Source organism: Rhinoderma darwinii, unplaced genomic scaffold (assembly GCF_050947455.1).
Source record: "Rhinoderma darwinii isolate aRhiDar2 unplaced genomic scaffold, aRhiDar2.hap1 Scaffold_4515, whole genome shotgun sequence".
NCBI lineage: Eukaryota > Metazoa > Chordata > Amphibia > Anura > Rhinodermatidae > Rhinoderma > Rhinoderma darwinii.
This window is the reverse complement of record NW_027463946.1, coordinates 17,490-89,578: the sequence shown is the minus strand read 5'-3', so window position 1 is coordinate 89,578 and position 72,089 is coordinate 17,490. Positions and strand designations below refer to the sequence as shown.

Below are 72,089 nucleotides of genomic sequence, written 5' to 3'. Positions count from 1 at the left end.
GTCCTCTACAATTAAGTTTCAAGGTCAATGGACTATAGAATGGATTACAGGTTGGATGCAAAAAATGCATCTATTGTTTAATCCCTTCTGCACAGTAAAACACAACAAGGGATATTTCTGAAACCATTCTAGGATAAATCTAGCCTTAAAGGGGGTTTCATTAAATTAGGAAAAGTGGGCTGCTTTTTCTTTTATCCTAGAAACAGCACCACTCTTGTTTGTGTGCATGATCTGGTATTGAAATATGGCCTCAATATTTTTTTTATTTTTCAGACCAGAAAACCTTTACAAAAAGTTTCAGCTGTTGATTAAATACTATTGTCTCACTGTATATGTGTGTCCTAGTAAATCCCTATTATCCCTCAGTAATAAAATATGCTATATAAAGGCTAAATGAAATTGATTAAAATAGGGGTGTCATAGTATACCTTGCATACATTTCCTTTAGTACTACACTTTTACAATTTATACTCGTCCCTGCATCAGTGTCTTTTACCCCCTACATTAGATATATTATCTTCAAGAAACAATAGGGATTTTCTAGGACACCTACTGTGTAGGAATAGTGTGGAGGTCGGTGTTTTTCTTTTCAGGACAAGTTCTTGTGGTTATAGGGCAGAATAGGATACGTTTTTATTTCTTAATATGGTTGATTATTTGTGAACTAATAGAAGTTATATTTCATTTGTATCTTTGTACCAGAGGCATTGTTCTGTAGCGTGTACCATATTCCCCAACAGGAGTGCACTCTTAACCAAATTAAATTGGCATACCCCTGAGCTATACCCTGTCTCAGTAAATCTCCCCTGTGTTAAACCTTACCTTGCTATTTTGCAATAAATGCACATTCGGTTAGATCTCTGTGTGTTTTATTGCTATTTTATTTTAAAGCTTTGTTTAACATACTTGCACAGAGTACATGAAGGGGGGTTTTACAGTCTATACAAGGGGCTTTAGGTGGCTCAATAAAACCAGCACTAATTGTATACTATTAAGGTAGACAGTTACAAATCAAGCGGAGTCTAATCCCCACTATAATCACTGTAATATAAAAGCACCTCTTCAGCACATACTACATGCCCGTACACTGTGCCTTGGTGATAATGAGGGTAAGCTACCAAGTTCATTCCTATTGAACTGATAAGTATTATGTCCTTAGCAGTAAATGCCTTAGTATCACCCCCTCTGTGAAAGAACCACTGCTCCCTTCTGTTTAACTAGTTTTCAAGCAGTAAAAAAAACAAAAAACTTTTACTGCTTTTAATAATTGTCCTTTATTCACTCGGCCATTTCATTGCTGCCTAATGAACATACTTTTATGGTGAATGCAGACTGAAGAGGCATGAGAGGCCTGGTACAGTATTCAACGAGATTGATTTTTATTTTTTTACTCATTATAATTGTTTCACTAGGAAAACAAAATATGAACACATAAGCACCAAGTACTAAAACTCCATCTGAAATGCAAACCATATACATTGGTTTTGTAAAGGTTTTTTTTCTATATTTTTGCTAAATTACCATATTGAAGAAGCCAGAATATTGTCTGTTTATTTTCACTAACAGAATTAAGTGATGTGAAGAACAATATATACTTCTGCTAATTTACATACTTTAGAATTATGTAACTGAATTTGCAAATATAAACTTTCTATCAAGCACAGTTTTATGTTTGGTCTTATTTTGATCTAGTTCTCCAATGAAAGATAGGAGAGAAGGGCTGATCCGGAGCATATGTATAAAATGTGGCACGTGTAGGACTGTCCTTTTTTTCTGTTCAATGTCACTGTGACATCAGACAAGATGTGCCCAATAGTGAGAGGAAAGGCTGTCATCGGGACACTTTGATGTCTACAGCTCCTTGATAGAAGGTCACAATACACAGTGACAAGTACAAAATAGCACAAAGTGAGGTGATGCTGGGGCACGTTCACTGTATGATCGTTCACATTTAGGGCATGACCACACATGGCGGAATTCCTCCGCAACTGTCCGCATCAATGCCGCACCTAATCCGGGTTGCGGATTACGGCTGCGGATCTGCACAAAATGTGCAGAAAATTGATGCGGACTAGCTGCTGCGGACTGCGGGAAAAGTGCTTCCCTTCTCCCTATCAGTGCAGGATAGAGAGAAGGGACAGCACTTTCCCTAGTGAAAGTAAAAGAAATTCATACTTACCGCCCGTTGTCTTTATGACGCGTCCCTCCTTCGGCATCCAGCCCGACCTCCCTGGATGACGCGCCAGTCCATGTGACCGCTGCAGCCTGTGCTTGGCCTGTGATTGGCTGCAGCCGTCACTTACTCTGAAACGTCATCCTGGGAGGCCGGACTGGAGACAGAAACAGGGAGTTCTCGGTAAGTACGGACTTCATTTTTTTTTACAGATACATGTATATTGAGATCGGTAGTCACTGTCCCGGGTGCAGAAACAGTTACTGCCGATCGCTTAACTCTTTCAGCACCCTGGACAGTGACTATTTACTGACGTCTCCTAGCAACGCTCCCGTCATTACGGGAGCCCCATTGACTTCCTCAGTCTGGCTGTAGACCTAGAAATACATAGGTCCAGCCAGAATGAAGAAATGTCAAGTAAAAAAAGCAAGACGCATCCGCAGCACACATGACATGTGCATGACAGCTGCGGACTTCATTGCGGAACTTTGAATCTCCATTGAAGTCAATGGAGAAATTCCGCCATGAGTCCGCCACTGCTCCGCAACAGACAGAGCATGCTGCGGACACCAAATTCCGCTCCGCAGCCTATGCTCCGCAGCGGAATTGTACGCATCGTGTAAACGAACACTGCGAAATTAAAGTGAAAGTCAATGTAGAAACGGCTCCGCTGCGGATTAACGCTGCGGAGTGTCCGCAGCGGAATTTAAGTGCAATTCCGCCATGTGTGAACCCGCCCTAAGGGCGGGTTCACACATGGCGGAATTGCACTTAAATTCCGCTGCGGACACTCCGCAGCGTTAATCCGCAGCGGAGCCGTTTCTACATTGACTTTCACTTTAATTTAGCAGTGTTCGTTTACACGATGCGTACAATTCCGCTGCGGAGCATAGGCTGCGGAGCGGAATTTGGTGTCCGCAGCATGCTCTGTCTGTTGCGGAGCAGTGGCGGACTCATGGCGGAATTTCTCCATTGACTTCAATGGAGATTCAAAGTTCCGCAATGAAGTCCGCAGCTGTCATGCACATGTCATGTGTGCTGCGGATGCGTCTTGCTTTTTTTACTTGACATTTCTTCATTCTGGCTGGACCTATGTATTTCTAGGTCTACAGCCAGACTGAGGAAGTCAATGGGGCTCCCGTAATGACGGGAGCGTTGCTAGGAGACGTCTGTAAATAGTCACTGTCCAGGGTGCTGAAAGAGTTAAGCGATCGGCAGTAACTGTTTCTGCACCCGGGACAGTGACTACCGATCCCAATATACATGTATCTGTAAAAAAACATATAAGTTCATACTTACCGAGAACTCCCTGTTTCTGTCTCCAGTCCGGCCTCCCAGGATGACGTTTCAGTGGAAGTGACGGCTGCAGCCAATCACAGGCCAAGCACAGGCTGCAGCGGTCACATGGACTGGCGCGTCATCCAGGGAGGTCGGGCTGGATGCCGAAGGAGGGACGCGTCATCAAGACAACGGGCGGTAAGTATGAATTTCTTTTACTTTCACTAGGGAAAGTGCTGTCCCTTCTCTCTATCCTGCACTGAATAGGGAGAAGGGAAGCACTTTTCCTGCAGTCCGCAGCGGCCAGTCCGCATCAATTTTCTGCACATTTTGTGCAGATCCGCAGCCGTAATCCGCAACCCGGATTAGGTGCGGCATTGATGCGGACAGTTGCGGAGGAATTCCGCCATGTGTGGTCATGCCCTAAGGGGGAAAACGCATCCGAAACATTATACACAGTATTGGACTGTATACTGCTCATATGTTAGAGATTCAAAATTCTTCTCAATGCGTTCATTCAGAAGAGTAAAGTGTGTAAAGGAAAAGATGTGTACGATTAGGAGAGCAGGAGACTTTTCTACATTCAAATATTGTAAAACCTTCGTTTTGTTTGATGTTCTAATAAATGTAAAGTATGAAGTGTTGGTTATGACATCTTATGTCTATTTATTTGTCTATATCTATCTATCTATCTATCTATCTATCTATCTATCTATCTATCTCATATCTATCTATCTATCTATCTATCTATCTATCTATCTATCTATCTATCTATCTATCTATCTATCTATCTATCTCATATCTATCTATTATCTATCTATCTATCTATCTATCTATCTATCTATCTATCTATCTATCTATCTATCTATCTATCTATCTATCTATCTATCTATCTCATATCTATCTATTATCTATCCATCTCATATCTATCTATCTATCTATCTATCTATCTATCTATCTATCTATCTATCTATCTATCTATCTATCTATCTATCATCTCATATCTATCAATCTATCTATCTATCTATCTATCTATCTATCTATCTATCTATCTATCTATCTATCTATCTATAAATCTATCTATCTATCTCATATCTATCTCATATCTATCTATTATCTATCTATTATCTATCCAACTCATATCTATCTATCTATCTATCTATCTATCTATCTATCTATCTATCTATCTATCTATCTATCTATCTATCTATCTATCTATCTATCTATCTATCTATCTATCTATCTATCCATCTCATATCTGTCTATCTATGTGAAATTATTTTGATCTATAGAGCTGCCGCACCTTCTATTGTATATTGCATCCTACATGTATAGAACATTTCTAGCAATCTGGGCCCCGGCCCCCTCCTGATTTAAATGTGAGGTTGTGTAAGAGATGCAATCATGTGCTGCAAGGTGGGGGGCTGCTTTTGCCTATAGCCCTGTCCAAGTGGATCTTAGCTGTGAGCCTTGCCTCAGGCTAAAGCTAAGCACTGGTTTAAAATGGCCACAATGAGCACCAACCTACTCTGTACCAATCTCCATCACCCAATGTCTACTGAGCAGCTTAAGGGACTGATTGCTCCATTAACGCATATAACCTTTCTATCATATTCTACAACAGAAAGATACATACCCAGACCATTTCTATAATGGGTCAGGAGAATATAATTTTTGGTACATAAAGGGTTACTGTAACCTCTACAACTTCCTTGTGCTCTTGTTTAATAAGCTTCGACTTGTAAAATCACATCATTGATATTTAAGCATGCTCCGAAGTTCATGGATCTCTTGATGAATATATGTGTGTTTATTTATTTTTATATATATCTATCTATAGATAGATAGATAGATAGATAGATAGATAGATAGATAGATAGATAGATAGATAGATAGATAGATAGATGATAGATATACACATATAAAATGTGCTGCGCTTGTGTTCCTGGCTAGCTTTACATTGGCTTTATATATATATATATATATATATATATATATATATATATATATATATATATATATCATAGACTACTTGCTTTAATTAAAAAAAAGATTACGCATAGTACAATTTCAGAATGTTTTTTTATAGTATTTGAATTACATTATACTTCTTTCGATATCCCTTGTCATTGATGTTACTTTTTGTTATTTTGTAGACTTGGACACACAAATTTTCCTGCAACTTTTCTTCCGTTTCGGTAACTAAAAGGCATACAATAATATAAAAATAAAATTATATAGGAAAGTAAAATATAACAAAATCTAAATTAATTTTAGTTGTGAAATTAGATGCACATTTATCAAAAGACATATAGTAATTACAATAGAAAACGAGCTCCTGCTGGAAATGTAAAAATACCTGACTTGGTATAGTATATAGCAGCTCAAATTATTTACCCACTATATTCCTGCTGCTAATTCTATACTGTATGCAAACTTTATTCACTACTTGTATATAACATTTCCCTGAGCTCCACATTCCTCGAGAAGTAGATGTCATAAGAACAAATGTATAATATTAAATGTCCCCGAATATCGTTCATATAATCGACGATTTATATTAAAACGGAATGAAATAAACTGTTCTGTAGCGTAACCTCCTCGGTCCATAGTAAATTACCAACTGCTTTAATTTAATCGCCAATTTAATCGCCTGCGGTGTATAATCTAATGAACATCACTTAGAATTGTAGCTATATATATATATATATATATATATATATATATATATATATATATATATATATATATATATATATATATATATTTACACACACACACGCACACACACATATATATAAAACTGTGTGTGTGTGTGTGTGTGTGTGTGTATGTTGATAAAAAATATTACTTCAATAACTTTCACAGTATCTTTGGCCGGTTATTAAAAAGAAACAGTGCTACAAATGAGCAGTGGAGGTTTGTTCTGCAGTATCCGCTCCTTGTAACTGAGAGGAAACGTATGTAGGAGTGAAATGAACTTCTTGTGATTAAAAGAATCCGGTCTAATGATGGAAATGTCATTATTTGTGTGACGGAAGCGCTCAGGATCAATCAGCCTCAATTAGGATTACACTGAGTCCATTGAATGTAATCTATTAGCGTCTCATTTCACACACGGGTCCAGTGCATAAATCAATAAGCAGCAGAAGGGGGAGAGAAGGGGGAGACATAGGTGGTAAATTAAGAAGAAAATCAAACTTACTACATCTAAAGAGTCAATTCCTTCATCAATAGCAATGAATATTTAATGATTAAAATAAGCACATTCGGTAGCAGTGTTCATCATAATATTAACATATATGTATATATGTATGTGTGTGTATATATATATATATATATATATATATATATATATATATATATATATATATATATATATATATATATGTATATATAAAAGTATATATATACATATATATATATATATATATATATATATATATATATATATATATATATATATATATATATATATATATACTTCTCCTTCCCTCCAGATGTGACGTCAGACACGTAGGAAGCTCAGTGTAATGTGCAAATTGTATGTTACACACCAGTGACCTCGTCAATAATGTGGAGAGACCTCAAGCTCGATGCAAGGGTCTGATTTTTTAAATAGTTTGACTTTTCTTGTTTTTACAAGGAGTGTTGTGAGATGCCAGTCATGTGGTTGGTCTGGATGCCATAGCTGCTGTGTGTGTGTGGCTTTATTTTTATAAACTTTCGTATTTTGCCTAAATACACTGGTCTATTGATATCAGTATGACAGCCAACCATGCCTTCAGGAATGGGGGAAGGATCTCAGTTCTCCCTGTCTAGGTTCATATTTATATGCTGCCATGCCAGGTACATAGTTACACCTATCACCAACCGTACAGTTAATGATGTCTCTGCACTCTAGTAGTGGTCTTCTCTTCAGTGTATAGAACTTATTACTGCTGTATCTGATGATGAAATAACTTTATTTTCATAGTAAAGAGCTTGAAAAGTCAATTTACAACAGATCCAGTGGCTTGTGGAGAATAATAATGATGATTATTAGACTGCGCAGTGGAGGGAAACTTTATAAATCCCCTCTCGGCCTTTTCCATTCTCCCACCCACAGAGAAGATTATTTTGAACGAATTATTCTCATGTATATACTTAATGGTAGAAGGGCTTGTTCTGGAGTCTGAGTGGGAGGTCTGCTTAGAGGTAGAAGGAATACAACATATATCTTATTATACAGGAGAAAGCTACAAAGTCACTGTGTGTTTATTACCAGCTATATGCGGTAATATGGGGGGAGGGGGCTATGGTAATATTACGTAGGTCCCTGGAGTTGTCTGTTGTATTTTCTTGTATGTATATATATATATATATATATATATATATATATATATATGTGTGTGTATATATATATATATATATATATATATATATATATATATATATATCAGCTGCACTGACACACTCGCATTGCTTGGCCTCTGAGAGGTTCTACCTAGTACAAATATAACATGCTACAGATTACATTGCACACTAAACTTTTTCTTTTTAATGTTTCTCTATTGAAGATTTTGGAGATGCATGCAAACAAGTGAATACATAATGATACAGAGGCCATAGGAGATAACACGGCTGCATAGAGTATTCTGGTTTACAGATACGTAATGAATGATATTCACAGTGGACACTGGGAAAAAAAATGTTTATTCTCATAGGAATCCATATTGTATGTTTTCATTATTTTTTTTCTAGTACCCTTCACTGCAGGTTTAACGAAAGACGTTAGATACACTGCATAGTAGCATTGCGTTTCTGCAGTGATAAGTTCTCTTCTTGTCACATGACAGGTCTTCCTAGAAAACAGAACAAACTATGCAACTGTTGTGGGGATGTTAAAGATCCAGCCCGCTTCACAACAGATAGTCTATGCGTTCTGTTACCATGGAAACACTGGAAGTGAAATAAATCCCCATTTCAAACATATCATAACCTAGATGTAACATAATGTGGCTATTACACTAGGAGACGATTTGGTAGAATAGCCAAACTCATCACACCAGGCACAGTGACACTAATGCCACTGCATCGTGTGTTCTCATTCTTCCCTCTCTCGTGTATATTTACCATAGGCTGAGCTCACACTTTGCTGGTGTACTTGTCCATTTACACAACTGATCCAAACCGGTTGGACTCATGTATGTATATATATATATATATATATATATATATATATATATATGTGTGTGTGTGTGATAGATAGATAGATAGAGAGAGAGAGAGAGAGAGAGAGAGAGAGAGAGAGAGAGAGAGAGAGAGAGAGAGAGAGAGAGAGAGAGAGAGAGATAGATAGATAGATGCAGGTTTTTAAGGGGGGATGTTGCGTCAACTGGATCCTCAAAAGATGGACTTTTACCGTAGAGAAAACTACTGCTAATGTATTTAAATCTCCCTACTTCTTCATCTTGACAAACTACCTGTCAAAACATAAAGGTAAACGATAGTGTGAACACAGCCTAAACCAACCGAGCATATGTGTTACATGTTTGTGTTTCGTGGCAAAACACAAACATATAACACAAATATCTTATTCATAACAATTGTATTATCTGTACCACTATCATCGGCAGTGCGGTCTATAGTGCACTATGCAATAGGATTACAGTACAGTGTATTAAATGGGCTCTACTAATGCACTGGATTTAATGAATGATAATGAAGATGGGCAATCAATGGAAGAACACATTCCAATATACTCACCAATGTTAACTTGGTTGTGGATGTCTCCCCTAAGTGTGGTTATATTTAGAGCTCTTCCAATGTGGTCATTATAATAGATGCAGCATTTCATTATTATTACATATTGGATGTCATCTGTACAGTTGTTGTCTTTCTTGTAGGTGTTGGAACACTGCTGACCCTTACTTTCACACATTTCTTTTTATTATTTGCAGGGGTTAATACATCCCTCCAGCGGGGTCATGTGTGGAGCTCAACAACACACTTCACTGTAAATGTCTAATACTATTAATAATAATAATAATGATGATAAATATATAGTAACATTAGAGGTATATTATAATACACAGCCGAATATTGAGTAAAATTTAGAAATAAGTTACCGTTGCACTATCAGGGAGACAGTACTTACGAATGCTGCTAGTTATGCATCTATTGCTGAATCCAAACTCCTATTTAATATTCGCCAGATGTGTTTTGCTGCCACTAACCTTTCTCCAGACTCCAGGAACCTTCTGCTTTGCTTGTTGCTGAAACACAGAGGAGGCATATAGCATTAACGATTTTATATATATATATATATATATATATATATATATATATATATATATATATATATATATATATATATATATATATACTTATTGTGTTTAATATCAAGATTTAGTATGTGACTGTACATCAATGCAAAACGTGCACACTGATCTCAATACAAGTATCTCTGTAATATAACTATAAAGGGTGTTTGTCTGTTTTCCTGGTACTCTAATGACTTCTTGTGCTCTAGATCCGAATGATTATAATAATAGATGAATAGGAAACATCTCATCTGCTACACATCGTAAACAACAGGCAGTATCACCTTGCTTCATGACCTTGCCACATGGACTTCACCAGGCTGCATTGCCTCCAGACACTGGACTAATCTGAGGGAGGTGAGGGAAGAATTGACTGAATGAAACAGATCAATGACTTATTCCCCAAGCTGCTTGTACCTTGTTACCTTGTAGAACCAAGCTATACAACTACACTACAAGGGAAACGCTGTATATACAAGTAGAATGCACTTCTTATGGTCACGTTTCAGTCATTTAACCCATCATGTCCTGTGCTATGTGAGGCAGGCCTCTTATTACATGATCCACCAGCACTAGCGCAATCCATCAGCACGGTGTAACGACATTCTATTATTAGTTAACGCTCAGTGTAATTATTTTCCCCTGTAAATATGTTAAAACACTTTAATAATAACACTGACAAAATATCTAGTGACTCTCAGGACCACATTACAATTTAATGTGTTTGGTAATAGACAGGTCTCCTGATATTTGCTGGGACGTATGTCTTTCTGTAATAATTATCTATAGCCTGAGAACATAATAGATCAATCCTGGAAAACTGGAATTTATTTTTTGTTCTAGTATGAATAAATAATTTGTAAAGAAAATACAAACACATCTCTTGATGAGGTTATCCTTTTATGACAGCAGATCTTTCCATGAATCAGAGCCTGTTGACTAGGATCCAGACTTCCTCATAAACCTGAGTTGAGACTATATCCCCCCCCCCCCTCTCATTGCTAAGACAGGACATCTTGATTTGTCCAGTAATTAGACACTTTACAGTAATGGAAGAAATTGCATATATTATATTCACCCACCTGATTAGAATGAACTCACTGCTTAGGGTGGACTTCATTATGTCATGGCATTAAATAATGAGAGAAATCATGAAATCAGCCTTCACCATGGAAAGAGAGGCGGACACAAACTGTAATGTACATTCCCTTTAAGTGAATCAATTGGAAACCATTCACCTAAAGGCAATATTAGTGGGTCACTACATAAAGGGGATATATCCTTATATATATTATATATCCCCTTTATGTAGTGACCCACTAAATGTGTATATATATATATATATATATATATATATATATATATATATATATATATATATAAATATGTAAATAGATATGAATATATATGTGTGTATAATATATATATATATATATATATATATGTATATATATATATATATATATATATATATATATATATATATATATATATATAAAATAATCCTCAATCATTACAGGACTTCAGTATTTTAAAATAAGAGAGTATCATTTCATAACTTCGTCAAATAATAAAACTAGATATTTACATAAAGTAAAGATAAAACGTTATGAGCTATAACTGACACTGAAATAATAATAATAATAATAATAATAATAATAATAATAATAATAATAATAATAGTAATAATAATAATAATAATAATAATAATACAAATATTAATAATATAAATAATAATAATAATATTTAGATAATAATTACATTTTTACAATTTGGACATGTTAAGAAATATGCAAAGCAGAAATTATTTTTCAATGGTCATAAGATTGTACAAGGACCTCAAATTTAGTCAATGAGCATCTCATGCTTTTTGGTACGTTGGCACCGTTGCCAACAAATAGAACTGGTTCGGCGCTATTAGCTCCCCTGGCAATTTCAAGTAGCATTCTGTGGACATTGTCTATGTGTTTTCAGTGTACAGCTGTAGAGTGCAGCAGATACCTGGTGTATCTTGTATGTTTATTTGTCTCTTTTAACTCTTTTTGTGCATCTTACTACTCTAAATCAAGGTGCACTGATGCCAAGCAGTGATGAAATAGGAAGAAAAACCAATTGCTGCACTGAGGTGGGGGATAGCTGCTAGGAATCCGCCTGCAACTATGGAGAAGTCAGTAATTGCTGGAGACAGGGAGAGCTGGGGGTTGGGCTGAGGGATCCATGTATAAATAGTGTGATCTCAAATTGAAAGGCATAAATAACAGCAGGAGTGATCTAACCCTATGCAGTTCATCCTCGACGGGGAAAAAAAAGGGGGGAGAAACAATAAGGAGAAGCTTCCTGGGGACGTGTAGATCTCCTATTGCAGACCAAGTGGATCTCTGTGGATACAAGATCACAGGGCGCAGCAGCCATGGAAGAACTTACTGCTTTTGTATCTAAGTCGTTTGACCAAAAGAGCAAGGATGGCAGCAGTAGTGGCAGCAGCAAGAAGGAGACCATTACATACAGGGAAGTTCTGGAGACTGGCTTAGCTCGGGCCAGGGAACTGGGGAACTCTGATACCAACCTCCAGGACATTACAGACAACAGCAACCACTGCTCGCTGCACCTCTACAAGGAGCACACAGACATTGACAAGGACAAGCTCAAAGACTACAACACCAGCAGGATATCCGAGGGTGAGTATCCACTGCATCTCTATGAAATGTATTATATATGGACTGTCCTGTATGGACTGTACTGAATCATGTACAGGGAAAACTTCCAGCCATAATACAGACACAGACTGTAGTACATGCGCCCTACACAGACTAACAATTATGTGTCATGCTATAGCAATGCCATTCTAATCAGTACAACACATACAATGCAGACTCACTATTACACAATAGTCTATGTACCTTAGTTTCTATTTAGTAATAAGAATTGCACATTCACAGCTTTAAATTAGTATTCATTCTTTATGAATAATTGTATCATTATTTTTAATGGAAGAGTTGTAACCATACCTTGTGATGTGAAGCTTTCCCATAGAAAAAGGAAGGATGTGTGTGACTATTTTCTGCTCTGTTGTTGATAATGTCTGACAACTTCCGGATAGTGTAAATGATAATGATCGGGAATTATTATTTATTAGGCCCAGTTTTACACTCACAACACAAGAAGAATGCATTCTGTCTATTCTGTAATATTAGAGCAACAGACATTAGGCTCACTGAATATTGTTTTGTTCACCCAGGGAAACAGGTGTTCTTCTTTCAAATTGTTATCATGGCATTTGTTAGTAAGACATATTGCAAACAGCCTGCAAAACATGTGGCTGGATGGGGGGGGGGGGGGGGGGGCGGTAAAACGTTTTCATCTGGTGTGACTCAAGGTGAAACTAAATTAAAAACAAGACATGGGAGATCAGGATGGAGGAAACACAAATGTGTTTTGTGATGCTATTATGTGTTTTATGTTTCTTGGGAAATAGCCGTGTATTTTTAATCATACAAGCAATTTCATGCATTAGAAGATAGATAGATAGATAGATAGATAGATAGATAGATAGATAGATAGATAGATAGATAGATAGATAGATAGATAGATAGTATTTCATAAATATTATTTTTAGTTCATCTATTAAAGAGATGACATTGCTGCTTAGTACACTTAAATATAGAGACCAGAATCTTATCGTAATGTATTTTGTGCTTATGCTACACAGAAATCAAATGTTCCAAATAAATATCCCGATAATGATCACATTATGCTAATTTAATATTCATTAATCATGGTATACTTAACGCAATGTCAGCACATAACCATTACCCATCGCAATAACAGCAGAATATGGCATAATGTCATTGTGTGCACTGTCTAGGCTATGTGTTGTCACGTCATTTACATGCCTTTTACATTCCTTTTTAGTCTACGTGTAAAAGTATTGTAGAAGAACAAAAGGATTACAAATCGATTAAAACCTAATAGAAGAACTCTATAAACACATGGAAAAAAAAACATTTTATGTTTTTTTTCTTTTGGAAAGCTCATTTTTATTAAATGGATTGTACCAGCACGAGAAAAGTTTCTGTAGGATGTTATGAGAACTTAAAAACAAAATAGCATTTAATTAAAAATATAAAAAAAAATCTGCAAAACAGAAATGAGTAAGATTTATATTATTTTGTGTTTTTATTATTATTTGTAATATTCTTAGTATAAACAGAAACATTCTGCTGCTATTTTCACTGTCCTGCTTATGACTAATATTCTAATTATCGTGACATACCTTTTTGCATCAGCATTTGGCACTTGACTATCATATTCCTAATTGAGGCCCCATTAACCACCTCTAGAGCCTCTTTCTTGCCTTGTTCATTGATGCATTGATAAAAGCAGAGATTCTGTCCAGCCAGCATTGTGTTATGTTAAAGACAGAAGAACCATCTACAAAGACACTGAAGTATATACTGTGGATATAATGTGCATAATGGATTTAACACACACACACACACACACACACACACACACACACACACACACACACACACACACACACACACACACACACACACACACACACACACACACACACACTCCTATCATTATCATTATATAATTATTTTGCACCTTATACCTTCTATCTATCTATCTATCTATCTATCTATCTATCTATCTATCTATCTATCTATCTATCTATCTATCTATCTATCTATCTATCTATCTATCTATCTATCTATCTATCTATCTATCTAAAGTCATGTCAAAATTCAGGTTGAGATCATAACACAGAAGAACATGAGCCCAGGAGAATGGGCATAGGGAAATGTTTGCTGTTAATCTATTTATCATATGTAATGAAGCCACAGAGCAGAGTGAGCTGTATTTATTATCATTATTAAATGGTATGAAATAGATACAGATCCTCGATCGTTGTGTATTACTATTCAGTATGTGTAGAATTGATTCCCCTGCCTGTGTTCTCTGCACCGCTATTAGACTAATAGTAATCGATTGAGAATACATTAGGACATATCTGTTAGGATAGGACGAGCAGTTCATGAAATACATGACGGATGAAGAGTCATTATTTACATTACTGACTTTTCCGTCCCAAGGAAAATCACATTTCATCCATCAATTATTCTGGAGCTAAATAAAAATGATATGAGGAAATGCACCTTGTTAATTGTAGATCAAGTCCTGGTTCATTTGTCACTAGGAGAAAGCTTGTGTTGGGGACATCTATCATAGAGATATTACAATGTCAGTTCATAAAAGTTGTCTGATCTCAGTACAGGTTAGGTACTAATGCACACCATGCTATGGTATTGATGAGACTCCCTGTGCTCACAGGAATCTACGAGTGTAAGGACAAGAGAGAAGACGTGAAATCAGAGGATGAGGATGGACAAACGAAGCTGAAGCAGAGGAGAAGCAGAACGAATTTTACATTAGAGCAGTTAAATGAACTGGAAAGACTGTTCGATGAGACTCACTATCCTGATGCATTTATGAGAGAGGAGCTAAGTCAGAGACTGGGACTCTCTGAAGCCAGGGTTCAGGTAAGGAGTTAAACTATAAAGTACTGTCATAACTAACTGCAGGATAATCGCTATCATCCCTTCCTTGACATGATCTATCTATCTATCTATCTATCTATCTATCTATCTATCTATCTATCTATCTATCTATCTATCTATCTATCTATCTATCTATCTATCTATCTATCTATCCATCTATTGTTTTGTCGTGTTAGCAAAAAAATAAATAAAGCTAAATAAATAAATAAACAAGACAAAAATAAATACCCTGAACAAGAGGAAACTTTCCATAAATGAGTTAGATAAAGTTAAGTATGAACAAGTTATTTAATAGTCAGATTGTAATAGATCATACCGTAATCTTTATCATCAACAAAATAATAAAAATATAAGAATAATTAATATATAAGTATCTAATATAATGTTCAAATCATACTTGCAAATTAAAATGTCTAATAAGAGCAAAAATAACAGTCAATATAACTTCTTATAACGTAATAATAATTTATTGAATATGCAATATTTTACATGTAATGAGAGTATATATATATATATATATATATATATATATACACACACATATATATATATATATATATATATATATATATATATATATACATTTATATATATGTGTATAGATATATATATATATATATATATATATATATATATATATATATATATATATATATATATATATATATATATATATATATATGTACATACTGTTGTTCACATGAAACACTGATTGTATTCCAAATGATTTATGTCTCATTATAAAGGAAAGGCAACTGGTGTCCAGTGCATGCATGCAGGTTTTCTGTATGCCACCGGCCACAACATCCCTTTGGCAGCATGGCCACATTTGGTCTTATTAGTTTTCAGCACAATTTCGCAGCTTTTGTCGGTGCCACCGCCGAATAGAATAGGCCCCTTTAGAGGTTCTTTGGCTGCTTTGGGGCTGGATAATCCTGAGCCGGGGGGTGAAGGTGCCCCAGCTGACCTGCTTGACAGCCATATGGATTTATGACATCCAAGTCCTCCCCATCTGCTCCCTCGTTCTGCCTTTAAAGTGCTGGAAACACAATCCTGAAAATGATGATTATTTAGTCAGTAAAACGTATTTACGAGCTTTTAGCTGAGCATTCAGCCTTTATGACAGGACGCAATGAATTAAATCTCTATTACTCCATCATAACTTATCCTGCCTTACAATTAATCGATAAACATAACAATAACTCAAGGACTGCTGTGTTATATACAAATATAAAGAAGCAAAACTAAAGATTCAAATAACATTAATAATATACAAAAGAAAATGTCATCATTGCTTTATTAGCGAGACCAAACTCGGAAATCCTATATGTTTAACATCATGAATTGTATTTGTGAGTGGCATAACCTTGAGATTAGACCTTCTAGTTATTATCATAAATAAAAAGATATATTCATAGAGAGCGAGAGAGACAGAGAACGACAGAGAGGGAGACAGCGATACAGGGAGAGAGAGAGAGAGAGAGAGAGAGAGAGAGAGAGAGAGAGAGCGAGAGAGAGAGAGAGAGAGAGAGCGAGAGAGAGAGAGAGAGAGAGATACATGTTAATTATATTAATACACATCAAAATCGCAGGAGACTAATCGCATGGAAGCCTTGTCTATTTTACATAAAGCTGAAGGGGATATCAGTTTTACAATTATTACCACGGTTTTGCTGTTCTAGATCTATAATATCTTCCACTGCCTTCATGTATTGTTTCTAGAAAAACAAATTACTTGTAATTCTGCCCTTTATTACAGAGTAGCACCTTCTCAGGATATCCAAAGTTGCAGAAAATTACTCCTTAAACTACTTTCAGATCTCAACCAAAATGTCTACAATATATTGACTCAGGTGGAGGCATGAAAAAAAAAAAAAACCTGTGAGCTCTGAAAAAAACTGTTTGGAATTGAAATAGTTGGACAGTTTGGGAAAGAGGAAGCAAATTATGTGAGAAAATCAGAGCATTCCTAATAACGCGTATTAGTAATGGGGGGGGGGGGCTCAGTATAGGAGCAGGACAGGGAGGCATTTTATATGGTAAATACTTGGTGGCTTGTTGTAATAAGCACACACTGTCCTTGCTGTTAGAAGATACAGTTTCAATTGAGAGTGGAAATTTGCTGTAAATAAATTGATGCTCCTCTGCCTGCCTGCTCCTTATTAACCTTTTATTTTTAGCGTGTCCTGGAACCCCATACCACCCAGCTGTCAGGCTTATAATTGAAAGTTATGAGCCCATAGTGAGGAGCAGGCAGTAATTCAATTACAAGAAATATCTCTTGCTTTATGGCGCACAGCTAAATTAAATGTCATTATTCACTGTCTCTAATGGAAATCAAAAGGAAATCAGATTAGAGTATTTGTGAAAGAAATCACTGAGTGATCCTTAATGAAGAAATAACTGTCTAAAACAGTGTAGTGCGCTTTACTTAGCAGATTCAGACCTAAGTGGGATTGATCACAACCCTGATTTATTATTGCTTAACCTACTGGCTAATTCATCACGTTTATTTTTCATCATAACCTGTTTTTTTTAATTGTTTTTTTTCTTGGCTTGTCCCATGGCTTTATGTATTTATTCCAAAAGTGCCCAGCCAATGTGCCAGGAGCTATCCAATGTGCCCCCTCTCCATATAACATAATCACATTACACGCTGAATGCGCTGCTCCCTTTGTCTGCAGGATCTACATACACAACAGGATCTAAGTAGCTTCTAGTGAATTTATACTGCCCGTAAGCTGGTGTGTGGCTTTGATAAAGGAAAAGGATCAGTATCATAGGGCCAAATGGAGATTATGGTGGGCCATGTAAAGTCTGCTGACCCCCTATTATAGAGAACCCTCTCTGAAGTATGGGGCGCACTATTACACATGACATTGCTCTCCCTAGCACTGTGATGAATGTCTTCCAGAGTTTCTTTGCACTAATTACTGCCTTGTAAATGACCATCATTAAAGCAATTGAACAAAGCTCGGAGGGGAATGCAAAGCAGAAAGTGCAGCCAGTATGAATGAGACAGTAGTAATTGTCTATATTGGAAAATACTGAGTAGTGACGTAGCACTTCCCACCTTCCTGCTCATGCTATGTACTATGGTCCACCTCTTTGGAGCTGGTGATATGTTATTAATTAATAGTGATGTAGTAATGATTTTGTTCCTGAAAACAAATTTTGTTTTTATTATAAAACGACTTGTGCATGTGATTTTGGTGCTGATCATTTTGCTGCAGATTTTTAAAAATATAATTTGAGGAGAGAAAAATATACATAACTCCCAATGTGGTAGTATGGAAAAGGAAAACGTGGATTGCATTTTTTCTAGAACTATAAACCCCATAATTAGATTAAAGGAATGTTGTGATTTGTATGCAAATCTTTGCCGTTGTTTTAAGTATAATAAATAATGATAATTGACAGTGGACAATCACTTCCAAAAACTACTTATATATAGTCCAACATATAAAAAAGGTGGGCAGTCAGTTTTATTAGAATATTTTAATGATGTATAGTGACTAATATCTATCTATCTATCTATCTATCTATCTATCTATCTATCTATCTATCTATCTATCTATCTATCTATCTATCTATCTATCTATCTATCTATCTATCTATCTATCTATCTATCTATCTATCTATCTATCTATCTAATCTATCATCTCAATCCTAACTTTCAGTGTTATTATCAGATAACTGCTCAGTGAGAAATTTGCTTGTATATAATAATTACCAGCATACACTAGCCAGCAAGGACTTTCACACTAGTGTTTGTATTTGAGTTTTGCTTTTTTATGGATATTTAGTAAAAAAAAAAAAAAAGTAAAGATAATGGTCCTTTGTCAGCTCCACTTTTAAGGAATTAAAACTGATGCAAAAATAAATAAATAAATATATCAGTCAGTAATACCCAAAAATGTATGTATTTAAGACTTGAGCAAAAATGTTAAAAAAAACAACTGATGCAAACTGACATTATTTTATGTAACATTTGTCTAATTTTTTTTAAAGGAATTTAAACTTAAACAAACACACAGCAAACAGATATAATAAGATATAGCCAACATAAAACAAGATTTAGCTTTGTTGTCCCCTGATTTGCTTGTTACTTTGGCAAAGTATTTATATGGCTTTCATGTGTTGAATTATTCATAGTGAAATGTGGTATATATGTATATATATATATATATATATATATATATATATATATATATATATATATATATATATATATATATATATATTCTTTTATTATAATGTTAGGGAATATGGGTGTTTGACATTCATATACAGGAGAAATAGGCTGTGTTCAAACGTCGCAGATTTGTTGCGGATTTGTCTCAGATTTTCATCAGTCAAATCTGCAACAAAATCCGCAACAAATTCGTGACTTCTGAACTAGGCTATGTTCACAAATTGAAATTTGTTGCAGAGTTTGGTGCAGATTTTCATACAGATTTTTGAGCCAAAGCCAGAAGTGGTTTCAAAAGGAATGGGATATTCTATATATAAAAATCTGCATCAAAATCTGCCACAAATCATGATGTATAAACATAGCCTTAAGTAGCAGAGCTAGTACAGTAAAAGCTTGATAGGTTTAGAGGCCATACACAGTTAGGTCACCTATCAAAAATTATTTTTCAGTACAAAGTAATTGATAGGACCACAACACACAAATAGTACACCCTCCACTGTTTTTTCCCCAATCCTATTATTTGTGGTATATACATTCATGCATAAATTAGTATTTTATAAATATTTGACACATTTATCCTTTAAACAAAATGTTATTACTTTTATATATTTTTGAACCGCCCTTGGCAGGAGGGTCTTCAATCTCTGTAATGTTTCTCAGGTATGGTTTCAAAATCGAAGAGCAAAATGTAGAAAACAAGAAAATCAAATGCATAAAGGTGGGTACGGTGAGTAGATCCAAACCCAATGCAAACTTGGTCTCAAATTCAGGTGGCAGAGGGTTCTTCCGTTTTTACTTTCAAATAATTGAATATCAATACATTTTGACAGAATACTCTTATTGAGAAGTCTACTGTTATTTCACAACTAGAGAAGTAGTAGCAATCTCACATCCTAGACAACTGGTTATTTGTTTTCATTGCTTATGTAACCTTTTAATTTAATTATATTATTATAATAATTTTGGGTGGAAACAAGTGATGCAGCATAGCACCATGAAAGGGTAATAATAAAACACTTTACATGCAGTTCAGATAGGCTTTGTAATATTTGACAGATACATTACTACACAAAGGAGGAAGTTGTTTGAAGGTGTAATATCTGCATCAGTATCAGCATCATATCCAAGAATAAATACATACAGATCTGCTTGCCAAGCTCCACCATTGAGTTGTCTCCAATTTTTATTTATGCTTTTTTTATAGGTGTCATTCTGGGTACAGCAAGTCATTTAGAAACATGTAGAGTTGCACCATATGTGAACATGGGAGCACTGAGGATGCCTTTCCAACAGGTAAATCTATAGACTGTAAGATTGTGATCCATATATTGTAAAATCTAACTTGACATTTATATCATGATAATTATGTTTTTGTTTTTATAGTTTCTTTTTATCAAGATGTGATATAGATCACTAACATTAGGTCTTAACCGGCTGTCTAAAATTGGTCAGACTGACTGTTTTTACTGAGTTTGTAGGTCCTGTCACATTTTTTTTAATGTGACATTCCCTCCATGTAAGGTACTGGAAACTTTCCTAGTATATTTTCAACACCTCATATGAGTCTAAGGACTCATTCACATGTGTCAAGAGGTTAGGTTAAGTTCCTTCTGGTCATTCAAATAAAAGTTATAAGGAAACTGATGGCACAACTGATCCTTTTATATTCAATTTGAATCAGTTGTGCCCTTTTTTAAAGAAAAAGCGTCCAGCATTAACGCCAGATGTCTTTGAAAGCTGTTAGTCTTGCCTGAAGCAATGTTGAATGTTACTCTCCTTTAGGTGGTACTGCAAAGTTAATGTTCTCCTGAATGAGTAGGATAGACACCACATTTGGATCCTGTATCTGTTAATGCACCCTAAGCATATCTAGTAATCTAAATCAAATACAAATTTTAACAATAAGGTAGTGAAGTTGTGGTAGTAATTATAAGGGTGAGTCTACACAGCAAAATGACGAACACGGGCTGCTTCAGTGGATTGCATATAATTTTACTAGCAAAACTTGTCTTTTTTCTTTTCTTGTGACTTATAAATGAAGTGACATTTTATTGTATGAAACTTCACATGAAAGTCCCATTTACTTGTAAATATTATATGATGTGTAAGAACCATGTGTGATAAGTTGGATATTGTAAACAAACATTGGCATATGTATCAAAGGGGCAGCACATGCTGTTGCTGTGGAGCCCATGGAGCTCATGTTGGCTCCATTTACAACATGAGAACCTAAAGAAGTATTCTCCTATGTACAGGAAATGTAAACTTGGTTAACAAGAGGTAGGAACCAGCTAGGAGGGCTTTCCTTGTCATCTGCAGGTTCCTTCATGCTCTTTTGATGGGTAGGTGTGTAGTGGTGTAAACCAGCACCAAGCGGGGAGCCCTGCTTGGTGCTCCCTTACTTTTGTTTTTGGGATCTCTAAATATGTTATAACATTTAGAATGTGATTTAGACGGCAATTGTTGTATTCTGGGACTTCACAGAAAAATTATTTCGTTGTTTAGTTATAAAATGATGTGCAAATATTTTATAAGATTTATAAAGGATTCCAAATACTAATATCAATAACTTTTCCTCAACAATAATCACACATAATCATTATGCATATTCTCCATCACTTTACATATTCGAACACACAAATGCAAGCAGAACTTTGCCCATAAGGGCATGTTCAGACGTGGCGGAATTGCTGTGGGATTCCGCTGTGGACAGTCCGCAGTGGAAATCTGCAGCAGACAGTTTGTCCATTGGTTTCCACACCTTTTTAGTTATCTTCGTGCAGACGTTGTGGAGAACTCCGCTGCGGACCATAGGCTGCGGTGCAGAATTTTGTGTCCGCAGCATGCACTGTCTGTTTCGGACTTGATGCATACTTGTTGCGGAATTTCAAAATTACGCAATGAAATCCGCAGATGTTATGTGTGTTGCGTTGCGGATTGCTTTCAGGAACAGGATATTTCATCATTCTGGCTGGACCTATGTGTGTCGAGGTCTATACCCAGACTGGGATGGAATGTTTGAAAGAGAGCAGGGTGTGATCTGCACCTAAATCCGCAACGACAAATCCGCAGCATTTTACTTAAGATTTTAGCCAAATCCGCAATGGAATCTGCAACGCGGATTATGTGCGGCATTGATGCGGACAGTGTCTGCAGAATTCCGCCACGTCTGAACATGCCCTAAAAGTTTCCAATCTAAGGTCTTATGCACACAACCGTAGTGAAATTAAAACTAAGATGGGACATGATATATGGTTTTATCTGCACCATTGATATCTATGACGATTCATCTAAAGTAGTGTACAGGAGAGCAACTTTATTTCCCTTCTCGGTGGTAGCTACTGAGGGAGGAGAAGGTTCTTTTCTAAACTTAAATATTTATGCAGAACTGCTTTTGTAAGCTGGTTAAGTTACTTGTAGTGGATGTTATAATTAATAAAAAAAAACAAAAAAACTTATTTTTTCCTCTTGGCCATATATGCAGATTAACATTACATTATGCTTAAAGAGGCTAGCACCAGTTTATAACTGCCCTATCATCTACCTAATCTAATAGGCGCTTTAATGTAGATAAGTAATGTGTTGTTTTTTTTTCAAAACGTTTATTTTTGACGCAGTTATGAGCATTTTAAGTGTTATGCAAATTTGTTCTTAATGCCCAAGTGGCCGTTTTTTTACTCTTGACCAAATGGGCGTAGTAAATATAAGTGTATGACGCTGACTAAACATCGCCTCCAGGCTGGAGGTCATGTCCGTTCATTTACCTGTCGCTTGTACGAAGGAACTACGGGAGTAAGTGACAGCACAGCGTGATCTCGCGAGATCACGCTATGCTATGGATTAAGCTGGACATGAATGAAGAGAAGTGTATGACGCTGATTGGTCAGCATCATACACTTCTCTTTACTATGCCCACTTGGTCAAGAGTAAAAAAAAAGCCCACTTGGACATTAAGAACAAATTTGCATAACACTTAAAATGCTCATAACTTCGTCAAAAATAAACGTTTTTTAAAAAAAATAAAAAAACCAACACATTACTTATCTACATTACAGCGCCCATTAGATTAGGTAGAAGAAAGGCCAGTTATAAACTGGTGACAGAGCCTCTTTAAAACTAAATAAGTGTTTAGTAATTGTGTGAATGCTATCATTTTACTTTGCTTTGCTCTTTGCATGCATATTACATTTTTCTATCTGTTGCCTGTAACAGATTGCAGATTGAATTTTTCCAGAGCAGATTTTAAAATTAAACCCTTCCCGCCGCAGCCCTTTTTCAGATTTTCATTTTCGTTTAATTCCTCCCCGCCTTCCAAAAGCCATAACGTCTTTATTTTTCCGTCGATATAGTACTATGAGGGCTTGATTTTTGCGGGACGAGTTGTAGTTTTTCGTAGCTCCATTTATTTTGCCATATAATGTACTAGGAAACGGGAAAAATGTGTGGGGTAGAAAATGAAAAAAAACTGCGATTCCTCCATGGCTTTTTGCGCGCCGTTTTTACGTAATTCACTGTGCCATTAAAACAATATGTTAACTTTATTCTGTGGGTCAATACGATTACCAAATATATATCGTTTTTTCTATATTTTACTACTTTTACAAGTAAAAACCTAAGTGTAAAAAAGAAAATTTATTTTGTGTCGCCAAATTCCGAGAGCCATAACTTTTTATTTTTCAGTCGATTAAGGGTTATGAAGGCTTATTTTTTGCAGGATAAGCTGTAGTTTTTAATAACACCATTTTGGTGTAAATGCAACAGTTTGATCACTTTTTATTTCATTTTTTGTGGGAGATTAGGTGACCAAGAAATAGAGATTCTGGCGTTTCCAATTTTTTTTTTACGGCGTTCACTGTTCCGGTTAAATAATGATATATTGTTATAGTTCAGACTTTAACGGACGCGGCGATACCAATTGTTTATTATTTTATTTTTTTACTATGCTCTAGGGGAAAATGGGAAAAGTGGGGTTTTTTGAACGTTTCATTTGAAAAAAAATGTTTACACAAAAAAAACCTTTAACTAATTTTTACATTTTTTTATTAGTCCCCCTAGGGGACTTCAACCAGCGCTAGTTACGCTGAGGTGTCGGCTGTAACAAACAGCCGACACCGGCATCGTATGATGTGGGTTCACTCCGTTAGCCCGCTCCATACTTCCCCTACCCGACTTTGGCGTATGGATACGTCAAATGTCGGGAAGGGGTTAAAGGGGTTTTCCACTACCGGACAACTGATGACCTATCCACCTATCTATAGGTCATCAGTACATGATCTGTGGGGGTCCGACACTAAGATCCCACACCATTAAGCCGTGCCGGCTGTCTCCGGGCATCGGACGTACATGTTGGAAGCATTTGGCTCCCGTCACGTTAATAGGAGCAGAGCTGCAGTTCTGCAGCACAGCCGCAATACAATGTACGGAGCCAACTGCTTCCGGCTCCGTATATCACATAATGTACAATAACATCCGGTGCCCGCATGCCATCAGAGCAGCAGATCAGTGCGGGGTCCGGGTGTCGGACCTGCACCGATGATATACGGATGTCCTATCCGGTGGATAGGTCATCTGTTGTCCAGTAGTGGACAACCCCTTTAAAGTTATGATCTAATTGATTGAGATTGGCACATAATACCTTGCACCTTGGGACCTTCAATAATTGAATCCACACCAAAACACACTCCTTATGCAAACACACACACACACACACACACACACACACACACACACACACACACACACACACACACACACACACACAGACACACACAAACACACACACACACACACACACACACACAAACACACACATATACACACACGCACCTGGAAATAGGTTTTGTATTATTGAGTAAGCTCCATCCATACTCAATACTCCAAGTACAGAATAAATAAGTATTCTTATATACATGTAGATCTATACTGTAAGCATTCATAGACTTATTGAATGGAGACTACTGCTGCCAACTCTCCCTGTATGATCTAAAATCCAGCCTGGAGCCTGATTCTCATGTGCTCTTTCCTACAGGGCTGCCCCTCTTGTGTCTAAAGAGAAATACAGTCCTGCATAAGGCCCATTCTTCAATTTTTTTATTTATTTAAAATTCAGCTGGTTGCTCTTGGAAACAGACAGCAGTTTACCTATACTTTGCTGTCAGACATAAAATCTAACAGATCAGTCTATGTAACTTTGAACTGAACTCCCATAATTCACTGAACTCTGGTAGCAGGAAATAAGCATAATTATAAATTAGGCTTTGGATGTGACTGAGGGAGAACAGAGTTTAGAGTTTTTTAAAAACTTAAATCAACATTTTATATAAATTGATTATATAAGTGTATGCATGTTGTCCAAAGTGGAGTTTTCATTTAGTGAGCCAGGGGCATAAAAAAGTTTGTCTAGGTTGATACTTTTCCAAAATTAATTTAGACCATTTTAAAAAACAAAAAATATTAATTTTATTTTATGCAATGACAATTTCATATAAGATTTTAAAAAATAATTGCATATATATCATTATTTATTATTGTAGATTGAGAAATCATAGGCTTTAAACTAATAATTGTACATACTATACTTTATTATCATAGTTTGAGAAATTATTGCATAAAATTATTTTATTCAAAGACATTATATCTTGAGTTTTGGGGTTAATATAAACACCCTCAACAAATAAAATACAAAGTGATTAAGTATTAAAAAATAGCTATTTATTCGAAGAGGAATAATACAGAAAGAAAATAAAGAGCACAATGCTTGAAAACACCTTGTATGAAAGTGGCCGATAGGGCCACTCAATAACCACTACAAATGGTAGCAAATAGTATTCAGCGATTTTTAACCCTTAAAAATTGAGGTATGTTTTGTATTAATGTCCAGACAGTGCAGAGATTTTTTTTATGCAAAGGTTTAAGTACTTAAACAGTTTGGCATTAGGCTTTCCAAGTTTTTATTGTCCCTTTTTTTGTGCAATATAGTACTTTATATTTTAAAATGTTTACAAAAATTTAATTTTCCTTATTAGGGTACATTAGAGTATAGTTTTTTTCACTGTCCCGTAGCTACTGAACTAAATAGGTTTAGGAATGCCTATGCTTTATTTTGACATATGACATATTTTTTTTTTAGTGTATTGACAGGTAAAACCAAGTCAATAAATGCGTTTATGGCAAATATACGTTACGTATATACGTATACATTGCATATTACATGTGGCTTTGCCGCACGGATTTCCCTGCGTATTACAGTACCGGCAATGTAAATTAGATTTTAAGTAATCTCATCTACACGTTGCAGAATTTTTGCGAAATACCTGTGCTTATCTGCGGTTTTGATGCAAATTTTTCAGTACCCAATTCTGCAATGTGGGCATGTAGCTGTAGGCTGGGTTCACACGTGGCGGAATTTCACTTAAATTCCGCTGCGGACACTCCGCAGCGTTAATCCGCAGCGGAGCCGTTTGTCCATTGACTTCCACTTTAATTTAGCAGTGTTCGTTTAGACGATGCGTAAAATTCCGCATTCATTCTGGCTGGACCTATGTATTTCTAGGTCTACAGCCAGACTGAGGAAGTCAATGGGGCTCCCGTAATGACGGGAGCGTTGCTAGGAGACGTCAGTAAATAGTCACTGTCCAGGGTGCTGAAAGAGTTAAGCGATCGGCAGTAACTGTTTCTGCACCCGGGACAGTGACTACCGATCCCAATATACAGCTACCTGTAAAAAAAAATGAAGTTCATACTTACCGAGAACTCCCTGCTTCTGTCTCCAGTCCGGCCTCCCAGGATGACGTTTCAGTCTAAGTGACGGCTGCAGCCAATCACAGGCCAATAACAGGCTAATAACAGGCTGCAGCGGTCACATGGACTGCCGCGTCATCCAGGGAGGTCGGGCTGGATGCCGAAGGAGGGACGCGTCACCAAGACAACGGCCGGTAAGTATGAATTTCTTTGACTTTCACAAGGGAAAGTGCTGTCCCTTCTCTCTATCCTGCACTGATAGGGAGAAGGGAAGTACTTTTACCGCAGTCCGCAGCAGCTAGTCCGCATCAATTTACTGCACATTTTGTGCAGATCCGCAGCAGAATCTGCAACACAGATTCTGTGCGGCATTGATGCGGACAGTTGCGGAGGAAATCCGCCACGTGTGGTCATGCCCTTAGAGTGTGTTTTTTTTGGACTTTATTATATAGTGATTAATTATATACTACTTTTTTTTAAGGCTTTTGTGTAAAATTATTGTATAGTATTGTATAGTAGTATATTTTAAAGCTTACCCAGGTGGCATAGGAAATATCCCATTACTGTGACTCATGTCACAGTGATCTGGGTCTTCTTAGATTTTGCTGATGTCTCCAAACATTCACAATTATATGGCTGATCATATTATCAGCATTAGTGAAGCAGAATGTGGAACAACCACATTCTTTTTTTCTACATATTGCACGTACACTATGTAGAAATCAATCACAAAGGCTGAAATGGTAAAAAAAAAAAAAATGCTTCTGCTCTCTCTCTAGGGCCACTTTCTCTCATTTATGTGAAGGTGTATGGACGGTATTTGAGGGGCTAATTGTTCTCTGCATATGTGTAGAAGAAGTGCACTAAATGTGAACAGATTAACTAACTGTTGCCAGACATATGCATATGAATACACATGTATGAATCAAGAAATATCAGCTAATTCCTTATTTTATCATTTGATTGGATATTATATAATTAGGCTGATTGGCACGTTTTTAATGTACTACATTTTGCATAATATATATTTTACTGGGGAGGCATACTCCTGAATATGACCCTAATGAAATGTTGGTTATCATTCCCATTTTTCCTTATGCCCCCTAGTGTTTGATGCTTGCAAATAGCAATTAAAAAAGTTTCCAGCAATAGAAAAATAAATCTGGGATACAGAATTGGGGATTGCCTGCCACCTTCGTCTCTCTGGCAGATGGAACCAGAAGCGCGGGCATATCATTTCAATATGTCCCACTAGCGCTTCGACAGAATGGAGACCTGTCATGTCACATCCTCAGTTGCTAAGCAATGGCCCAAACATATTAAGGCTGCTGCTTATGAAACAGCTGTAGTAAAAAAAGAAGATTCATTAGAGGTCAGAAGAGTTTCTAATTTTATAGTTCATAGTTCCCACTATCCCATCACATAAAAGGGATATAGTTAAATGGAATGTATCATTAGAAAATAACATATTTAAATAAGGATTTTATTATTCACACATTTAAAAAAAAAAAATAATTTGATGGTGTTTTTTAAATTTGTTTATGTGAATATCTACATTAAAAAAAAACTTGAAATATTGTAATTTTTTCACTGGTCACTAGAGAAATCACAATAAGCTGACATTTCCTGTTCTCTGTAGCTTACTTGTCAGCTTTGCTGTAATGGCTTGGTCTCTGCGGGAGGGGCTGTACTCCATAACTTTCGGCAAACTGTAAGGGCATGACCAGACGTGGCGGAATTGCTCTGGAATCCGCAGCGTACACGTTTTCCAGAGCTTTTTAGTTGGGTTTGTTTACACGTTGCGGACAATTCCGCTGCGGAGCATAGGCTGTGGTGCGGAATTTGGTGTCCGCAGCATACACTGGTTGTTGCGGATGTGTAGCGGACTTGTTGCGGACTCATTGCGCAATTTCTCCATTGACTTCAATGGAGAGTCAAAATTCCGCAATGAAGTCCGCAGATGTTATGTGTGCTGCGTAGCGTATTGGTTTTACTAACATGACATCTCTTCATTCTGGCTGGACCTACGTATTTCTAGGTCTACAGCCAGACTGAGGCCCCATGCAAACTAACGTAAAAACGCCCGTAATCACGGGCCGTTATTATGGCACGGGCAGGCATATAGAAGTCAATGGGGCTCCCGTAATTACGGGTGACTACGTGTGTGCACCTGTAATTACGGGAGCGTTGCTAGGCGACGTCGGTAAATAGTCACTGTCCAGGGTGCTGAAAGAGTTAAACGATCGGCAGTAACTGTTTCAGCACCCTGGACAGTGACTTCCGATCACAATATACATCAACTTGTAAAAAAAATAGAAGTAGAAGTGATGCGGACAGTGTATGCAGAACTCCGCCACGTCTGGTCATGCCCTAAGGGCATGTTCAGACGAGTCGGAATTGCTGTTGAATTCTGCTGCGGACAATCCACAGTGGAAATCTGCAGCAGCCTTTTTTTCATTGGTTTCTATAACTTTTTAGGTAACTTAGTTCAAACTTTGCAGAAAATAGCAGTGCAGAATTTAGGCTGAGGGCACATTCAGACGTGGCGGAATTGCTGTTGAATTCCGCTGTGGACAGTCCGCAGTGGAATTCTGCAGCAGCCGTTTTTTACATTTGTTTCTATACATTTTTAGGAAACTTAGTTCAGACGTTGCAGAAAATTACTGTGTGGAATTTAGGCTGCGGTGCAGAATTTTCCCTCAGCCACATGCTAATTATGTTGCGGAGAAGAAGTGGAATTTCACTGCAGATTTCAGCCTTTGCAATGCAAAAACTGAAATCTGTGGCAAGTCCGCTGTGATATCTACAACGTCTGAATTGCCTGTCAAATATGCAAATGTTGGTGCAGATTCGTTGCGAAATCTGCACCAACATTTGCAGCAGAAAAATCCCGCCACGTCTGAACATGGCCTTAGGTACACTCGAGGGAGGAAAAATGATCAACTTCAGCACAACAATAATTGGAATATAAAAATATAAACTTTATTACATTTAGACATAACAGAATAAAAAAGATGAGTCACACAATAAAAAAGGCGTCAACCTATGCTAGACCACAGTAATGAATAAATATCGTAGGCATATGTATATAAGAATGTAGGGATATGTAAACAAATTACGTGTCAGAAGTCTAGAAAATAGCAGCCAAGCAGTCTACAGAGTACATCAAAACAATTATTGAAGGTGAAATGGTAATACTTAGATTACAATACAAATTAAAGAAAATATACAATGGTATACCATATACACATGAAAGGGCTAATAATAGATGTGCTCAGGGGCTGATAGGTATTGAACTGCCAGTGTGAAATAGCTGACACGCATGAAAAATAATTACCTACCCAAAGTCATGGTCACACACAGGAGAGACTCCCACACCCGACGCGCGTTTCGGCAAATGCCTTCGTCTGGCCTTAGGTGTAGAATTTTCACTCTGCAGCATGCATATTCTGTTGCGGAGAAGCAGTGGAACTTCACTGCGGATTTCAGCCTCTGCAATGCAAAGGCTAATATCTGCAGCAAGTCCGCTGTGATAGCCGCAACGTCTGAATTACCTGTCAAATATGCAAATGTTGCTGCAGATTCATTGCGTAATTGCCGTAACTTTGCAGCCACATTTGCAGCGGAATAATTCCGCAACGTCTGAACACGCCCTAAGAATCTATGAGATGAGATTTCTCTATCAATTGACTACCATTTATTTCAGCTGCCATAAAGTGCACACACCCTGCTGTACTGACTATACAGGATGTACACAAAGGAAGTGTGCGTCTCCAATATGACCACCTCCAGAGAAGGTTTTCTAAAGCATTTTTAAAATAACTGCAACTTTTAAAAATCTACTTTATTAAAAGTAAAATTAATACATGACACATTCACTTTAACATCTACAAAGGTATGATCATATGAATTTAACTTGGATCTTCACTTATTTTAATTTGGCCATGTTTATTTTAATAAATCTTGGCATATGTTAATGCTAAACATTGTGTAGCAAATGTCACACTATATCTGTATACCAGAAATGTAATATATTGTAAATTAACTGCTCTTTTTTTATTTATTAGTAAAGTATAATAGTTGTTAAACATATTGGTGGAGATGCCCATATCAGCCACTCAGATTTCTTCTGTCATTTTCAAAGAGTCTTCAGAAAAATTAGATCTGAAATCTGATTGGTTGCTACAGGTAATGGTAGCCATACACAATAGATGAATGCTGGCAGAACCGCCAATTTTGGCTAGGCCAGCCGACCATCTAATGTTTATTCGGTGACTCTTACTTTTTCTCAAATGGCAGATGTTGGCGGAAAGAAAGGTCGGGCATATTGGATTTCAACATGCCTGTTCCTTTTGTTCGTAAGCCTCTGGCAGCGGCTTTCTCCCTATTGTGAACACATGCACGCTCAGCTGAGCCGAGTGTGCATGTGCATAGGGGAGTCAGGTGGAATAGCTGTCTGGCAAACGTTTGTTTGGCCGAAAGCTATGTAAAGTTTTTTTGGCCAGCTTTAGGGCATGGCCAGACGTGGCGTATTTCTGCAGACACTGTCCGCATCAATGCCGCACATAATCTGTGTTGCAGATTCCGTTGCGACTTTGCCTAAAATGTGCAGTAAATTGATGCGGATTAGCCGTTGCGTATTCAGGTGAAGAGTACATCCTGCTGTCTTTTAAAACATTTCATCTCAGTCTGGCTATAGTCCTCGAAACACATATGTCCGGCCAGAATGAAGAAATATCCTGTTTGTAAAACCAATCCGCAACGCAACACACATAACAGCTGAGGATTTCATTGCGGAATTTTGAATCTCCATTGAATTCAATGGAGAAATTCCGCAACAAGTCAGCAACAAGTCCGCAACAGCCAGTGTATGCTGCGGACACCAAATTCCGCACCGCAGCCTATTGTCCGCAGCAGAGTTTTCCACCACGTGTGCACAAACCTAACTAAAAAGGTGTGGAAACCAATGGAGAAAATGTCCGCTGCGGATTTCCGCAGCGGACTGGCCGCAGCGGAATTCCAAAGCAATTCCACCACGTCTGGCCATGCCCTTACTGTTCACCTTTTTGTTTGCACCAATGTTGTTGACATTTCCTTCATAACCTTAAATATTCAAGATTATTTATTGTTAACTCTGAATGTTTTAGAGTCTATAACTTTCAATATATTTTGAATCACCTAATTAATTTATAAACGAAAAAAAGCTAATCGTATCCATAATCATCCCAATGTCCATACAAATATAAACTTGAGTTGCAAATCGGTTTTCGATTTTTAATTGCTCCATGTTGGTGGCAAAATATTATTCAGCTGCCTACGACTTAAACACAGTTCATCTTTCAGTAGTTTTTTGGCAAAACTGTTCACATCTAGGTGTGAACACATGATTGTGTAATTAGTAAAAATAAATTAGTAAAAAGAAAATGCAATTAAGTGAGTGTTAATATATGATAAAAAAAAATACTGTTTCTGTGTCCGATATGTCATTGATTTAATAATAAGACATTTTAAAATTACATTGATATATCAATTTTCTCCCTTGATTTAATGCAAAGTGGATAAATGCTGCCAGGTCTGTGCACAATACAATCTGGTCTTTATAAGAGACTGTTGGCCACCTAAAGTCATATTGACGAAGCTGATGTTTGTATGGAAAAAGTGGCAAACTGCGAGCATACATGTGGTTGCTGGACAGATGTCCAAAACAAATGTTTTCAATCAAATTAATTTTTCTTTGGCCATTTCAACTAGATTTTATGGTAGAAAATGTAGACAAACATGAGTACCTTATGACAAATTTACACTGTGCCACACTCAGCCTTAGAAGAGGCTGCAAACATATTTCATTTTCACTGCTAGTGATGAAATATAGTCTCCTAATGGCCTGAATATATTTATGATATAGGTGAGCCAGGAAAAAAGATAACATTAACTTGTATGAATGTAAAATTCTTGTTACTGCTGCTGGATACATTTTGTGCCAATTTATCCAAATCACTGGCCAAGTTGTACACATTTTATGCTGCCAAAATATTTTAATTATTGTTTTAATAATATTAAAAGACAAAAATGTTTTAAGTGTAACTGATATTTACATTTTTATTCTACATAATGGCTGCAGCATAAAACATTCATTTTTCTATTGTTTCTATAAAATGGAGTTCTATATTTTATAGAAATTGCTCTAGTTAGATAAACAGGGTTAAAAAGGTAATACAGTAAATACAAAATTACAAAGTTAAGACATGAATCAGGAAAGTAAAATACAACTCAACAACAGTTTGTTATAACTAGTGCATAGAAAAACAAAATACAATAGTGTCGCCTCTTGTAGTCATGACACAAAACAAAAAATAAAAGGGTTGTATGGGCCTGAACTTTGAAGGCATATGCCTAAGACATGACGTGAATGTATGATCAGTAAGGGCAGGTTCAGACGTGGTGGAATTGGTGTGGAATTCCGCTGCGGACAGTCCACAGTGGAATTCTCCAGTGGCCGTTTTTTATATTTGTTTCAATACATTTTTAGGAAAGTTAGTTCAGACGTTGCGGAAAACTCCACTGCGGACCATAGGCTGCAGTGCGGAATTTTCAGTCCGCAGCATGCACGGTCTGTTGCGGAGAAGAAGCGGAATTTCACTGCGTATTTCAGCCATTGCAATGCAAAAACTGAAATCTGTGGCAAGTCCGCTGTGTTTTCTGCAACGTCTGAATTACCTGTCAAATATGCAAATGTTAGTGCAGATTCGTTGCGTAATTGCCACAAATCTGCAGCAACATTTGCAGCGGAAAAATTCTGCCACGTCTGAACATGCCCTAAGGGTATGTTCACAAGCAGTGGTTTCAGACGTAACTCGGGCCATTTACGCCTCGAATTACACCTGAAAAAACAGCACCATTACGCCTCCAAACATCTGTCCATTGCTTGCAATGGGATTTACAGTGTTCTGTTCCCACGAGGAGTAATTTTACGCGTCGTTATCAAAATATGGCACGTAAAATGACGCCACATCAAAAGAAGTGCAGGTCACTTCTTGGGATGTTTTTTGAGGAGTTTTTCATTGACTCCATTGAAAAACAGCTCCAAAAATGGCCGTAAAATAAGCCGCGAAAAACGCGAGTTGCTACAAAAACGTCTGAAAATCAGGAGCTGTTTTCGCTTGAAAACAGCTCCGTATTTTCAGACGTTTTTTGATAAGCGTGTGCACATACCCTAAGAATGTGAGCATTGCGACCCCCACTGATGAGAACCCCATATCTCTCGTTCTTGCAATGTGTCTGGTATTGCAGCTTAGCCCCATTCTCTTGAATGAGGTTGAGCTGCCCTGAGCTGCAATTCACAGAGGCAAAGTGCATGAACATGAGCAACACTGTGTCTGGAAAAGATCAGAAAGTGTCAGAGCACCTTTGGTCTTGTGGTTGGATCCTTCTCTGATCCCACATTGACGGCATAACCTAAAAACATATCATCAATGTTTAGGACCATACAACCCATTTAGGTATCTGAGTTTATTGGTTGCTTACTCATCTACATTAAGATGGGAAAATCAAAGGAGATATGGACCTTACTCTTTGCTTGAAGGTGACCTGTCACCCACATTAGGGTATGTTCACACGCAGTGTTTTCAGGTGTATTTCGGGGCGTAATAACATAAAAAAGTTTTAAAAAACGGCACGTAAAAAGAAGGCGCGTAAAAAGAAGGAGCATGTCACTGCTGGAGCCATTTTTTTTTTTTTTTTTCATAGGGTTAATTGAAAAACAGCTCCTAAAATGGCTTATAAAAAGCCTCCTAAAAAGATTTTTGCTTCAAAAACGGTTGAAAATCAGAGGCGGTTTTCCCTTCAAAACAGCTCTGTAATTTTCAGCCATTTTTATATGGGGGTGTGAGCATACTGTTATGCTGCCCTCACTGAGAACTTTCATTAAGAGCTCAAGCAGCGCCACTAGAGATAAGTCAATCGTATTCATGAACTGCTGCTAGCGCGTCACTTTCCACCAGCTCTGCCCACTCTCCGCTGATAGATAGATGTCTCTCTATGTAAAGTAATAGGGAGACATCTACATCTGTCAAACAGCAGAAAGTGGGCGGAGCTAGTGGCAGCACACTTCTGGTGGCGCTGCCTGGGCTCTAAATGTTAATTTTCAGAAAAGGGTTCAAGTTAGCACATAAGGCCACGTTCAGACGTGGCAGAATTTTTATGCTGCAAATGTTGGTGCAGATTCGGGGCAATTACGCACCAACATTTGCATATTTGACAGGTAATTCAGACGTTGCAGATATCACAGCGGACTTGCCACAGATTTCAGTTTTTGCGTTGCAAAGGCTGAATTCCGCAGTGAAATTCCGCTGCTTCTCCGCAATATAATGTGCATGTTGCGGAGGGAAAAGTCTGCACCACAGGCTAATTTCCACACAGTTATTTTCTGCAACGTCTGAATTAAGTTTCCTAAAAATGTATAGAAACAAATGTAAAAAATGGCTGCTGCAGAATTCCACTGCGGACTGTCCAAAGCGGAATTCAACAGCAATTCCGCTACGTCTGAACGTTGCCTTAGTGACACACTGCTGAAATCAATGTATTGGTCGTTACATTATGCCGCCCTCGGTGAGAGTGATTAGCCACCCTTATAAATGATTAGATAGATGTTGGGACCATTGTAAATATTGTACGTATTAGGAATAAATTCTTTTACATATAACGGTAGCGCATTGCATCACGACTGGCCAAGTTGGAGGCTGTTATAAACACAAAACAATGATAATTTATATGCGTTAAAAATATTTTTAAATCAATGATACACAATGCTTGATTGTTTTGTGCTTTTAGGGCATGGCCAGACGTGGCGTCTTTCTGCAGACACTGTCCGCAGCAATGCCGCACATAATCTGCGTTGCAGATTCTGTTGCGGCTTTGCCTAAAATGTGCAGTAAATTGATGCGGATTAGCCGTTGCGTATTCCGGTGGAGTACATCCTGCTGTCTTTTAAAACATTTCATCTCAGACTGGCTATAGACCTCGAAACACATAGGTCCAGCCAGAATGAAGAAATATCCTGTTTGTAAAACCAATACGCAACGCAACACACATTACATCTGCGGATTTCATTGCAGAATTTTGAATCTCCAATGTCCAAGTCAATGGAGAAATTCTGCAACAAGTCTGCAACAAGTCCGCTACACGTCCGCAACAGCCAGTTTTTGCTGCGGACACCAAATTCCACACCGCAGCCTATGGTCCGCAGCGGAGTTTTGCGCCACGCGTGCACGAACCTAACTAAAAAGGTGTGGAAACCAATGGAGAAAATGTCCGCTGCGGATTTCCGCAGCGGACTGGCCGCAGCGGGATTCCAGAGCAATTCCACCACGTCTGGCCATGCCCTTAGGCACATTCAGATGTGGCGGAATTGCTGTTGAATTCCGCTGCGGACAGTCCGTAGTGGAATTCTGCAGCAGCCGTTTTTCTCATAGGTTTCTAAACATTTCTAGGTAACTTAAGTCGGACGTTGTGAAAAATAACTGTGCGAAATTTAGGCTGCGGTGCAGAATTTTGACACCGCAGCATGCACATTATGTTGCAGAGAAGCAGCGTATTTTCACTGCGGATTTCAGCCTATGTAATGCAAAGGCTGAAATCTGTGGCAAGTCTGTAGTGATATCCACAACATCTGAATTGGCTGTCATATATGAAAAAGTTTCAGCAAATTCACAACTAATCTGCAGCAACATTTTCAGCTGAAAAATTCTGCCACATCTGAACATGCCCTTACACTGGCTAACAATTGTTACAAGAAGTTTAAAAAAAATAAATTCTGTATATCAACAATTTTTTGATTTACAAAAAAAAAAAAGAAAACAATAAAAGACAAATCTATAAGTTTGCCGTATGGTTACTAGACTAAGTGGAGAATGTTGTTAAAAAAATATGATGAAATAAAGTTCAATAGTATGCTCTCTAAATAGGTCTACTGTTATGAAGTTGTAAATTAAATGATACAGTTACCCTACTTAACATTCATGAGAACATAAATATAAGCTTATGTGTACTTTCCCAATCCAATGAATGCTTCACTTGCATTCGGTGTGCTTGCTTATGCAGATATAGCATGTGTTATATAATAACAACCTGATTTTACAATGCATTACAATTATAAAACCATAATCCAGCCTATAATGAGGAAATACATACAATAATAATGAAATGACTAAATATGAAGCATAAGAATAATGAAGAAATAACTATGTTCCATTATTGTAAGTATTACTGTAGGTACATCAGACTCTCTATTTACAAGTTATAATATTCAATAATATTACAAATATAATCAATAAAATAGCTAAAAGGTGAAAATGAACCTTGTAGTTAGGGCATGATTTTGAACCTATGTCAGCAATGTGCCTGTAAGTGGTTGAAATGATAAAAGAATAAGATCTATGTAGAAAACAAAAATAAAATATAGCATAATAATAATAATAATAATAATAATAAATAATAATCATCAACATCCTCATAAAAAATTCTAACAATAAAAATAATAATACTAGCATAACATTTTTAGCAGTATTTGGTCACATACAGACAGAAACCAGACACTTAATTCTTCATGCAATACACCTAGGAGCTTATGTAGTAAAAAAAAAAAAAAAAAATGACTAAGCTCATTTTAACACACAAACAAACAAATAAATAAATAAAAACATTGTTAATAGTTGTATTTATTGCAAGATTTGTTTAAATACAAATATTCATAGTATTAATAGAAACCAAATGAAACAATTAAGTTGACTTGTATTCTGATTTTTTTTTTGTGTCTATCAATTTATATTACTTCGGTGGGTGTGATTTATAAGATGTTAAAAGATATCAAGTTGTGTGCTTAATCATTGTTAATAATGCATATTTAATTCTGCAAAACCTGAAAGTTTTATGCTGTTTAGAAATAAGAAGAGTGCAAAGTTGCAAAGCTAGTATAACATTTATCCCATTTAGCAATGTAGAATTTTACATTAACTCATACAAACAATTGCTATCTGTTAAGGCAGAACCTGATAATGAATGCAATTGGATTGGGCAATAATTTAATTAATATAAAAAGACTAGCTTAAAATAACTGGGTTTTTTTTAAGAATGGAAATACAATAATCTAAAAAATAAAAATGCATACATTCTAAAGATTCTATACATTAAATAATTTAACTTTAGCAAATAAAGTTACCAAATGTGCTTAAATCATTTTAGATTATGACTACAAAAAATAACTTGCATTAGTAATGAGAAAACAGTTATGCAAATATTAAATAAAATAAAGTAATACAATGTAAAATAGAATAAAAATACAATGTAAAATAAAACACACATATAAACTATTGATATAGAAAGTCTACAACATCTCAAAATGCCCAGGCCCAGGTTTGTACATCTTATACATATGTATACACACACACTTTTATATTTTTTTAATTACACGTTACCTATTTTCTCGACCATATACTGAATTATTTTTATTCTATGTACTGAATAGATGTTATTATTGTCAAGATATGATTAGTTTATTTGGCAGTAGTCAGTAAGGGGAAATTACAAAGTGTTAATTCATGTCCAAAATGTTATGTTCCTTTTTCTTACAAAGATTTGACTATCACGAATGGAACACACATCTGGATTGCGGACCAAAAGTCTAAATAAAATGTGTTAACACAATAGGGTTTAGCACTTTTAATTTCTAGTTTCTAAAATTACTGTAGATACGTGCTTATTGAGGTCATTCACTCTGTATTTTCAGTAAGAAAATATTTAATTCAAGCAAACGATAGAAAAATAGTTAACTCCTTGATTTTGATGAAAATAAAACCCAATATGATGAATTAATTAATTTTAATGTAATCAGGTAATTGATAAGGAACAATGTGGGAAAAATTAGCTTCCAAGAAAGAATTCACTGGCTGCAAAGCTGCATAATCACTTCTGGGTATGTTGGCAGCTTGTAGGCCTCACTGCTGCTTTCTAAGAGATATAAAGTGTGAAAAACATTCACTTTAGAAATATAGACTTCTATTTGCTTGGGAGTGCCATCATATTAATGTACAATATTTAAGATCATTCATGTTTTCTGACTGATTTACTAATGGTACATTAAATTTACTAATGATACAGTTTTCCTTCACTTTGTACCTTTTAAGAGGAGAGGTAAAAAAGCTCTAACATCACAGCAGTCATCCATCTGTAAAAGAAAAATTAAACTCTAGGAACAATTAGGGAACAGATGAGACTTTAAACAGTTAATTTAAAACAGTAGGGGAATGACCTTTAACTTAGGTATGTTATACAGTGGAAGAGGGAATGAAAAGGACGCGTATATGATACTATACGTTAGCTTAAAGAAATTATGTTTATTTTAAAAAAATTATTGAATTTTTAATTCTAATGTGTTTAAAAGAAGAATGAACTATATAAGCATTTTATTACAGTTTCTGATATTTTTATAACATTTTTGAGGTTTCATAGATGGTTTTAAAATTGATTTAAAAAGTTTTCAAATTATGAATAAGGATTTAACAGTGAATTTATATTTATGCTTTTGTAACAAAATGTTTAGTGTGAACCCTGTAGTTCATAATATTAACCATATGCTTGAATTAATTAATTAATGTTAATTGATCTGTGCATTTACTGTTAATAAATCTCTAGGCGTGAGGTTTATTATGATATTAATAACAACAAGTTATCTGAATTAATTGACTTTTCACAGTATGTGTGTGTGTGTATATATATATATATATATATATATATATAAATATATATATATATATATATATATAGAGAGAGAGAGAGAGAGAGAGAGAGAGAGAGAGAGAGAGAGAGAGAGAGAGAGAGAAAGAGAGGAAAAGATAGAAAAAAAAATTGTTATCAAGTTGAAAAAAAATATTATTCAAAGCAAATGTAGAAAAAATTGAAGATTCACAAACTAACTTCCGGCATATATTCAGAAAATATCACAAGAATATTATGTTTCCTATTTATGCATGATCTTAATTTCAAATATTAATGTGAAACTTTTGGCCCTGCTTCTTTTCACTAAGTTTTTACACCTCAGTGTTTCAATTAGGGGAATTGTAGACTAACGGTAGTATGGGAAGGCAAAATGAGATGTAACTTTGAATGTTTTATTTGTTACAATGTGTCCCTATTCATGCTATTTCCATAAATACAGAAAGACCTTTTCTTAAGTGTTAATAAAATGCTACTGTGAAAGTTATAGGGCCATATATCAAATTTCTGTGCTGCAGAATGGGAACAAATTCGAAGCCACACATAAGGAAAATGTTTCCATTATAAGCTATTGGGATTTTCTAATTTGATTAGGTTGCTGTAAATTTTTTCACCACTACAGTTCTCGATTCACACGTTTTCAGTTTTTATTATAATGTAATTTTAACAGATAATTATACAGTTCGCGTATTATTTTCCTGTGGATTGAGCAGACATTTACAATAAAATAGGCGGTTTTGTTTTATTTCTGGCACATTACTTTTCTGGTATCATAATACATTCTAATATTTTTCAAGATGCTTTAAATGTTCCAATGTAAATACAAACCATTTATGTGTAATGAAAAGTTAGGCATTTAGAAATTTCAGAATGTAATAAATAAAGTAAACCAATTAACCTGCAGCATAGAAATTGGTAGTGATGTACAGCTCCCTTTACCGGTGATATAACTTCCCGGTAAAGACAGAAATAGTGTAATCAACTTTTTATTGTTTTATTAGTATTGACAATATTAATTGTTTGGTCAAATGTTCTTTAGTCTGACATTTTTATTTACAATTTAGTATGATGTTGAAAAATCAATAGTGATGCGTGTACCAAACGGTTTCTTTTTTTTAATACTGACGCCACTGATATAGAACAGTGCATAAAACTGTTGAGACCTGAACTAGAGGAAAGTCTCTATGACAGCAATAAGCTGTCATACATGTAAACCTTTATTCAGTTAGTAAAGGGCTGTCGGTATCAGAAATAAAATTGTAAATGTAAAAAGTTAGCACATCTAGCAAAACTAATGCAAGGCAAAAGTGGAGTAGTTGCCCATTGCAACCAATCAAATTCCATCGTTCATTTTTCCTTTAGAAAAAGAAAGTCTCGATGCCATGGGCAGCTACTCCACTTTTTTAATGCACCAGTGTTTAAATAAAGCTCCCCCTTGGTATAGTCTGACATTTTTAAACCTATTTACTGCATTTTTTTTTATTTTACAACACCTGATACATGACCTATTTTATGTTATGTAACATTTCACGTCTTTTATTATCAATAGACATAAATATACATGGTTTAGGGCATGTTCAGACGTGGCAGAGTTTCCGCTGCAAATGTTGGTGCAGATTTGGGGCAATTACGCAACGAATCTGCACCAACATTTGCATATTTGACAGGTAATTCAGACGTTGCAGAAAACACAGCGGACTTGCCACAGATTTCAGTTTTTGCATTGCCAAGGCTGAAATACACAGTGAAATTCCGCTTCTTGTCCGCCACAGACAGTGCATGCTGCGGACTGAAAATTCCGCACCGCAGCTTTCCGCAATGTCTGAACTAACTTGCCTAAAAATGTATAGAAACAAATGTAAAAAACGGCCGCTGGAAAATTCCACTGCAATTCCGCCACGTGTGAATGTGCCCTTACGCTTACAAGGATTAGGTTTTCATGTGCTGTCGATTTCAAGATTTATAATACCTCTACACTTGTGTAGAAAAGCAGTAGTATGGCCTGCGTGTTGGAGACCCTTTATATTCTGGACTTATTTCCATTCCAAGGGCACGTTCACACAGGGCGGAATTTTTCTGCTGCAAATGTTGGTGCAGATTTGGGGCAATTCCGCAACGAATCTGCAGCAATATTTGCATATTTGACAGGTAATTCAGACGTTGCAGATATCACAGCGGACTTGCCACAGATTTCAGTTTTTGCACTGCAAGGGGTGAAATACACTGTGAAATTCCGCTTCTTCTCCGCAATGTAATGAGCATGCTGCGGAGGGAAAATTCTGCACCGCAGCCTTATTTCCACACAGTAAGGGCATGACCACACGTGGCGGATTTCCTCCGCAACTGTCCGCATCAATGCCGCACAGAATCTGCGTCGCAGATTCTGCTGCGGATCTGCACAAAATATGCAGAAAATTGATGCGGACTAGCTGCTGCGGACTGCGGGAAAAGTGCTTCCCTTCTCCCTATCAGTGCAGGATAGAGAGAAGGGACAGCACTTTCCCTAGTGAAAGTAAAAGAATTTCATACTTACCGGCCGTTGTCTTGGTGACGCGTCCCTCTTTCGGCATCCAGCCCGACCTCCCTGGATGACGCGCCAGTCCATGTGACCGCTGCAGCCTGTGCTTGGCCTGTGATTGGCTGCAGCCGTCACTTACACTGAAACGTCATCCTGGGAGGCCGGACTGGAGACAGACGCAGGGAGTTCTCGGTAAGTATGAACTTATATGTTTTTTTACAGATACATGTATATTGAGATCGGTAGTCACTGTCCCGGGTGCAGAAACAGTTACTGCCGATCGCTTAACTCTTTCAGCACCCTGGACAGTGACTATTTACAGACGTCTCCTAGCAACGCTCCCGTCATTACGGGAGCCCCATTGACTTCCTCAGTCTGGCTGTAGACCTAGAAATACATAGGTCCAGCCAGAATGAAGAAATGTCATGGTAGTAAAACAAATACGCTCCGCAGCACACATAAGATCTGCGGACTTCATTGCGGAATTTTGACTCTCCATTGAAGTCAATGGAGAAATTCCGCCATGAGTCCGCCACTGCTCCGCAACAGACAGAGCATGCTGCGGACACCAAATTCCGCACCGCAGCCTATGCTCCGCAGCGGAATTTTACGCCTCGTCTAAACGAACACTGCTAAATTAAAGTGTAAGTCAATGGACAAACGGCACCGCTGCGGATTAACGCTGCGGAGTGTCCGCAGCGGAATTTAAGTGAAATTCCACCACGTGTGAACCCGCCCTTAGGGCATGGCCAGATGTGGCGGAATTGCTCTGGAAATCCGCAGCGGACCCGTTTCTCCATTGCCTTCCACAGCTTTTTAGTAGGGTTCGTTTACACGTTGCGGGCAATTCCACTGCGGAGCATAGCCTGCGGTGCAGAATTTGGTGTCCGCAGCATACAATGGTTGTTGCGGACGTGTGGCGGACTGGTTGCGGACTTCAATGGAGATTCAAAATTCCGCAATGAAGTCCGCAGATGTTATGTAGATGTTATGTGTGCTGCGGAGCGTATTGGTTTTACTAACATTACATTTCTTCATTCTGGCTGGACCTATATATTTCTAGGTCTACAGGCAGACTGAGGAAGTCAATGGGGCTCCCATAATTACGGGTGACTACGTGTGTGCACCCGTAATTACGGGAGCGTTGCTAGGCGACGTCAGTATATAGTCACTGTCCAGGGTGCTGAAAGAGTTAAGCGATCGGCAGTAACTGTTTCTGCACCCAGGACAATGACTACCGATCACAATATACATCAACCTGTATCAAGTTCATACTTACAGATAAATCCCTGCTTCTTCCTCCAGTCCGGCTTCCCAGGATGACGTTTCAGTCTAAGTGACGGCTGCAGCCAATCACAGGCTGCAGCGGTCACATGAACTGCCGCGTCATCCAGGGAGGTCGGGCTGGATGCCGAAAGAGGGACGCGTCACCAAGACAACGGCCGGTAAGTATGAAATTCTTTTACTTTCACTAGGGAAAGTGCTGTCCCTTCTCTCTATCCTGCACTGATAGAGAGAAGGGAAGTACTTTCACCTCAATACGCAACGGCTAGTCTGCATCAATTTAATGCCCATTTTGGGCAGAGCCGCAACAGAATCTGCAACGCAGATTCTGTGCGGCATTGATGCGGACAGTTGCGGAAGAAATCCGCCACGTCTGGGCATGCCCTTATTTTCTGCAACGTCTGAACTAACTTTCCTAAAAATGTATAGAAACAAATGTAAAAAATGGCTGATGCAGAATTCCACTGAGGACTGTCCGCAGCAATTCCGCCACGTGTGAATGTGCCCTAAAACCCTGGTAGCTTTTATGTATCAATATCTTTGTCTATCAATGCCTTGCTGCTTTATTACCCCGTAGTGCAAAATTACTGATTTTTCTCTCTTTCTTCTTCCCCTTAGGTCCAAGCTCAGCTACAGTTGGAAGGTGTAGCCCATGCACACCCTCATCTTCATCCGCACCTGGCTGCCCATGCACCTTATTTGATGTTTCCTCCTCCACCCTTTGGACTTCCTATTGCATCACTGGCAGAAACTGCATCTGCAGCAGCCGTAGTTGCAGCTGCTGCTAAAAGCAACAGCAAAAACTCTAGTATTGCTGACTTGCGACTCAAAGCCAGAAAACACGCAGAGGCTTTGGGACTCTGACGCTATTTGCCATTGGCATATCAGTAAACTGACTTCATTGTTTCCCTTTTTCTGACATTATATGACTCTACAGACACCAAATGTGTTGGTAAATCCTTTGCAAGTGTAACAGAAAAAAAAATAATGGGCCTGAACCTGCTTCTCTAGAAGATCAACAAGGAGTGTGGAAGATTCCTTATCAAATGTGCCATTTGGTTAAGTTCATTGCGCATCATGATTTTTTTATGATGTTTGTAAACACAATGATTTTGAACCAGAATGACAACAGGAGTAGTTGAGAACATAGCCTTATATTATTTGGACAAACATGACTACATTTGAAGACGAATGGAAGCTGAGATATTTTTTACCCTTGACAACAAAATGACAATATTGTCTGCTTTTAGTTTTCCTTCTGCATGTTCCTGAGCGAAAAAAAAGCAAAAAACAAAAAAATGGAAAACGTATACATAGATCAATATATTATAGATATCAGATCATTGGGGCTGGTCTCCATAATGCCAATGCTATTATTCCACTGCCACAAGAATCTTCCTTGGCAGATATAGTTTCCTAAACCTATAATGGAGTTTTGGAATATGAAAAAAAAAAATCAAGAATCATCCTGCATAATGTGTAGTAGTCCTTTCACCTTTTCGCCGAACCAGGCAGCAATAATATATTCTTTCCAATTTTCATATTTTGGAAAGGAATAATATATACTAGGTACACCATGTATTGGTGCTTTCAAATTACTGAAAAGGAAACTGGTTTTGCTATAAAGTTAGCATACTTTTACCATTACATTTCATATGCTTGAGCCATTTATCTGTATGCAGTCATCATGTCCAAAATACAGAATTAAGTAGATTTGGAAATCCCATGAATCTTAATTTATTTGAAAGAGGTAGAAGTTGGAACAATGGTGTCACTAAATAATATTGAGACGGAATGAAGTCTAGTAAAATGCAACTAAGTGCAGTAAAGTGCAATACTGTAAATATTATAGATTTAAAGAAGACATCTTCAGATGTTGATAAGTAATTTTGCATTCACCTAGGCCCAGCCTTTTGTGCTTCACTTGGGTGTTGCAGTTCATTTGCCAAATGAGTGAATTCCATGGGAATGGATTAAATAATATTTTCTTCTTCCTTGTATAAGGAAAACTGCCATGGTTTAGTCAATGTGCCATATGATGATGATTTCAGCTCAAAAGCTGGCATGGTGGTTTTTATTTCTGTATTTTTTTTTTAAATTATGAATTGAATACATCTCGGAATAATAGACCATTACTGGGAAAATTCTGGTTGCAGAAAGCACTGCAAGGTATTGATACTGTTACAACAAATACCAAAGTGTTTGCTTTTTACTTTATTTAATGTAAAATGTGTCCAAAAAACATTTCAATACTATGTTGTGAATAACAAAAAAAATCCAACACTTTTCTCTTAACGAATTATACAAAAAGAGTAAAAAAATATCACCATTTCTGTTTGTGTTCCGAACATACAAGACAGGCAAACCATTTTGTTTCTTTGTAAAAATGTAAGTGGATGTTTTATTTATTTTTCTGTTTGAAATTTTATAAATGTGTAATATTTTAATTATGTTGAGTGTACATCTTAATATGCTTTGCATTTATTTTTATATGTTGGACACTTGTTGCTTTCGTCATAAGTTTCAGGCAATTAGCCAAAAACTCAAAGCCCTTTTTTTGACATTGTTTGTGCCCATATAAATGTAGTCCCTTTGATTGTTGCTGGAGACATTGCCAAGTATGATTGATCATCTGATGAATTAATCTGATTCATTTAATAAGATGCATACATTATGCCAAACGTCCAGGAGCATCATGTCACCCAATACAATACATTGGGCTGCGTATATATTTATTGTATGTCTGGATAAACAGACATTTCAGGGATAGTAGAAGAATAGCCTGTTTAAAGCAAACTGATCTTAAAATCTATCATTTTGCATCCTTGAACATTTTTTTTTTTAGCAAATCTTCCATACCAGCATGCTTCAGCACAGATTCACTAAAACATGCTACATTCAGTCTCCGGGTGTATTGGTAAATCACATGGTATGAATGTACATCTTGGTCAACAAGTGGAATATTAATAAATGTATAAATATTTACAATTGTGAGATAGCCCATGATTGACACATCATTTCCATAAGCTATGAAACTTGAACTCATCAAAGGGCTGAAGTTACTGATATCTCTCAGCAGAATTTATTGTGGCAAAGCATCGGAAAAGTCATTTGCACCATTTCCATTCACCGTAATGGATGTTGGAGATCTCCTTGCGGTAACTGATTTACAATGTTTCCTATAGCACGAGAAATATTACAGTAATGCAGGAAATAGCACATCTGTGTTGAACACCCAGGCTAACAGAACCCTAATAAAAATATTTTGCTGTGCATTTTTAATGAAATGTACTTTTCCAGTAAACACGTACGCACAATATTCATCGTCTTTTAGGCAGCATGAGTTATTATGGCCTTTTAAAAGGCATTTCATATAACATTGTCTTAACAAGACACCAAGCCAGAATGCCTGTTTACACATATATCTTACTAATGTCACAAAACTGATAACAGTGACACTAACCATCCAAATGCCACTATTAGGGCACGGCCAGACGTGGCGGAATTGCAGTGGAATTCTCCAGCGGACATTTTTTACAGTTGTTTCAATACATTTTGAGGCAAGTTATTTCAGACATTGCGGAAAACTCCGCTGCGTACCATAGGCTGCAGTGCAGAATTTTCCCTCCGCAGCATGCACTGTTGCGGAGAAGCAGCGGAATTTCACTGCGGATTTCAGGCCTTTGCAATGCAAAAACTGAAATCTATGGCAAGTTCGCTGTCTTTTCTGCAACGTCTGAATTATCTGTCAAATATGCAAATGTTGGTGCAGATTCGTTGCGTAATTGCCCCAAATCTGCACCAAAATTCTGCCTCGTCTGAACATGGCCTTACATAAAAATAGCTGCAGAGTAAAATAACATCTCCCCTGCCACAAAGTCTTCAAAAAGTGCAAAACATCTGTGTCACATTTAGCTGCTCCAAGCCTGAGAAGCAGAATTTCTAGGTTATTCATTAACGGATCAATCCCCCAAGGTGCTACCCTTGGGTCAAGCAGATACATTATTATTATTTTATTTTCTCAAATCCGGATATATTTAGGGATATAGCTTGGTGTATATAAATTGTTGTATTTATTCATTCATATAGTCATATTATTCGCTGAAGACCCATAATCAGATCAATTCAATATTTTATGATCTTAGGATTGGTTGCTGTTGGCAAAAACACTTTCTTTTTGCACTAGGTTTATAAATATCACATTTAAATCTAATATCAAGGTTTTAGCACATAGTTTTTGTCATGATAGAGTTTTTTTTAATGTTGAAAGACAAAAGGAAAAAAAATATTCTATTGAAATCAAGCAGGAAAATGCATTTTGCTTTTGCAGTTGATCTTAGAGGGGAAACAAATGCCATAAAAATGCCAGGTTGCAAAAAAAAAAAAAGAACATGTAGCTGGTGCTCAAAAATGTACAGCGTACGGCTGCATTGTGTTATTGGAAATCTATACAATTTACTTGCAAAAAAATGAGCTTGCATATGTATACATAAAATACTGCACCAGACAAATGCCATGCAAATACCCTGTGCAAAGCCCAGCTTTTATTACTGTTAACCCAGGTTCACTGATTATGCCTAAAGAAAATTAGCAATTATTTGAGGGCTCCTTCACACACAGATTTTCTCTGGTGTTTTAAACTGCATAAAGAAATCCTTGTAAAACGCCAGCATTTCATAAAATGTAACAGCATTTTTTTATGCAGTTTTTTTTTATTTAGTGACATTTTGTACATGATTTTTTTTTCTGCAGTTTTATTTAACTCCTATAGATAAGCTTATGTAAAAAACTCCAGAAAAAACGCCACACCCAAAACGTGCTACATTTTGAAAAAAATGCCACTGACCATAAAAAAGCAATATAAAACACCACAAACCAAAATGCATGTATGTAGTGCATTTTATAACTCACTATAACCTTTAGGGCATGGCCAGACGTGGCGGAATTGCTCTGGAATTCCGCTGCGGACACTCCACAGCGGAAATCCGCAGCGGACCCGTTTCTCCATTGCCTTCCACAGCTTTTTAGTAGGGTTCATTTGCACGTTGCGGACAATTCTGCTGTGGAGCATAGGCTGCGGTGCGGAATTTGGTGTCCGCAGCATACAATGGTTGTTGTGGACGTGTGGCGGACTGGTTTTGGACTCATTGCGGAATTTCTCCATTGACTTCAATGGAGATTCAAAATTCCGCAATGAAGTCCGCAGATGTTATGTAGATGTTATGTGTGCTGCGGAGCGTATTGGTTTTTTAACATGACATTTCTTCATTCTGGCTGGACCTATGTTTTTCTAGGTCTACAGCCAGACTGAGGAAGTCAATGGGGCTCCCGTAATAACGGGTGACTACGTGTGTGCACCCATAATTACGGGTGACTACGTGTGTGCACCCATAATTACGGGTGACTACGTGTGTGCACCCGTAATTACTGGAGCGTTGCTAGGTGACATCAGTATATAGTCACTGTCCAGGGTGCTGAAAGAGTTAAGCGATCAGCAGTAACTGTTTCAGCACCCTGGACAGTGACTACCGATCACAATATACAGCAACCTGTAAAAAAAATAGAAGTTCATACTTACCGATAACTCCCTGCTTCTTCCTCCAGTCCGGCTTCCCAGGATGACGTTTCAGTCTAAGTGACGGCAGCAGTCAATCACAGGCTGCAGCGGTCACATGGACTGCCGCGTCATCCAGGGAGGTCGGGCTGGATACCGAAAGAGGGACGCGTCACCAAGACAACGGCCGGTAAGTATGAAATTCTTTTACTTTCACTAGGGAAAGTGCTGTCCCTTCTCTCTATCCTGCACTGATAGAGAGAAGGGAAGTTCTTTCACCCCAATACGAAACAGCTAGTCCGCATCAATTTAATGCCCATTTTGGGCAGATCTGCAACAGAATCTGCAACGCAGATTCTGTGCGGCATTGATGTGGACAGTTGCGGAAGAAATCCGCCACGTCTGGGCATGCCCTTAATGTAACCGATGACTACACTAAAAAACTGTAAAAAATTCCACGAAAATGCAGCAAAACGCTTTGTGTGAATCAAGCCTAACGGGGTATCCACACTTAAATGTAAGGCCTTATTCACACGAACATGTTATATGTCCATGTGACGGCCGTCAAAACAATGGGCCGTCACACGGACCTATGGAATTCAATGGGGCCGTTAACACGGCCGTTGTTTTAACATGTCCTATTTTTTCACGCTTCACGCATCCCTCCATAGACTCTGAAGATTTTCACATCCGAAAATGCGCAATGCCCATGTGAATCCGGCCTTAATCATTGAAAAAAGAAAAGTTATGCCTCTGTCTAATACATTTATGTTTTAATTTCAGATTTGTCAACATTTCTGCTTTTTGTCAGGGAATGGGAACAGTGTTGTATAACCCAAAAATGCCTGCAAAATTGGAAATATACGTATATTCATACATATGTTAGCATATAGACCATATCAGTTTTTACTCACAAAAAGGGTAGGAAAGCCTAGAGCTGTTCAGTTTAGGTTGAAACAATATTATCAACAAACTAAGGGCTTATTTCACGCATCCCCCATAGTTGAGAGTCTATGGAGGGATGCGTGATGCGCGGAATGAACGGACATGTCCTATTTTCGCACGGACCCTTCACACAGTCCGTTGGAACAACGGCTGTGTGAACGGCTATATTTAATTACATAGGTCCATGGGACGGCCGCTGTTTAACACGTTCGTGTAAATAAGGCCTCACCTATAGTTACATAACTAGGCCACACACACACACGCATGCACGCACACAATACACACACTTGTTTTCAGCATTATAAAAGGCATGTAAAAAATGGCATGTGTATCAAGCGTTTTTAATGGCGTTCTTTCCATGCATTTTTTGGCTGCATTTTTTTGTGTCTCAATTTATACAGCCATTTTTCCTGCATTTTTTAAGTCATCTGCATGGCATACCTAGAGCATGCTGTGATTTTTTTTCTAAAAATGAAGCTGGACTAAAAAATGTTACATAAGGGCATGACCTGACGTGGCGGAATTGCTCTGGAATTCCGCTGCGGACAGTCCGCAGCGGAAATCCGCAGCGTACACGTTTCTCCATTGCTTTCCACAGCTTTTTAGTTGGGTTCATTTACACGTTGCGGACAATTCCACTGCGGAGCATAGGCTGCGGTGCGGAATTTGGTGTCCGCAGCATACACTGACTGTTGCGGACGTGTAGCGGACTTGTTGTGGACTCATTGCGGAATTTCTCCATTGACTTCAATGGAGAGTCAAAATTCCGCAATGAAGTCCGCAGATGTTATGTGTGCTGTGTTGCGTATTGGTTTTACTAACATGACATTTCTTCATTCTGACTGGACCTATGTATTTCTAGGTCTACAACCAGACTGAAGCCCCATGCACACTAACGTAAAAACGCCCGTAGAAGTCAATGGGGCTCCCGTATTTAAGGGTGACTACATGTGTGCACCTGTACTGTCCAAAAACTGCTGAAAATAAACAGTGTGAGCGTACCCTTAGGAGCCCCACACATGAGCGTGTTTGGTCCGTGATATAAGGTCGGGACGTCGACCGCATTTCCCGGACTGAACACACTGCAGGGAGCTGGGCTCCTAGCATCATGGTTCACTATAACGCTAGGTGTCACTGCCTCGCCGCGGGACAACTTCCCCGTACTGAAAACATGATTACAGTACGGGACAGATTTCCCGCAGCGAGGAAGTGACACTTAGTATCATAGATAACTATGATGCTAAGAGCCTGGCTCCCTGCAGTGTGTTCGGTCCGGGAAATGCATCTGACATACGGACCGTATATCACGGACTGAACACGCTCGTGTGAATCCGACCTTGGTATGGTTAAAAAAAACTTGTCTATCAAGTTAGACCAGAAGAGGGAAAGGTAGCATAGAGAAGGGGAATACAAATCTTAGTTTACCTTTGTTCATCCAGAAGGCACAACAAAAAAAAATGGTATGAGCCAATTTGCCTCAAAGGGAAAACAAATTCCTGGACCATACTTGGCAATCAGACTGGATCGATATTCAATCAAGTATAAACATGAAGGGCATATTCAGACATGGCAAAATTGATGTTAAATTCCGCTGCGGACAGTTCGCAGTGGAAATCTGCAGTAGCCGTATTTTTCATAAGTTTCTATACATTTTTAGGCAACTTAGGTCAAACATTGCAGAAAATAACAGTGTGGAATTTAGGATGCGGTGCAGAATTTTTCCACCATAGATGCACATTATGTTGCGGTGAAGCAGCGTATTTTCACTGCGGATTTCAGCCTTTGCAAAGGCTGAAATCTGTGGCCAGTCCGCAGTGATATCCGCAACGTCTGAATTACCTGTCAAATATGAAAATGTTTCTGCAAATTCGTAACGAATCTGCAGCAACATTTTCTTATGAATAATTCTGCCACGTCTGAACATGCCCTAAGGGCATATTAAGACGTGGCGGAATTCTTCCGCTGCAAATGTTGCTGCAAATTCTCTGCAATAACGCAACGAATCTGCAGTAACATTTTCATATTTGACAGGTAATTCACATGTTGCGGATATCACAGTGGACTTGCCGCAGATTGCAGCCTCTGCGATTGAAAATTTACTGCTTTGCCGCAACAGACAGTGCATGCGGCGTAGGGAAAATTCTGCACTGCAGCCTAAATTCCGGACTGTTATTTTCCGCAACAAAGTTACCTAAAAATGAATAGAAACCAATGGAAAAAACGGCTGCTGCAGATTTCCACTGCGTACTGTCCGCAGTGGAATTCAACAGCAAATCCGCCATGTCTGAATGTGGCCTTAGGGCAAGGCCAGACGTGGCAGCGTTTTTCCGCTGCAAATGTTGGTGCAGATTTGGGGCAATTACGCAACGAATCTGCACCAACATTTGCATATTTGACAGGTAATTCAGATGTTGCAGAAAAGACGGCGAACGTGCCACAGATTTCAGTTTTTGTATTGCAAAGGCTGAAATCCACAGTGAAATTCCGCTTCTTCTCCGCAACAGTCAGTGCATGGTGTGGAGGGAAAATTCTGCACTGCAGCCTATGGTCCGCAGCGGAGTTTTCCGCAACGTCTGAACTAACTTGCCTCAAAATGTATTGAAACAACTGTAAAAAACGGCCGCTGGAGAATTCCACTGCGGACTGTCCGCAGCGGAATTCCACAGCAATTCCGCCACGTCTGACAGTGAAACCTCTTTGAAACAAGCTCCCAAAATTGTAGTAAAAAATGGTCTAGTGTGAAAATCTGTTTAAGTCTGGTCACATCTGCATTGGTCTTTCAAATTTACTGTTCTGTCACGGGTACAGAAAAATTAAAATAAAAAATAGATGTCCCCTATCCATCGCATGACGGCCACCAATGTGGCGCGATGGATCACATTGGCTTTCATGGGTTCAGTCGGGTTTCTGTCATGGTGTCCGTCGGTTTTATGACATTTTTGACGGATTCTGCAAATGTGGGCATAAAGACCCACAAAAGTAGAGTAGAAAAACAAGACTGGACGCCCAATAGAATGTACAAAAAAGTATCAAAGTTTATTAGTTGGACCATATAATACTATACAATGCACAATAATCAGATAAAACAGAAAAAACAGGGCCAAAATGACACCGCCCAATCCCTCCTTAGCAGGGGCGTAACTAGGAAAGACTGGGCCCCATAGCAAACTTTTGACTGGGGCCCCCCCTCCCCCAGGTGTCACACAACCCCCCCTTGTAGATAGTGCCTTTTTTACAAACCCCCCTTTTGATAACGCCATACAGCCCCCTGTAGATAACGCCATACAGCCCCCCTGTAGATAACGCCATACAGCCCCCCCCTGTAGATAACGCCATACAGCCCGGCTGTAGATAACGCCATACAGCCCCCTTTGTAGTTAGCGCCATACAGCCCCCTCTGTAGATATCTACAAAGGGGGCTGTATGCCGTTATCTACGGGGGGCTGTATGGCGTTATCTACGGGGGGGCTGTATGGCGTTATTTACGGGGGGCTGTATGGCGTTGTCTACAGGGGGGACTGTATGGTGCTATCTACAGGGGGGCTGTATGGCGTTATCTATGGGGGGGCTGTATGGCGTTATCCACGGGGGGGCTGTATGGCGTTATCTACGGGGGGGCTGTATGGCGTTATCTACAGGGGGGCTGTATGGCGTTATCTACAGGGGGGACTGTATGGCATTCCCTACAGGGGGGGACTGTATGGCGTTCCCTACAGGGGGGGGCTGTATGCCACTATCTACAGGGGGGCTGTATGGCGCTATCTACAGGGGGGCTGTATGGCGCTATCTACAGGGGGGCTGTATGGCGTTATCTACAGGGGGACTGTATGGCGCTATCTACAGAGGGGGCTGTATGGCGTTATCTAGAGGGGGGACTGTATGGCGTTATCTATGGGGGGGGGCTGTATGGCGTTCCCTACAGAGGGGGCTGTCTGGCGTTACCTACAGGGAGTCTGTATGGCGTTCCCTACAGGGGGGGTCTGTAGGGAACGCCATACAGCCCCCCCTGTAGGGAAAGCCATACAGCCCCCCCTGTAGGGAAAGCCATACAGCCCCCCCTGTAGGGAACGCCATACAGCGTCCTCCCCCTGTAGGGAACGCGATACAGCGTCCTCCCCTGTAGGGAACGCCATACAGCGTCCCCCCCTGTAGGGAACTCCATAAAGCGTCCCTCCCTGTATGGAACGCCATACAGCGTCCTCCCCCTGTAGGGAACGCCATACAGCATCGTCCCCCTGTAGGGAATGCCATAGAGCGTCCGCCCCATGTAGGGAACGCCATACAGCGTCCCCCCCTGTAGGGAACGCCATACAGCCCCCCCCTGTAGGGAACGCCATACAGCGTCCCCCCCTGTAGGGAACGCCATACAGCCCCCCCTGTAGGGAACGCCATACAGCCCCCCCTGTAGGGAATGCCATACAGCCCCCCCTGTACGGAACGCCATACAGCGCCCCCCTCCCAAATAAATGTGACCTACAGTGTGTCCTAATAAAAGACATGTATCCCCTATCCACAGGATAGGGGATACATGTATGATCGTTGGCATTGATAGGGAGAACGGGGGACCGAAAGTCCCCCTGAAGTTCTCCATGACTAACCTCTGACTTCCGGCTTCTGCGCAGCTCAATAACAATGAAAGGAGCGCTGGCCACGCATGCGCACAAGCGGGACCGGCGCTCCATTCATTTCTCCGGAGCTGCCGACACAGACCCCGGAAGTCCGAGGTTTGTGATGGAGAACTTCAGGGGACTTTCAGTCCCCCGTTCTCCCTATCAATGCCAGCGGTCACACATGTATCCCCTGTCCTGTGGAGAGGGGATACATGTCTTTTGTTTAATGGCAGAGCGGGGAGATACCTCCCTGCTCTGCCGTACTGTTCAGTGGCGTCCCGCTGTAGCAGCCATAGCGGCTGCTAGCGGAGCCTCCGGCCATGGTGGGGGCCTGTGCCGGCGGGCGACACGGGCCCCCTCATGCCGCAGGCCCCGTAGCAGCCGCTACTGCTGCTATGGCGGTAGTTACGCCACTGCTCCTTAGGGTATGTTCACACGGGCTATTTGCAGCGTCCTGAAAAACGGCTGAAAAAACGACTGAAAAATCGGAAGCAGAAGACCTACAAACATCTGGCCATTGATGTCAATGGGAAATACGGCATTCTGTTCCAACGGGGCATTTTTTAATGCCTCATTTTCAAAAAACGGCGTGTAAAAAGACGCCCCGTATGGCTATGTTCACACGCTTAACAAAATACGGCTGAAAATACGGAGCTGTTTTCAAGGGAAAACACTCCTGATTTTCAGCCTTTCTTTAATCAAACCAGCGTTTTTGCCGCGTTTTTTTACGCCCATTTTTGGAGATGTTTTTCTATTGAGTTAATGAAAAACGGCTCAAAAAGGGGCTCACGACGTGACATGCACTTCTTTTTACAGGGTGTCTTTTTACACAGCATTATTTAAAAATGAGGCGTAAAATAACGCCCTGTCGGAACAGAACGCCCTATTTCATTAGAAAACAATGGGCAGATGTTTGTAGGCATTCTGCTACTGAATTTTCAGCCGTTTCAAACGGTTAAAAAAAACTTGTGTGAACATACCCTAAAAAGAAGTGCATGTCACTTCTTGAGCCGTTTCTGGAGCCGTTTTTCATTGACTCAATAGAAAAACAGCTCCAAAAACAACCGTAAAAAACGCTGCAAAAAATGCTAGTTTAATTAAAAATTGTCTGAAAATCAGGAGCTATTTTCCCTTGAAAACAGCGCCGTATTTTCAGACGTATTTTGTTACCCGTGTGAACATACCCTACTGATCAAACCTTGGTGCAATTGCATTATTGTTCCTTGTTACATGTACTATCTAAAAGGTTTGACTTTAAGGAATTGTTTTTAGACTCTAAGGCCATGTTCAGATGTGGCAGAATTTTTCAGCTGCAAATGTTGGTGCAGATTCGGGGCAATTACGCAACTAATCTGCACCAACATTTGCATATTTGACAGGTAATTCAGACGTTGCAGATATCACAGCGGACTTGCCACAGATTTCAGTTTTTGCATTGCAAAGGCTGAAATCCGCAGTGAAATTCCGCTTCTTCTCCGCAATGTAATGTGCATGCTGCGGAGGGAAAAATCTGTACCGCAGCATAATTTCCGCACAGTTATTTTCTGCAACGTCTGAACTAAGTTTCCTAAAAATGTATAGAAAGAAATGTAAAAAACGGCTGCTGCAGAATTCCACTGTGGACTGTCCGCAGCGGAATTCAACTGCAATTCCGCCACGTCTGAATGTGCCTTAAGGCTGGGTTCACACGACCTATTTTCAGACGTAAACGTTTTACGTCTGAAAATCCGGCTGCAATACGTCGGCAAACATCATTCATTTGAATGGGTTTGCCGAAGTACTGTGCAGACGACCTGTAATTTACGCGTCGTCATTTGACAGCTGTCAAAAGACGACGCGTAAAATTACAGCCTCGTCAAAAGAAGTGCAGGACACTTCTTGGGACGTTTTTGGAGCTGTTTTCTCATAGACTCTATTGATAACAGCTCCAAAAACGGCCGAAAAAACGGCACGAAAACGCCGCGAAAACGGCCCGAAAAACCCTGCGAAAAACGTGAGTTGCTCAAAAAACGTCTGAAAATCAGGTGCTGTTTTCCCTTGAAAACAGCTCCGTATTTTCAGACGTTTTTGGCTCAGCGTGTGAACATACCCTTAGGGTATGTTCACACGACCTATTTTCAGAAGTAAACGAGGCGTATTATGCCTCGTTTTACGTCTGAAAATAGGGCTACAATACGTCGGCAAACATCTGCCCATTCATTTGAATGGGTTTGCCGACGTACTGTGCAGACGACCTGTTATTTACGCGTCGTCGTTTGACAGCTGTCAAACGACGACGCGTAAAAATACAGCCTCGTCAAAAGAAGTGCAGGACACTTCTTTGGACGTTTTTGGAGCTGTTTTCTCATAGACTCCAATGAAAACAGCTCCAAAAACGGACGTAAAAAACGCCGCGAAAACGGCGCGAAAACGCCGCGAAAAATGCGAGTTGGTAAAAAAACGTCTGAAAAGCAGGGTCTGTTTTCCCTTGAAAACAGCTCTGGATTTTCAGACGTTTTTGTTGACTACGTGTGAACATACCCTTAGGGTATCGCAGCGTTTTTTACGTCCGTTTTTGGAGCTGTTTTCATTGGAGTCTATGAGAAAACAGCTCCAAAAACGTCCAAAGAAGTGTCCTGCACTTCTTTTTACGAGGCGTAATTTTACGCGTCGTAATTGCCGTACGACGCGTAAAATTACGCGTCGTGTGGACAATACAGCGTTATACCCATAGAAAGTAATGGGCAGATGTTTGACGACGTATTTGAGACGTATTTCCAGACGTAAAACGAGGCAAAATACGCCTCGTATACGTCTGAAATTTGGCCGTGTGAACATACCCTTAGAGTATGTTCACACAGCTTATTTACAGCCAATTTTCGGACCGTAAATGCCCCGAAAAACAGTTAAAAATACGGAGGCTGAACGCCTCCAAACAACATCTGCCCATTGATTTACATTCCGACGGTTCATTTTTTTTACGCGGCCATTTGAAAAAACGGCAAGTAAAACATCGCCTTGTAAAAAGAAGTGCATGTCACTTCTTGAGCCGTTTTTGGAGCCGTTTTTCATTGGGTCAATAGAAAAACAGCTCCAAAAACGAATGCAAAAACGCCTCAAAAATGTCTGTGGTTTAAAAAACGGCTGAAAATCAGAGGCTGTTTTCCCTTGAAAACAGCTCTGTATTTTACAGCTGTTTTTAATTTAGCATGTGAACACACGCTAAATGGTGATTGGGCATTTTCATCTGGGCGCTGGTTTTTCTCTTTTATCTGATTCTTGTGTATTGTATATTATTATATTGTCCAACTAATAAACTTTAAGACTTTTTTTTATACATTCTATTGAGAGTTTAGCCTTGTATTTTGCTCTTGTTTTTTTTTATTTGTAGTTTAGAGGTTCCCTATTTATATTGAGGATATATGTATAGGTTTTATGCAGATGTGAACATAGCCTAAGACCTTATTCATACGACAGGGTTTCCTCGTCGTGTGATGGCCGTTAATAAAACTGCTTTATCGCTTCTCTGCCTTTTGGCTAAGATCAAGTGTAGTACCTGCTCAAGCTGAGGTTAGTAATCATCCCTGCCGGTGGAAGTTTGGACCATCGAAGCGGGATGACAGAACGCCGAGGTGAGGGCAGGGAACCACAACGGTCATCGCTCTGGTGTACACATTTTTTTTAAAGGTACCATTTGTAGGTGACCAGGCGACCGCCGGATCGAGGTCAGGAGGTCGGGTAGTTTGGAAGCCCGAGTTGCTATGTGCCCCAGGGCTGGTGACCCTGGGGTGCCCTAACTCACTGGGGGTGGGATCCCACTGAGTGAAGTCACATTTGCACGCAGTCTCTTTCACACTATATGAGCACACACCTTTATTCTCCCGGCCTTCTGGCTGGGAGATGAGGAATATTTTTATACCTGGCGGATATCCAGGCTGTATCACAGCGCACATCCACTTATTTCATTTTGTTCACTGTGTGTTTGTCACGTTTGTCACAAGAATTTTGGGATGCGGTGCCCTTTTGAGACCCTCATGAGGTCTAGGGGGAAAATGTGTGGCCATCTGGTTCCGTTTTCCCCTGCAACCCGGCCTCCCTTCGTCAGAGGGGAGGTGCAACCATGATGCAGGCTCCTAGGTGGACACTGGGGTGGCAGCCCAGGTAGAAGCCTAGGAGTGTGTTTGGGTCTCCCTAAGCTTCGGCGAGGGGGGATCATCGATCCTCGATCCTCTAGGCCTATGGTTTGGAGGGTCGAGGAATGGTTATGCGGGTCCTCTCTCTTTTAAGAGAAGGGCTGCGATAGACCGCATCCTTGTGCACTTTTTGTGCGGCACCTCTGCACTTTTTATGCACTTTGGTGATAGAAAGCACGGCTCGGGCTTTAAAAAATAAATATAAAAATAAATAAATCAGGGATTATGTAAAGATTGATATGTTCATGACTCAGATGTAATGGCCGCACACACGCCGGGGACACGCCGGATATTTAAAGGCTTGAGCTCTCCTCTATGTTGCCATCATTTCGGCAGGCCGCCAATCCGCATTCAGCACGTCATTTCTGACGTCCCGGGTGGCGGCGAGCCTCTATTCTGACAGCCAATCAGAGCACCCGGACGACGAAGCGTCCCTAGTAACCCTGGGAAACTTTAGGCGGCTCCATGTTTACAGTCCGATCAACACCAGAGGTAAAAGATGCAACGATCCACAAATCAAAGTACTACACATACCTTCTCCCAAAATAGCCAGCCAGTAGGATTGGCCAAACGGGACTAGAGCCCCGCAGTATTCAGGATAATGTTACATGATATAATATTAATTATACCATATGGGAGACACCGTCGTAGAGTGCGGTATATACAGATTACCTAATCACGGTACCGAAAACCACTAGGGACACAAAGAATTCCCTATATGCCCCTTACCACATGGCAATATCCCTTTCTGCCCCGTAACACACCAAGCTACGCTGCATTACAGGGTAGGCACCAGATATCACAAGGTAGAACGGGGATACAAAGATGTATCTACTGTACATAAAGTCACAAGATGACAGGTACAAATCTAAAAGGAGGATATAATCAGAGGAAGCAAGAATAAGAAATTTGCTCATTGAGACCGTCTGATCGCGGCGTTCAAAGAGGGGCGATTGCACATTGATCGCGTCACAGAAAATAACTGTGACGCGATCAAAGCCCACAACTCGTATGTCCAGACAGCCCAGGGTCCATTGAAGGACCCCAGGGCTGTCTGAACATATTTCCTGTTGTTAGGGCATACTGAGGTATGCCCTAACAACTGCCTGTGTACAATCAGCACACAGGCTAATGTACTGGCATATAGATCTATGCCAGTACATTGCAGTTACAAAATAAAAATCAAAATGCTAAATCCCTTTATGGGATTTAAAAAAAAAAGTTAAATGAATGTAAACATTTTTTTATGATAAATAAATAAATAAATAAAAAGTAAAAATACACAGAAACACACATTTTTTATAATAAATAAACTTTTTAAAATATAAGTCCCAAAACCTGAAATAATACAGACATATTTGGTATCGCCACGACCGTAACAACCTGTACAACAAATGTATAACATTATTTATGATGATCGGTGTATGGTGTAAAAAAAAAAATTAAAACTGCAGCGGAACTGCTTTTTCTCTGCATTTTCGCCAAAATTAAAATTTAGAGAAATTAAACGATAATGTATTTGTACCAAAAACTGGTACCTACATAAAGTACAAATCGTCCCGCAAAAAACAAAGTCTCATACAACTACGTCGTACAAAAAAATAAAAGAGTTATGAGCGTCGGGATGCAAAGAGGGGAAATGTAAAAAATTGCTCTGTCCTCAAGGCCAAAATTGCCCGTGTCCTTAAGGGGTTAATAAGCACAGAAACAGTGCTAACTGGTCGATATATGAATCTTTAAATAATCCCTGATGACGTATCACATAGATAGGTGGTACTGAAACGCGTAGGATTACATGGACAATTATTGGCAAGGGTTCAGTGAACATTTATGATATAAGGGGAGACAGCGATCTATCAGTGGGCACACATACTATCACCCACTGACGCTTCTCTTTCTTCTGACCACTTGCTTTTGCCTTTATTGGATAACTGGGCTTTTAGAGCCATTTTTAATCAATTGACTAATAAAGAGACATTTTAATCGTTCTTTCAGGCGGTGAAAATATTAATATTGAACGATATTCAGTATTAGTTTATACAGTGGATAACTTTCCGAGTTAACCCTGCCTCCTTAGTTTTAATTGACAGCTCCTCCCCTCCCCCCATCACACACAAAATCCCAGCACATCAATGTCCTGCTCTGGTGCATGCGCACAACTGGACACCATAGCGGCATAACACAGTAACTAGATTTGAGGCCCGGACGAAGTAGGCAAGGTTGTCGGCCCATACATGATGGGTGCATACGCACTATCTCAGACGAGTTTTCTGCATTCAGGTCAGGCCAGTTTTTGACGGTGGGTGACCATAAGAAGAAGAAGAACGAACAAGGCGTGAAATGTTTGCAGACCGTTATTTACGGTTGGAGGAGGAGTTTAGTTGAGGGGATAACGCCAATGAGCTTTTGACAGCAGCGGCCAGTGAGGGGTGAGTAGAGTTCAAAAGGGGAAATGCTGGTGTCAGGTTGCCTTTAACAGGTTCCCGACCGCTGGCTGTATTTATACGGCCAGCGGTCAGGGTCTCTGAAGTCCTCCGTATAGACTAATTACGGCGGCACTTCAGAGACTGTGCATGCGCGATCGCGTGCACACAGCTCTATGCCCTGGCTGTTGTTAACAGCCATGGGCACTGGGCAGAATGTCAGGGCCCAATCTTTTGGCCCCTGAACATGTGATCGCTGTGACAACCAATCACAGCGATCACATGCATTTCTGCGTATATAACAGTGTGCACGCGATCGCGTGAACACAGCCCTGTGCCCACGCTGTTACCAACAGCTCTGGGCACTGGGCAGAGTATCAGGGACCAATCTGATTGTCCCTGAACATGTGGTCACTGTGAAAACCTATCACAGCGACCACATTTGTTTTATTTTGACTTTTCTGGCAGCAAATCTCCTGCCTCTTTTCTTCTCCTCAAACATTGTTTCAGTTTGAGGAGAAGAAGAGACTCGAGAGAATTGCTGCCAGAAGAATACTGTGAAAAAAAAGTGTTAGGCTGGATTCACACGAACGTGGCGTTTTGAGCGCGCAAAAACCACTTGACAGCTCCGTGTGTCATCCGTGTTTGATGCGCGGCTGCGTGATTTCATAGAGATGAGGCTAGTCGACGTCAGTCACTGTCCAGGGTGCTGAAAGAGTTAACTGATCGGCAGTTAACTCTTTCAGCACCCTCGACAGTGAATGCCGATCACAATATCGAGCAACCTGTTAAAAAAAAAAAGAAAAAGTTCGTACTTACCGAGAACTTCCCTCCCGGCTGTTGCCTTGGTGACGCGTCCTTGGTGACGCGTCCTTGGTGACGCGCCTCTTTTGACATCTGGCCCTGTCAGGGATCATTACTATGTATATTGTTTGAAAAATATTATCCTTACATATATATATATATTCAGTATATTACACAAAGAGATTGGATTCATGGAGCACAAAGAGCCTGCATAACACGCCTATGGAAGACACCGCCCCCTGGAATGCAAAGAGGAGTGTGCAGAAGAATGTACACCAAAACTTATGACAGAGGAGCCAATGGGACTCAAGCAATCCTACATCTCGAGGGAGGGGCATGTGTCTCCTCTGTCTGTTTCTTTGTTCTGAATAAAGTTCAGTTCTCCTCTTTTCTGATGAAGGGAAAGTTGTGTTGCGAACATTTCTGACTCGTTCACTTCTTTCCAGGCATGCCTTCAGCTTTCAATTTACAGAGGTGGTTATTCGGTGTGAAATGACAGGGAGAAAGGAGCTTCCCTGATTTACGGACCTGACATTTTTGGCACCCCAGATGGGACCTCACTCGAGGAAATATCGAAATCCGGATAACCGACAATCACAGGGTGAAACAGAGGACCCGAGATTGCCCACTGATAAGGAATTTGATCACCTCCGCAATAACACGGTAAGCGAGTTGATTTAATGAATCTTCGTCTTATCTGTGTTTGTGGACGGTCTTGTGGCGATCTGTAGAACCCTTTTGTTGATTTCCTGGATTATCTCAGGCGACAGAGGTGATATTTTCCGCTGTGAGGTTGAAAACCTGTGAGACCTCAGTCGCGCCCGACTAACCATCCTCTGGGTAATTAGGGACTAGATATATATAACCTGTCTTATACAGGGGCACGCGGGCATAAGTACATGTGTGATAAGTCGTGGATAGTATTATAACCTGTCTTATACAGGGGCACGCGGGCATAAGTACATGTGTGATAAGTCGTGGATAGTATTATAACCTGTCTTATACAGGGGCACGCGGGCATAAGTACATGTGTGATAAGTCGTGGATAGTATTATAACCTGTCTTATACGCGGACATGCGGGCACGGTAAACTGTGCGATAAGACGTGTGATAAGTCGTGGGACAGGCGCATGCGGGGTGCAACGCACTGATAAGTCGTGTATTAAATTGTAGGTTATATATATTAACCAGGTCAGAGAGTTGTAGACCGAAAATTTATATATAAATTACGTGTATAACATAGACTGTTAGAATGGATGGTTTACGGTCCATATTCAAATCTCCAGGATCGTCCGTTTCCGGACAGTCCTATTCGTATGATTTAGTGAAGCGAAGGGAAGGCAAGCAGTATGTGAGTAAAATGAAGAAATTGATGGATGTGTGTGGGATCCATAGAGGAGGTAGGCTCCAAGCCGTAGATTGGGCAAAAGGTATTCGTGAGAACAAAGGGAAGTTAGAAGATAGTAAGTTGATGGAAAGTGCTTTAGCATGGCAGCGAACAGCCATAGCGGTCAGCAAAGAGGGATTTGAAGAAGCAGAAGTTAGGAATAAGAAGGGCATTATATTATGTTATATGTATTATACAACAAAGGAGCAGCCCCCACCTTATAATGGCCGCCATCCCTCATTTTGGGTGTGCCCTTATTGTGGCCAGCAAAACCCCCTTACAATTGAACAATGTGTTTCCTGTGGGAGAGGCCGCCCCTCACCTCCTGATGAGCTCACGTCCGGCTCAACCAAAGCAGCCTGCCCAGGCCCAACCCCTAGACCAACCCCTTCCGCACCCACCGACACGCCCAGTACACCCGGAACTGACATCAGTACGTCACAGGAAGTTCCCACCCCCGGCGGCCATCTTACTACTCCACATGAAGCTACCATAGAGCCACCATTACCACTATACCCAGTCCTTACACCAGATGGTGCCTATTATGTCCCGAAAGATTTTGTGCCCCTTTTCCCTATTATCCCCCCAAACATGACTGGACGCTTCCCGTCCATAGATGACTTTCTTAATAGCCCGGCCTTTCAACGTGAAATGGCGAAGAGAAGGAGTCAGTGTGAACCGGATGAAGACAAGGAATCCCAGCATGAGATACATGCTGTGAAAGAGGATTGTACGCTCCCCCTCCCGGTCAGTCAGATACCAGGCCATGTCACATTTCACATACCAGAGTCCCCACCAGTGGAAGAGAGGGATACTTTCTCTGATGCAGGACACCCACAGCACTGGGAACCATTAGCAAAAAGACTGGTGTGGCCTACTGACACTTTGTTGATAGCAGGAATGGGTGATATTGTCACCCAGCGAGTGGATGCAATTGTCAATCCAGCTAATAGTAAGCTCCGCCATATGCGAGGGGTGGCCAGAGCAATAGTACACGCCGGAGGTGTCGGAATCCAACGTGACAGCGATCTCATAGTTCAGGAACAAGGCCCACTTAGAGTGACAGATCTGGTATCCACAGGCCCAGGAAATCTCCCCTGCACCCTGATAGTACATGCAGTAGGCCCTGTGTATGAGGCCGAGAATCACGAGCACTGTGTTCAACAGCTTCAAACAACTGTCCGCAGGATTCTGGATTTCGCCAATTATAAACGTCTCACAACCATAGCACTCCCAGCTATTAGTGCAGGAATTTTCGGGTTCCCACCTCAAGCATGCGCACAGGCAATTGTTCAGGCCATACGGCATCACCCAGCAGTGCCGTCCCTGGAGGAAATCAGATTAATTAGCAATGATGATGTTACTGTCCAAGCACTGAAGCAGGCCGTGCAGAACATGTCCAAGCAAGTTATCCCCTCACCCTTATTTAAGGAGATGTTCCCTGAAGATCCGGATGAACTGCTACCTGGCCTACCCCGCCCACCGGTCTACCCACCCCCTCCTACAGCCTTACCTCTAGTTCCCATATCCACACCCCTCGTGGTACTCCCCGATGCGACACTGCCTCAGGAGATCGGGATTACCACAGCCGCCTCCTCCGCCATCCCCGGCTCTCCTCCGATCCCTGACCCACCTACGACCACGACCACGTCCCAAGGTGACGCACCCAACAAATATGTGGCCTTCAATCCGACGCAAGTGAACCAGATTGTGAGCCAACTCCCGGACCCGGACAAGAATCCTATGCCGTTCTACAGGAGACTCAGACAAATTCAACAGACATACTCAGCAGCATGGAAGGATTTGCAACTCATCACTAGCATCAAGGCGGGGGATAGTTTCTGGCCCATAATCCAGTCTGCCTTAGATGATACACAAGTACCAAATCAGGTAACTTATGACTCAGGAGATGTGTTTTGCCGTCAAATGCAAGGATGGGCCAGGGATAGGTTAACGGAATCTTCTACGAGTATTTCGGACTGCACCCAAGACACCACGGAGTCAGTGGAGAAGTTCTATGCCCGGATACAATCCCTTTTCCAAGACCAGGGGTTTGATGTTAAAGTCAAAATGCAACAGGTGTTGTTAGTGTCCTCCTTTGTTAATGGTCTCAAGGAGCATATCAAGAAGAAGTTGGTGGAGGGAAGGCCGGAATATGTTGACATGGATCCCAGGAAGGTCCTCCTCATAGCTAAAGCTATTGAAAAACAACCAGCCCCCACCCCACAGGAGTCTACAAAGGTAGCTGTGTGCCAGGATATCAATACAATTATGTATGCCGGACCAGCAGAGCGACGCCCCCCTCTCTACCCGAAACAGGCTTACCGTCCTCCTCAACGATCTTACGAGTCTAGACCCATACAAGCGAGACTAACAAGGAAATATCCTGACGCTCAGGGTCCCGGAAGGGCCAGTGGAGACCTCGCCTGTTATAGATGTGGGGATCCGGGGCACTTTAGGCGACACTGCAGAACTCGTCCGGCCAATCAACCCGATCCACGACCTCAAGGAGATTACAGTAATCGCTCTCCGGAACGCCCTTACCGACCATAGGGAACCGGCAAGCCCGTGCCCACCATGGCCTCTGTTACTGCACAGTCTGGACCTATTTCTTCTGTTAGGATCCTGGTGGGAGGCCACTCTTTGCCTTTTCTAGTGGACACGGGTGCAGCCAGATCAGTCATAAGAACTAAGGATCTACCTGCTGACAGTTTCATATCTGAAGATTATATCTCCTGTGTTGGTGTAGACGGCAAGCCATCTTCTTCTAGGCTCACCTACCCCGTACCTGTTGGGGCCCAGCAAGAGATTCTCTCCAGATTTGTGGTTTCCAATACTTGTCCTCTCAACCTGTTGGGAGCAGACTTGTTACAAAAACTTCACGCAATTATCCGCTACGAAGACTCTGGAATGTACCTCGATTTGGACACTCCTCTGTCCCAGGAAGAGACCTGTCAGATCAGGGCTATCCCTTTGCTTCTACACCAACCCCCTGCCACCCCCATTCCGGAATATTTCTACAATCAGATCCCTGATTCTTTGTGGTCCACAGGCCCGGAAGATATAGGGAGATTACCCGTTCCACCTGTTCATGTGTTCCTCAAAGAAGGTGTGCACATACCACGGCTCCCACAATATCCTTTGAAGGCTACACAAGAAGCTTCCTTAGGAGCCCAGATTCAGGGACTACTACGGAATGGCGCCCTTATCCACTGCATATCTCCAGCAAATACCCCCCTCTTCCCTGTGAAGAAGAAAACTCCGAAAGGTGAGCCCGATAAATTTCGCTTGGTCCAGGATCTGAGAGCAGTTAACGCTGCCACGGTACTAGAAACTCCAGTGGTCCCCAACCCGCATACTCTGCTGAGTAACATTCCGCCCGAATCTACATACTTCACGGTTATTGATTTGGCCAATGCTTTCTTCAGTGTCCCTCTACATCCTGATTGTCAGTATCTCTTTGCGTTCACCTACAGGGGAGCTCAGTACACTTGGACAGTTATGCCACAAGGAGCACAGAACTCACCAAATCACTTTTCTCAGGCCCTCTCCATGTGCCTGGATCCTTGGATACGAACTCACCCTGAAGCCGCACTCCTCCAATACGTGGATGACCTACTCCTTTGTTGTCCGAACGAACAGACAAGTCATCATCTCTCTCTACGCCTGCTCCAGTTTCTTGCGAAAATTAATTGTAAGGTCTCTCTTAAGAAGCTCCAGTGGTGTGCCACCAAAGTTGTTTTCCTAGGACACTGCATTTCTCAGGGGGTGAAACACCTTACAGAAGACCGGAAGTTTGCTATTCGAGATATTCCCCTCCCAAGGGGAGTGCAACAACTCCAAGCGTTCCTGGGTATGGTCACCTACTGTAGACAGTGGATTCCCAATGCTTCTGCCCTTATGCAACCGCTGTATGCTGCCTTGAAGGATGTAGTCTGGAATCCGCATCTACCTGTGGAAGCCGTGGATGCGGTACAAAGACTCAAAGACCTGATTATCTCCGCGCCAGCCCTTGGCATCCCCGACTATCAGCGACCGTTTTTCCTCTTCGTGTCAGAATACCACGGCCATGCATCCGGAGTGTTAACCCAACACCATGGCGGGACACACCGTCCCATTGGATATTACTCTTGTAAATTGGACTCTGTTTCACAAGCGGCCCCTGTATGTCTCAAAGCTGTGCTGGCCGCCAAGGAATTGCTGGATAAAACGTCTGACATTCTTCTAGGACATTCAGTTACGATATTGGCTCCACATGATCTCAAAGCCATCCTTGATCAAAGCCAACAAAAGTATCTCTCTACACAGCGGCATATGAGACTCCAATGTTCTCTTCTTCTCCCAGAAAATGTGACCCTACAGCGATGCACAATCCTGAATCCGGCCACACTGCTTCCTCTCTCGAGGGGGGATTATACAGATGGGTTTTCTTCTCACACTCCTAACCCCCCGCTTATGACGGATGATGATGATCCAGATGCCCATGAACACGACTGCCTTCAGGTAATGCACCATGAAACATCGCATTTGCCCACAGTGACTGAACAGATGATAGTCAATGCTGACCTTACCCTCTTCACTGATGGATCCAGATATGCGGATGAATGGGGGTCTTTCCACACTGGATATGCTGTGGTGTCCTCTACCACGGTTATTACAGCCGGATCTCTTCCGCCGCACATGTCAGCGCAAGAGGCGGAGCTGATAGCCCTAGCTGAAGCCTGCAGACATGCAGAAGGACGAACCGTCAATATCTATACTGATTCTAGATATGCATTCGGAGTGGCGCATGATTTTGGTCAGCTATGGGCCATACGAGGCTACAAGACAGCCACCGGATCCCCTATCAAGAATGCAGAGGCAGTGGAGAATTTACTGGAGGCCCTCCAGCTTCCCCTGCGAGTGGCAGTAATCAAAGTTAAAGCACATGGGAAAACCCATACGGCAGAAGCCCAAGGAAATCTGTTTGCGGATCAAGAGGCTAAGCAAGCAGCCATAGGACCTCGAGAGGAGGCAGGTGTGTACGTAATGACGAGGAGGGGTAAAAGGAAGGAAGAAGAGCAGGAGGGGGAGAAAATGGATAATCCAGGAGTTAGGACCCTCCAGGAATTTCAAAAACAAGCCCCGACCCACGAGAGAGAAGAATGGCTCAGAACAGGGGCGATACAATCGTCGCAGGATGAACTCTGGAGAAAAGGGAACAGAATATGTCTACCCAGAGCACTTTACCCATCTACAGTACAATGGGCCCACGGAATAGTACACAGAGGGAAGAATCAGATGATTGCTGCCATAAACAAACTATACGTAGCACCCGGCATTTCCACACCAGTTAAGCAATACACTCAAAGCTGTGAAATCTGCAATACCTGCAATCCAGGAAGAACTGAACCCACTCCAAAGAAACACTTGGCAAGACCATTGTACCCGTTTCAAAGGATACAGATAGACCATATGCAATTACCAAAGAGTGGAAGGTATGAATATGTCCTGGTGGTGGTGGACATGTTCTCAGGATGGCCTGAAGCGTACCCAGTGTCCAACATGACAGCAAGAACCACGGTGAAGCGACTGCTGACAGAGTTAGTCTGCAGATTCGGCATCCCTGAAGTCATAGAAAGTGATCAGGGACCAGCATTTATTGCAGATGTGACCAGAGACATTTGGAAGATGGTGGGTGCAGATCTTGGGCTACACACCCCGTACCACCCTCAAAGCAGTGGCAAAGTGGAAAGAATGAACGGTGCTCTGAAAAGTAAAATTCTTAAAGCCACTAAAGAACTGTCCCTGCCATGGCCCGAAGTATTGCCCATTGCTTTGTACTCGGTTAGAAATACCCCCAAACAGCCAACAGGACTCACCCCATATGAAGTCCTCTTTGGGGGTCCTCCCAGAATGGGATGTTACTACCCGCAACAACTTAGTCTAGGAAATGATAGTCTTGTTAATTTTGTTATTTCCCTCAGTAAAGAGTTGACAGTAACACATGCTGCAGTGTTTTCTTCCATTCCAGATCCAGATTCTGTCTCAGGGGTGCACAAGCTACAACCAGGAGACTGGGTACTGGTGAAAAGACACGTCAGAGGGGCCTTAGAAGCCAGATTCGAGGGTCCATACCAGGTCCTCCTGATCTCGCCCACTGCAGTTAAGCTGGAAGGGAGGCCGACATGGATCCACGCCTCGCACTGCAAGAGGGTCTCTTCCAAAGAATGACTGTCACCATGTACATCCTTATCCTTTTCCGTGTTATTGCACAGAGTGTTGAGGGGGAACATGTAGGAATCTCCCAGGCTGATGGGGTGACCACTTTTTGGTATAATTCTTCCAGTACACATGTAGCTACATACCAGTTTGAATTTGAGTCTGTAACATCCTTCAGAAACAAACATAGTTGTGTCAAACAAACATGCGGATATTGGAATGCTTATCACCTGTGCGATCGAGGCACTCAATATATATGTGTAACAGACAAGTATTACGGCAATCATTGTACATCCTGGAAAGCGGTGGGCTGGAACACGGGGGACCATTGGGGATATCGCCCACAGAGTGCCTTAGAAAAGAAAGACATTAATGGGAAGTCCCTTCTAACTAGAATGACGTTATCAAGGAAAGCCTGTGGTCTGTCAGGATTAAACTTGATCCTCACCATAGAAAACCCTAGTAAAACAGACCAAGACACATACATATTAGGGACCCATGGGGGAGTAAACAGAGAAATGGGAAAATTCAAACTAAAAGATATGGTAGACTCCCGAGAATGGAGAAAGTTGAACCCTGAGAGACTGATAAAAGTGTTGCTATCCCAAATACAGATGCATAAAAAAATGATGGCCATGGCTGACCCGGGATTGGAAGACACTATGGCTGTAGAAACCGGATTTGGGGACCATAATGTCTGGTTAGAGTGGGTACAATACACGACACGGAAAGTGAATAAGTCCAACTGCTATGTGTGTGCAGGAGCCCGGCCACACCTAGGGACAGTGCCACTTAATATTCCTGACGATGCTGAAGAATGTTTCCTAAGCCTATACACCAATATAACATTAGACCACACAGTTTGCGAGTCCTGGAAAAAGGAATACCCCATAGTCACCACGATACCCAAACAAGCCCAGGGACTTACCATCTACAAAGGCAACTACACATGTTACACCAATACAGAAGGGAATGGCCGGTTCCTAGGGAACTTTCCGGAAGGGTACTGTTCAAAGTACAGCTCATTAAATGCATCTATCACTCAGAATCAGGTGCAGTTTTTGGGCGATATATACTGGGTATGTGGGGATATGAAAATCAGAACCAGACTTGAGGGGCAATGGAAAGGAGAGTGTGCATTGGCTAAAGCAATTATGCCTTTCCACATTCTTGGCGAAGGTTCAGATGAAGAACCAATAAAAGGATCTTACCACCGCAGAAAGAGGGAGGTATCCCCAAGGGGAAGCTTCGATCCACATGTGTATATAGATACAATTGGTGTCCCGAGGGGGGTGCCAGACGAGTACAAGGCCAGAGACCAGGTGAAGGCAGGATTTGAGTCTCTTATCCCAATTATTACTGTTAATAAAAATGTAGACTGGATTAATTATATATATTACAACCAGCAGCGTTTTGTAAATTATACCCGAGATGCTTTACAAGGGTTAGCCGACCAACTAGGGCCCACCTCAACTATGACATTCCAGAATAGAATGGCTCTTGATATGATATTGGCTGAAAAAGGTGGGGTATGCCGAATGATAGGGACAACCTGCTGTACGTATATCCCAGACAACACCGGGCCCAAAGGAAAAGTCACAATGGCCATACATAAGTTGGAGAGCTTATCACAGGAGTTGAAAAGGAACTCAGGTATTACTGACCCATGGGACCAGTATTTCTCATGGATGACTGGATGGCAGAAAATATTAGCACAAATAGGAGTAGTGGTACTCGCCTTTTTAATACTATTCTCTGTCCTTGTGTGCTGTGTTTTCCCTTGTATCAGGAAAATGATGACGAAAGCAGTAGAACAGACTGTGCCCACTATGTTTACACAAATAGACGAGGTGACACCGATAGTCCCTTTAAAGACAACCATCCTGTATACTGAGGAGAATAGGGACAGTTAGGACCATTCAGAAACCTTGGAAGACCAGGTACAAAGGGGGGTTACTTATAAGGAGTAGCTCGTCTCAAGCTGGTGAAGAAATCCAAAACCCCTACCCGCCTGGTTCGAGTGGTCAGTGGTAGGTTGATAGGCAAGACTCAGGGATAGAAGAATAATATTTCTAGGGGGGACTGTCAGGGATCATTACTATGTATATTGTTTGAAAAATATTATCCTTACATATATATATATATTCAGTATATTACACAAAGAG

The 72,089-nt window shown here is 40.1% G+C and overlaps 1 protein-coding gene and 1 pseudogene across 2 annotated transcripts; both read left to right on the top strand.

Moving 5' to 3' along the window:
• Positions 1 to 11,948: 11,948 nt before the first annotated feature.
• LOC142716478 (short stature homeobox protein) lies at positions 11,949 to 46,816 on the top strand. Of its 2 annotated transcripts, none has more exons than XM_075848707.1 (5): positions 11,949 to 12,434; positions 15,097 to 15,305; positions 20,179 to 20,236; positions 20,723 to 20,811; positions 44,447 to 46,816. In XM_075848707.1, the coding sequence occupies exons 1-5, from the start codon at positions 12,167 to 12,169 to the stop codon at positions 44,690 to 44,692; spliced, it is 870 nt and encodes a 289-aa protein (XP_075704822.1). In that variant the 5' UTR covers positions 11,949 to 12,166; the 3' UTR covers positions 44,693 to 46,816. The 2 variants fall into 2 exon arrangements, with proteins under 2 accessions (XP_075704822.1, XP_075704821.1); XM_075848706.1 differs by having other exon boundaries at positions 11,951 to 12,434; positions 20,179 to 20,245.
• An 11,617-nt stretch (positions 46,817 to 58,433) lies between these two features.
• Positions 58,434 to 58,503, top strand: LOC142716479 (U2 spliceosomal RNA; annotated as a pseudogene).
• The last annotated feature ends 13,586 nt before the right edge of the window (positions 58,504 to 72,089 follow it).

Excerpts from the sequence above, each read along its gene's own strand:
- LOC142716478 (XM_075848706.1), top strand. The coding sequence starts at position 12,167 with ATGGAAGAACTTACTGCTTTTGTATCTAAGTCGTTTGACCAAAAGAGC. Across the intron at positions 20,246-20,722 it reads AATGCATAAAGGTGGGTACG|GTGTCATTCTGGGTACAGCA; the intron begins GTGAGTAGATCC and ends CTTTTTTTATAG. Across the intron at positions 20,812-44,446 it reads TGAGGATGCCTTTCCAACAG|GTCCAAGCTCAGCTACAGTT; the intron begins GTAAATCTATAG and ends TCTTCCCCTTAG.